The sequence below is a fragment of the Staurois parvus genome, unplaced genomic scaffold (assembly GCF_062004578.1).
Source record: "Staurois parvus isolate SC_StPar_1 unplaced genomic scaffold, SC_StPar_1.0 ptg000165l, whole genome shotgun sequence".
NCBI lineage: Eukaryota > Metazoa > Chordata > Amphibia > Anura > Ranidae > Staurois > Staurois parvus.
The window spans coordinates 14,266,687-14,338,775 of record NW_028317961.1 but is presented as its reverse complement, the minus strand read 5'-3'; the positions used below and the strand labels follow the sequence as shown (position 1 = coordinate 14,338,775).

At 41.9% G+C, this 72,089-nt stretch overlaps 1 protein-coding gene across 1 annotated transcript; it reads right to left on the bottom strand.

The window, feature by feature from the left end:
* Positions 1-41,786: 41,786 nt before the first annotated feature.
* Positions 41,787-70,507, bottom strand: PERP (p53 apoptosis effector related to PMP22). Its single transcript, XM_089676236.1, has 3 exons — positions 70,086-70,507; positions 46,864-47,001; positions 41,787-43,649 (listed from the first exon to the last, which is right to left on the bottom strand). The coding sequence occupies exons 1-3, from the start codon at positions 70,276-70,278 to the stop codon at positions 43,432-43,434; spliced, it is 549 nt and encodes a 182-aa protein (XP_089532362.1). The 5' UTR covers positions 70,279-70,507; the 3' UTR covers positions 41,787-43,431.
* Positions 70,508-72,089: the final 1,582 nt, after the last annotated feature.

The following is a 72,089-nucleotide window of genomic DNA, read 5'->3' as shown; positions in this document are numbered from 1 at the left end:
CTTGGGACTGGTCTACACTCACCAGAAAAAAAGTATTAATGTGCATGGGTTATACACATCGCACATCTGGGGGTGCAGCGGTATGCTGGCAGCTATGGGTTAGTCATCCAGCTCCTTCCATCCATCCATCAGGGTGGGTGCCCAAATGGTCCTGGGGAGGAATTAGCTCAGCCACAGGAGCCAGAAAGGTGCTCAATAGTGTAGTACACTGTCACAGGGGTGGATGACCTTTCACGAGTTCATGCACTACTGTTCGTGGTTATATTTATCTTGTGTAATACCATTTTACTAGTCTATATCATTTGACCAGCGCTCGCTTTATCATTTTTAAACAATGTAACTATTCTACATTATAGCTCAAACTGTGTTTCCCACAGTGGTTTAGTGGTTAGAGCTCAGAACTTACAGCACTTGGGTCATGGGTTCTAATCCCAGTCTTGGCAACATCCCAAAAAAATGGAGATCAATTTTCTGGGTTGTGGCAGGAATATTGATCAATCAATTATGATTTTGCCTAGTGACTAGAAAGTGGATGAATGTTACTTGCGTACTGTTCTTCTGCCAATTAGGTCATGTGCAAGGTTCATGCCGTGTATATTTCATTGCAACTTTTTTCTCTTTTAAATCTGTCTCCTTATACAACTTGACCCCCTCCCCCACCCCATCATCACCTGTCCCATATGCAAATCTATGGATCACCGCCCCACTCTTTAACTATCTATTTACTGATCAAGTGAATGTGTCTCATTTTCTATCAGCTACAGTTCAGATCTCACATTATTATACAATTGCTGATTGTATCTCACCACTAGTCTGATTGAATTCACAATTCCTGGTCAGTCCTGTTCCCTGACCTCTAATAACCTTTAGGGCCAGTTCACACTACATGTGTTTCAGTTGCTTTTTCAGCATCACAAACGCACAGAAAGAAGGTTATATGGTTGTCAATGTCATAGTTCACATCAGCGCTTTCATTTTCAATGCATTGCAGGTGCTGTAAACAAAGTTGACCACGCTGCATTGTTTCTGCACAGAACTGTACTGGAACACATTGAAACGTCCTTGAATGTACTAAAACGCACATGTCCCTAACTACATTGAATACAAAGAAAATAGAAAAAAATAAGTGGAAGAGATACAAAAATGCAATGTAAACATGTCCAAAACGCATCCAAAATGTACTGGAACACACTAAACATGCATGCCAAAAGGGCATGAAAAAAACCCATCAGGAACACATCTAGACTGTTTCTATAGTGTGAACCAGCCCTTAGGACTTGTTCACACCATTGGTGGTGCAGAAACGCATGCAAGAACACACATTTTCCAGCACAGCAAAGAAATGCAATGCCCTATGTAGATGTGCGCAGGTACCATGATGAAAACGTTGTTGCACCTACACACGTCTATTAAAAACAGCCCCATTCACAGCCACAAATACGCATGGCACCACACTACTGTGCGGTTAGGTGCGACACACTTGGAAAATAACATAAAAATAAGCCAACATGGCTAAAACATATCTTGAAAATATGGGGACTCTGATATCCGGCGACAGTCCGTTCACGAACGAGAAGCAATTCTGCACCCTAAAACCAACATAGAGGAAAGGGATGGTCAAATTGCTGTGCTGCTTCCAAACCACCTCTGGCATGCCAGGGTCATTATGCAGGTCCTCGATGCCAGTTCTTGCCTGCGGCCACAAAATATCCACTGGCCACAAGTGAAGGTGAGTGGAGGACGTGAAGGTGGATTTCTACCAGCTTCAACCGCAAGCAGTACCACTCCTGAAAAATGAGAGCAAATAATCATTGACACGTCATCATGACAGTCAATTCTCAGTGCAGGCTATCTAGAGTGTCTTTCCTTTTTAACCATTTCAAGAGTTTAAGGAAACATTCTTGGAGCATCTACTGTGTTTGAAAAGGCCAAAGGTCCCCCCCTCCCCCAGGCACACTAATGCTTATGCAGGCCATAGACGGGGAGAAAAACAGCCGATTTTTCTTTTAAAAAATGAAAAATCGGTTGTTCAAGCGGCCGACGTTACCAGCAATGGTAAAAAAAAAATCGGCCGATTTTCATCCCGTCTACTGCCGGCAAAAAGTGTCCCTGCAGAGAGCTCCGCTATTTCTTTGACAGTTCTTTGACATTTATAGCGGTTGCAACAATGTATTTGTATCCATTTCGGATACAGATGTTTTTATTCGGAAACAAATAGATACAATGTTGCAACCGCTGTAAATGTCAAGGAACTGTCAAAGAAATAGCGGAGCTCTCTGCAGGGACACTTTTTGCCATACTGGAATTCCTCTCATTTTTCATCCTTCTTCTTCCTCTTCTTCTTCCTCTTCTTCTTCATCATCATCCTCTTCTTCCTCTTCATCATCTTCTTCTTCTTCTTCATCATCATCCTCTTCTTCATCATCATCATCCTCTTCTTCTTTTTCTTCTTTTTGTCTTCCTCTTGCAGGTCACTGCTCATGTGCAGATTTTTTATCAGTAAAAAAATCGGCCGATTTGCCCATCATTGCCGCGAAAATCGGCCGATCGGCAAATTCGGCCGTTTTTTTCCAACTTTACCGAAAAAAAAAATCTGCCAAAATACCGAAAAACGGCCGAACAAATAGCCCACTAACGATCCGAAAATCGGCCGATTTTATTTTCGGCCGAAAAATCGGCCGATTTTCGACCCATCTATGGCCTGCATAAGATATGGTGTGGCCCTAGGGTCAATGTGTGTTTAGAATACTTCCAAAATGCACATACAAAAACACTCCATCCAAATGCATGTTGCATTTCTATAGCATGTTAAACAGAAGAAAAATGCACTTACATAATGTTAACATGCGCAAGTAAAAATAGACAAAATCCACATCCTTTTATTCTGGCTTCACATACATGCATTGTGGTCTAACACCGCACTCCTGGGCAAATCACATGCAATTTGTGTGCGTTGCAATTAGAGACAAACATTTTGCACACCTCAAATTGCACCGCATCCGGGCCAAAAATGTGCAGGACCCTTTTTCAGGGTATGCACATGGGTGTGAATAGGCATGCCATTCAATTTGGCAAATCGCAATACGCTTTGTGTACCAATATTGGTGTGTTGGTAACTTCACCTAGAAAGCCGCAGCAGGTGGCATGAAGGGGTTGCGGTTGTGATGCGGTGCAGCGCTTGCACAGAAAACACTGCAAATTTCACATCGCATCTGTGTGACACCAGAATGTGCCAATATGTGGCTTGACAAAGCACAGTGGTCAGTGCAGATTATTTTCAATCCATGTTTTTTTACACTTTTCATTCACTGGTTTAACTCAGGTGATCGTTAATCACAATTATCTCCGGAGATCACATGCAGCCCCTCAACCATCTACACATATCTCTGGAAATCTATACAGATCTCCTTGAAAAAATGTCTCCTCTCCTCTTCGGAAAACAATTGTCCTCCACCTCATAAACAGGGGGACAGAGAAGACTTCTCCTTGATAACTAAAATCAGATGAATTATCTGTGCTTAATAAACATACACCAATACTGCAAATGCATTGTACTGTCCAAGGCATTGCACACTAGAAATGTCAAATGCGTTAGTGTGTACAGTGCATGAGTGTAAAATGCTTTAGTGCACACTGCAGTGTACAACGCATTGCACACTGTAATACTCTGTACAAAGTAATACCGTGTACACCCACACATTGTAGACTGTAATGCACTGTACTCTGTCATGCAGGATGGAGCAACGCATTGCACACTGTGATACCGTGTACACCCACACATTGTAGACTGTAATGCACTGTACACTGTCATGCAGGCTGGAGCTACGCATTGCACACTGTGATACCGTGTACACCCACACATTGTAGACTGTAATGCACTGTACTCTGTCATGCAGGATGGAGCAACGCATTGCACACTGTGATACCGTGTACACCCACACATTGTAGACTGTAATGCACTGTACACTGTCATGCAGGCTGGAGCTACGGATTGCACACTGTGATACCGTGTACACCCACACATTGTAGACTGTAATGCACTGTACTCTGTCATGCAGGATGGAGCAACGCATTGCACACTGTGATACCGTGTACACCCACACATTGTAGACTGTAATGCACTGTACACTGTCATGCAGGCTGGAGCTACGCATTGCACACTGTGATACGCTGTCCACTGTCATGCAGAATCCAGCAACGCATTGCACACTGTAATACCATGTACACCAACACATTGTAGAATGTAATGCATTATACGCAGTATACATGTCCAGATATTCAAAGATTAGCCATGAAGGCCTAGCTGGTTACCTATTTGGCGACCGCAGATAGCCGAATAACGCTACACTGCATCCAGGCAGCTCTGGGAGGGTGTCATATGACATCCTGGCAGAACGCGCTCTCCGTGATTGCTGTGTCCTAAGGACACAGCTGATCACGTGATGTGGTAAAGACCAATCACAGCGGCTTTTTACCATGTGATCAGCCATGTCCAATGACACGCTGATCACCGGGAAATGCATTTGCCGGGTCTTGGCTGCACTTTCATCACGCTGTCAGAATGTGTGGAAAGTACTGCCGAGAACCAGCAGTTATCAAAGCAGGGGTCGGCCCCGATGATCAGTGCCCACCAGTGCCACCCAACAGTTCCGCCCACCTGTGGCCAGCAGTGCCGCCTCATCAACGCACATCAGTGTTGCTAAATTACCAGTTTACCAAATGTTATAATATAAACAGCCTTTTATTCATTATGAGCTATTTTGTGGTTTATCGAGCAAAAAGTAAAACTCACAGCAGCAAGTCAATACCACCCAAAGAAAGCTCTATTTGTCTGAAAAAACTGATACAAATTTAAGATGGGTACAATGTGGCATGACCGCACAATTGTCATTCAAAGGGTAACAGTGCAGAAAGATGAAAATTGGCCAGGACAGGAAGGGGGTAGGAGTACCCAGTAGGCAAGTGGTTAATATCATTGACCCATCAATACCCAGGAGCTAATGTACAGATAAGTAGCATGTGCACCAAGTGAGATTCTGCTAGGCCCCACCCACAAAATTACAATTACCTGTCCCTCACATGTTATAAACATATTTGCAATGGCCACAGTTACTTTACATATAAGGATCATCTCCTCAGTTGAGAACTGTGCTCTCGCCATGTCCAAATGCCAATAAAGTTATCAAAATTTTCAACCAACACAAAACCTCCAACCACTTCTCATCCACTTACACTCCCAACAACCACTTCCGGGTGCGCGCGCACCAGATGACGGACTTCCAGGAGGATAGCTGCTCGTGCGCCATGGGGGACACCTGTTTGGCGTTTATTTGTTCCACGATCGCTCATATCTATGCACAATCGCTCATTTCTATGCACAGCTATGATAGCTTTCGCGAATGTGTGTTTTAGTGATTTTTTTTCTTTTTAAACCTTGGCTAATATATCTTTGTTGCCAAAGGCCAAAAATCAACATACAGTGGGGACTATTTTATTACTGTAAATCAAATTGTAGAAAACCTGGAGCTGGCTGCACAGTGAATGTGACATATTCATTAGTACATAATATTGTGGTGCAAGCAGGTTTTTTATTGTTTTGTTTGGTTTGGAAAAAGCCAGTTTGCACCCACTTGCATATTCACGCTCTTACAAGCTACATTTGAGCAGATTATATAAGTATACAAAGTAACTATTAAGGTTGTTCATATATTGAACATAAAATAAACACAAAAACATCGGTGAAACATTTATTGATCAAATATATCTTCATTTATTTGGTCAGCAGGAACAAGTAGGTACAGTCAATATCTTGGTGAGTCACAAAAATAGGATTGATGTGGCAAAAATAAAACACTCCTGCTCATAAGAGCTTACAATCTAAAGATACTTCTAATGAACTGTGTGTGCTCAGGTTATAGCAGGAAACAAAGGGGAAGATGAATCAAGTAACATTTTCGTGCACATAAGGTTTACTTACACAATCATTTAGTATAAAGATCCATTCACAAAAAAAGTCTACACATCAAAATATAAAGAAAAGACATATGTGAAAAACCCTCCCACTTCTACAAATCCCCTCCCACCTCTACAAATCCCCTACACATACATTTGTCAGCAGGTTTGTAAGAAAAATGCATTTGAGTCTAAATAAGCAAGCAAAATTAAAACAAGAGCAGATTTTAAACAAAACGATTGACATGTGTGAGGCTTTCAATGCAAAGAGAAAAAACACAATCATTGTGCAATAACACACAAACACACTTTACAAGGCCAAAAATATGCAAACATTTCCAGCCCACTTCCAAACACAGCCTGAGTGGTGTCTGGGGCAATTCAGCACAAAATCTCTTCCTCCCCCAAACCACTACAAGCAAGGACTTAGTCACAAACCACCCGGCCTAGTAACAGGCCAAATCACTCCCTACTGCACATCTTTATATAAGCTAGGTTGTATTTGGAGCGTGCCAAACAAGGCCCCACACCCAATGAAGCCACACCCACCACTGACCTTAGTTTGGTCAGTGAAAGTGTTTTCACCTGATGAATCCGCTTCCTACCTGCATTAACCCTTGGTATACAGGCCCCACAAATCAGAAAGATATATACAGTGAAATGTACGTGTGCAGCATACAACAGAACATTGAGCAGGGATGTGAAAGGGAACCCCAATTGGAACCTTTATTGCTACTATGGTCACAATTCCCTCCAGATTCTCGCATGAGTTAAGACAGTCACATGACCACATCTTGTATGCAATACTGAAAATGACAAATCGATTTGACTAGTATGGTGAATTTCCCATCAATTGGTAAAACACTCCAGAAATCAAACATCACCAAACATTACACTCTGGGCAAAGCTGATTTACAAATCATGCAACTTACAGTAAAGTTGACCATTTCAATGCAATTTTCAAGACATCTGACACAGATCTCTATGCAAATTGCCACTAAAGTAGTACATGTACTACTATAGAAATCAGTGTTTGAAACGCACCCATGTGGTCACTCTAATAGCAGACAATAGGGTGCGACTTTGCAGACGATTTACAGCTTGCATGTTGTGCAAATCACATTCCAAGTCCCACTCAATGAGCACGCTATTGGAGCGTTCATATTGTTGTGGTTCAAACTTGGTAGGAGCCGCAAGTAATAATAGAGTAATGAATACACTACTTTTCATGCAATTTGCTGAGAGATCGATGTCGAATGTCTTGCAAATTGCACTTGAAATCACCATGTACCCCGACTTTGAAATCATGCAACTTCTATGCAAGTCACATGATGTGACTGTGGTGTCAATAACACCACTTAGAAATCTGCTTTAATGTGACCGGGTAGCCCCCAGTAACATTGTTTGCGATTGCCATGCAATTGGCATGACAGGCGACTTGCAAATCGTAGACCAAGTCGCATCCTATTGGCCACTGTAGGCTCTGTTCACATCCAATTGGATTGTGAACTCGTGCAACTTCACTGTAAGTTGGACAATTGCCGCATCGGATTAGATGTGACAGTGGTGTTGGCCCCCAGTAACATTGGGTGCAATTTGCCATGCAAAGAGCAAGCTGCTGGCCATGCCAATCACATGACAAGTCACATCCAGGGTGTGCATTTTCAGGTGCGATTTGTGCATTGACATCGTACCTGATATTGGATATAATGAATGTGAGTGTATTAACATACACCATTTGTTGCAGCGAGAGTTCAAAGGTATTTGAGAATTGTGGCCATTTATTAGCAATTTAACATCTAGACTCAAATAGAAATCGCAATGCTACACACAATTGAAAACACAACTAGTTAGTAATTCTCTAGAAAACACATTAAAATTGGCAACTTAAAGAGTAATTTTCAATTGCATATAGTGTGAGCGAAGCAGGAAAATCAACAAAGGAAATAAATCTTTGAAGGCGTGCGGTACCTGCCTGCTGGGATAAGGGTCTGCTATGCATTTGGGGGAAAAATGCACGCCAGGATTTGTGACAAGTTTGATGTGTGGATTCACCAACCAAGTCTTTTCTCTCTCTTTATCACTCTTCTGAATGTCTCTCTTTATCACTCTTCAGTATGTATCTCTTGCTCACTCTTCTTTGTCTCACTGGCTCGCTCTTCTCTCTCGCTCACTCTTCTGAATGTCTCTCTTTATCACTCTTCATATGTATCTCTCGCTCACTCTTCTTCGTCTCACTCTTCTCTCTCTCTGTCAGCTCTTTGCTTGCCAAATCCTTCACAAAAGTGGGTGGAGTGTAAACCATCATTATCAAATCTATTAGTGATTCAGGCCCGTATCTTATCCCATTGTATGACATTCACATAAGGTGCAGCTTTGAAGGTGTTTCAACAGACAAGGCCTCATTCTAATTCACATTTTAGGGATCATTTAGACAGAAAGCAAAGATGTTGCCAGAATATGTATGTGAAGACAGCCACACACGGAGATCATGCTACTACCTCGCCGGGGTTGGGATTCAAACCGACAACCCTAGAGTTATGAGGCAGTAGTGCTAACCACTAATCCACGGAGCTACATTGCTAACCCAGCCTGTATTTCTGTGCTGTGAATCAATCCTAGGTCCCTGGGCATGGTCAGTATAACTAGCCAGATATCTCCAATGTGACACAAATGTTGTGCTATGTTGCCAATTCAGATGTATGTTGGTTCTATGTATCCCAATACAAAGGATTGCAATACTAATACAGGCGTACCTCGGTTTACCAACGCCTCAGGGAACGTCATATTTGGGGTACAAATGTCAAACCATTTCAGTTAATTGGTCTGTTTACAAATGTTTGAATAATTTGGTATGGGCATGTGGCCTGGTATGGTTCAGGAGGGGGGGAGGCACTCGCTCGTCGTCGTCCCCCCCTTTCCTGACCTGCCGGGCTGCATGCTCGGATAAGTATGTGTTATGGATTTAGGGGGGTACCCCATGCTGTTTTTTATTTAATTTCAGCGTGGAGTTACCCCTTAACATCCATACGAGACCCGAAGGGCTTAGTATGGATGGGAGGGGGGACCCCACGCCAGTTATTTAAAGAACTGTTTATAAATCACTGCAATACTTTGACATTCAACTGTCAGTGGGGAAATCCGCCGACAGCTGAAACATGAGCGCTGCATTGGTTTTCATTACTAAAATGCTGCATGAGTTGATAACATAACTCATGCGGGATTGTAGGAGCGACAGCCATGAGTTAATGTTTCATCTGTCAGCGGGGTTCCCCACTGACAGCTGAATGTAAAATAATTCCCTTTATTGCATAAATAATAAAAAAAAAAGCGTGGGGTCCCCCCTCCCATCTGTGCCAAGCCCTTCGGATCTGGTATGGATATTAAGGGGGAACTCCACGCTGGAATTAAAAAAAAAAACCAGCGTGGGTCCCCCTCAATATCCATACCAGACCCTTATCCGAGCATGCAGCCCGGCAGGTCAGGAAAGGGGGGGGGCGAGCGAGCGCCCCCCCCCCTCCTGAACCATACCAGGCCACATGCCCTCAACATGGGGGGGGTGCTTTGGGGCAGGGGGGCTCCCCCCCCCCCAAAGCACCTTGTCCCCATGTTGATGAGGACAAGGGCCTCTTCCCCACAACCCTGGCCGGTGGTTGTGGGGGTCTGCGGGCGGGGGGCTTATCAGAATCTGGAAGCCCCCTTTAACAAGGGGGCCCCCAGATCCCGGTCCCCCCCCCTACGTGAATGATTCCGCGGTACACGGTCCGCAGACTCATTCACAAAAAAACTAAGTGTGGTGTAAAAAAAACACAGTACAGGGTCTTTGACAAGTCCTTTATTAAAACAATGTCCCCCGAAGTAGATCCAACGTCAATCGCGGCGGCGGCGACCCGAAAAAAGGAAAAAAAAAAAAAAGGTTCCGCTCCCGTCCAAGGCTTCCAGCCTAGTGAAGAAAAGCCTAGCTGACAGTTCTTATATAGGTATGGGCGGGGCCAGCCGGGGACATCATCCCAGTGACCCGCCCCATGTCACATGCTTGCTGTTCCCGGCTGGCCCCGCCCCATACCTATATAAGAACTGTCAGCTAGGCTTTTCTTCACTAGGCTGGAAGCCTCGGACGGGAGCGGAACCTTTTTTTTTTTTTTCCTTTTTTCGGGTCGCCGCCGGCGCCGCGATTGACGTTGGATCTACTTCGGGGGACATTGTTTTAATAAAGGACTTGTCAAAGACCCTGTACTGTGTTTTTTTTACACCACACTTTTTTTTTTTGTGAAGGAGTCTGCGGGAGCATCTACCGCAGACTCCTTCACGTATGGGGGGGGGCCGGGATCTGGGGGCCCCCTTGTTAAAGGGGGCTTCCAGATTCTGATAAGCCCCCCGCCCGCAGACCCCCACAACCACCGGCCAGGGTTGTGGGGAAGAGGCCCTTGTCCTCATCAACATGGGGACAAGGTGCTTTGGGGGGGGGGGCCCCTCTGCCCCAAAGCACCCCCCCATGTTGAGGGCATGTGGCCTGGTATGGTTCAGGAGGGGGGGGGGTGCTCGCTCGTCCCCCCCCCCCCTTCCCTGACCTGCCGGGCTGCATGCTCGGATAAGGGTCTGGTATGGATATTGAGGGGGACCCACGCTGTTTTTTTTTAAATTTTCGACGTGGAGTTCCCCCTTAATATCCATACCAGATCCGAAGGGCTTGGTACAGATGGGAGGGGGGACCCACGCTTTTTTTCTATTATTTATGCAATAAAGGGAATTATTTTACATTCAGCTGTCAGTGGGGAACCCCGCTGACAGATGAAACATTAACTCATGGCTGTCGCTCCTACAATCCCGCATGAGTTATGTTATCAACTCATGCGGCGTTTTAGTAGTGAAAACCAATGCAGCGCTCATGTTTCAGCTGTCGGCGGATTTCCCCACTGACAGTTGAATGTCAAAGTATTGCAGGGATTTAGAAACAGTTCTTTAAATAACTGGCGTGGGGTCCCCCCTCCCATCCATACTAAGCCCTTCGGGTCTCGTATGGATGTTAAGGGGTACCTCCACGCTGAAATTAAATAAAAAACAGCATGGGGTACCCCCCAAAATCCATAACACATACTTATCCGAGCATGCAGCCCGGCAGGTCAGGAAAGGGGGGGGGGACGAGCGAGCGCCTCCCCCCCTCCTGAACCATACCAGGCCACATGCCCATACCAAATTATTCAAACATTTGTAGACAGACCAATTAACTGAAATGGTTTGGCATTTGTACCCCAAATATGACGTTCCCTGAGGCGTTGGTAAACCGAGGTACGCCTGTATTAGTATTGCAATCCTTTGTATTGGGATACATAGAACCATCATACATGTGAATTGGCAACATAGCACAACATTTGTGTCACATTGGAGATATCTGGCTAGTTAAACTGACCATGCCCAGGGACCTAGGATTGATTCACAGCACAGAAATACAGGCTGGGTTAGCAATGTAGCTCCGTGGGTTAGTGGTTAGCACTGCTGCCTCACAACTCTAGGGTTGTCGGTTCGAATCCCAACCCCGGCGAGGTAGTAGCATGATCTCCGTGTGTGGCTGTCTTCACATACATGTTCTGGCAACATCTTTGCATTCTGTCTAAATGATCCCTAAAATGTGAATTAGGATGAGGCCTTGTCTGTTGAAACACCTTCAAAGCTGCACCTTATGTGAATGTCATACAATGGGATAAGATAAGGGCCTGAATCACTAATAGATTTGATAATGATGGTTTACACTCCACCCACTTTTGTGAAGGATTTGGCAAGCAAAGAGCTGACAGAGAGAGAGAAGAGTGAGACGAAGAAGAGTGAGCAAGAGATACATATGAAGAGTGATAAAGAGAGACATTCAGAAGAGTGAGCGAGAGAGAAGAGCGAGCCAGTGAGACAAAGAAGAGTGAGCGAGAGAGAAGAGCGAGCCAGTGAGACGAAGAAGAGTGAGCGAGAGATACATACTGAGGAGTGATAAAGAGAGACATTCAGAAGAGTGAGCGAGAGAGAAAAGACTCGGTTGGTGAATCCACACATCAAACTTGTCACAAATCCTGGCGTGCATTTTTCCCCCAAATGCATAGCAGACCCTTATCCCAGCAGGCAGGTACCGCACGCCTTCAAAGATTTATTTCCTTTGTTGATTTTCCTGCTTCGCTCACACTATATGCAATTGAAAATTACTCTTTAAGTTGCCAATTTTACTGTGTTTTCTAGAGAATTACTAACTAGTTGTGTTTTCAATTGTGTGTAGCATTGCGATTTCTATTTGAGTCTAGATGTTAAATTGCTAATAAATGGCCACAATTCTCAAATACCTTTGAACTCTCGCTGCAACAAATGGTGTATGTTAATACACTCACATTCATTATATCCAATATCAGGTACGATGTCAATGCACAAATCGCACCTGAAATTGCACACCCTGGATGTGACTTGTCATGTGATTGGCATGGCCAGCAGCTTGCTCTTTGCATGGCAAATTGCACCCAATGTTACTGGGGGCCAACACCACTGTCACATCTAATCCGATGCGGCAATTGTCCAACTTACAGTGAAGTTGCACGAGTTCACAATCCAATTGGATGTGAACAGAGCCTACAGTGGCCAATAGGGTGCGACTTGGTCTACGATTTGCAAGTCGCCTGTCATGCCAATTGCATGGCAATCGCAAACAATGTTACTGGGGGCTACCCGGTCACATTAAAGCAGATTTCTAAGTGGTGTTATTGACACCACAGTCACATCATGTGACTTGCATAGAAGTTGCATGATTTCAAAGTCGGGGTACATGGTGATTTCAAGTGCAATTTGCAAGACATTCGACATCGATCTCTCAGCAAATTGCATGAAAAGTAGTGTATTCATTACTTTATTATTACTTGCGGCTCCGACCAAGTTTGAACCACAACAATATGAACGCTCCAATAGCGTGCTCATTGAGTGGGACTTGGCATGTGATTTGCACAACATGCAAGCTGTAAATCATCTGCAAAGTCGCACCCTATTGTCTGCTATTAGAGTGACCACATGGGTGCGTTTCAAACACTGATTTCTATAGTAGTACATGTACTACTTTAGTGGCAATTTGCATAGAGATCTGTGTCAGATGTCTTGAAAATTGCATTGAAATGGTCAACTTTACTGTAAGTTGCATGATTTGTAAATCAGCTTTGCCCAGAGTGTAATGTTTGGTGATGTTTGATTTCTGGAGTGTTTTACCAATTGATGGGAAATTCACCATACTAGTCAAATCGATTTGTCATTTTCAGTATTGCATACAAGATGTGGTCATGTGACTGTCTTAACTCATGCGAGAATCTGGAGGGAATTGTGACCATAGTAGCAATAAAGGTTCCAATTGGGGTTCCCTTTCACATCCCTGCTCAATGTTCTGTTGTATGCTGCACACGTACATTTCACTGTATATATCTTTCTGATTTGTGGGGCCTGTATACCAAGGGTTAATGCAGGTAGGAAGCGGATTCATCAGGTGAAAACACTTTCACTGACCAAACTAAGGTCAGTGGTGGGTGTGGCTTCATTGGGTGTGGGGCCTTGTTTGGCACGCTCCAAATACAACCTAGCTTATATAAAGATGTGCAGTAGGGAGTGATTTGGCCTGTTACTAGGCCGGGTGGTTTGTGACTAAGTCCTTGCTTGTAGTGGTTTGGGGGAGGAAGAGATTTTGTGCTGAATTGCCCCAGACACCACTCAGGCTGTGTTTGGAAGTGGGCTGGAAATGTTTGCATATTTTTGGCCTTGTAAAGTGTGTTTGTGTGTTATTGCACAATGATTGTGTTTTTTTCTCTTTGCATTGAAAGCCTCACACATGTCAATCGTTTTGTTTAAAATCTGCTCTTGTTTTAATTTTGCTTGCTTATTTAGACTCAAATGCTTTTTTTCTTACAAACCTGCTGACAAATGTATGTGTAGGGTGTTTGTAGAGGTGGGAGGGGATTTTCACATATGTCTTGTTTTCTTGATATTTTGATGTGTAGACTTTTTTTGTGAATGGATCTTTATACTAAATGATTGTGTAAGTAAACCTTATGTGCACGAAAATGTTACTTGATTCATCTTCCCCTTTGTTTCCTGCTATAACCTGAGCACACACAGTTCATTAGAAGTATCTTTAGATTGTAAGCTCTTATGAGCAGGAGTGTTTTATTTTTGCCACATCAATCCTATTTTTGTGACTCACCAAGATATTGACTGTACCTACTTGTTCCTGCTGACCAAATAAATGAAGATATATTTGATCAATAAATGTTTCACCGATGTTTTTGTGTTTATTTTATGTTCAATATATGAACAACCTTAATAGTTACTTTGTATACTTATATAATCTGCTCAAATGTAGCTTGTAAGAGCGTGAATATGCAAGTGGGTGCAAACTGGCTTTTTCAAAACAAACAAAAATAAAAAACCTGCTTGCACCACAATATTGTTATGTACTAATGAATATGTCACATTCACTGTGCAGCCAGCTACAGGTTTTCTACAATTTGATTTACAGTAATAAAATAGTCCCCACTGTTGATTTTTGGCCTTTGGCAACAAATATATATTAGCCAAGGTTTAAAAAGAAAAAAATCACTAAAACACACATTCGCGAAAGCTATCATAGCCGTGCATAGATATGCGCGATCGTGCACAAATAAACGCCAAACAGGTGTCCCCCATGGCGCACGAGCAGCTATCCTCCTGGAAGTCCGTCATCTGGTGCGCGCGCACCCGGAAGTGGTTGTTGGGAGTGTAAGTGGATGAGAAGTGGTTGGAGGTTTTGTGTTGGTTGAAAATTTTGATAACTTTATTGGCATTTGGACATGGCGAGAGCACAGTTCTCAACTGAGGAGATGATCCTTATATGTAAAGTAACTGTGGCCATTGCAAATATGTTTATAACATGTGAGGGACAAGTAATTGTAATTTTGTGGGTGGGGCCTAGCAGAATCTCACTTGGTGCACATGCTACTTATCTGTACATTAGCTCCTGGGTATTGATGGGTCAATTATATTAACCACTTGCCTACTGGGTACTCATACCCCCTTCCTGTCCTGGCCAATTTTCATCTTTCTGCACTGTTACCCTTTGAATGACAATTGTGCGGTCATGCCACATTGTACCCATCTTAAATTTGTATCAGTTTTTTCAGACAAATAGAGCTTTCTTTGGGTGGTATTGACTTGCTGCTGTGAGTTTCACTTTTTGCTCGATAAACCACAAAATAGCTCATAATGAATAAAAGTCTGTTTATATTATAACATTTGGTAAACTGGTAATTTAGCAACACTGATGTGCGTTGATGAGGCGGCACTGCTGGCCACAGGTGGGCGGAACTGTTGGGTGGCACTGGTGGGCACTGATCATCGGGGCCGACCCCTGCTTTGATAACTGCTGGTTCTCGGCAGTACTTTCCACACATTCTGACAGCGTGATGAAAGTGCAGCCAAGACCCGGCAAATGCATTTCCCGGTGATCAGCGTGTCATTGGACATGGCTGATCACATGGTAAAAAGCCGCTGTGATTGGTCTTTACCACATCACGTGATCAGCTGTGTCCTTAGGACACAGCAATCATGGAGAGCGCGTTCTGCCAGGATGTCATATGACACCCTCCCAGAGCTGCCTGGATGCAGTGTAGCGTTATTCGGCTATCTGCGGTCGCCAAATAGGTAACCAGCTAGGCCTTCATGGCTAATCTTTGAATATCTGGACATGTATACTGCGTATAATGCATTACATTCTACAATGTGTTGGTGTACATGGTATTACAGTGTGCAATGCGTTGCTGGATTCTGCATGACAGTGGACAGCGTATCACAGTGTGCAATGCGTAGCTCCAGCCTGCATGACAGTGTACAGTGCATTACAGTCTACAATGTGTGGGTGTACACGGTATCACAGTGTGCAATGCGTTGCTCCATCCTGCATGACAGAGTACAGTGCATTACAGTCTACAATGTGTGGGTGTACACGGTATTACTTTGTACAGAGTATTACAGTCTGCAATGCGTTGTACACTGCAGTGTGCACTAAAGCATTTTACACTCATGCACTGTACACACTAACGCATTTGACATTTCTAGTGTGCAATGCGTTCGTGTGCAATGCCTTGGACAGTACAATGCATTTGCAGTATTGGTGTATGTTTATTAAGCACAGATAATTCATCTGATTTTAGTTATCAAGGAGAAGTCTTCTCTGTCCCCCTGTTTATGAGGTGGAGGACAATTGTTTTCCGAAGAGGAGAGGAGACTTTTTTTCAAGGAGATCTGTATAGATTTCCAGAGATATGTGTAGATGGTTGAGGGGCTGCATGTGATCTCCGGAGATAATTGTGATTAACGATCACCTGAGTTAAACCAGTGAATGAAAAGTGTAAAAAAACATGGATTGAAAATAATCTGCACTGACCACTGTGCTTTGTCAAGCCACATATTGGCACATTCTGGTGTCACACAGATGCGATGTGAAATTTGCAGTGTTTCCTGTGCAAGCGCTGCACCGCATCACAACCGCAACCCCTTCATGCCACCTGCTGCGGCTTTCTAGGTGAAGTTACCAACACACCAATATTGGTACACAAAGCGTATTGCGATTTGCCAAATTGGATGGCATGCCTATTCACACCCATGTGCATACCCTGAAAAAGGGTCCTGCACATTTTTGGCCCGGATGCGGTGCAATTTGAGGTGTGCAAAATGTTTGTCTCTAATTGCAACGCACGCAAATTGCATGTGATTTGCCCAGGAGTGCGGTGTTAGACCACAATGCATGTATGTGAAGCCAGAATAAAAGGATGTGGATTTTGTCTATTTTTACTTGCGCATGTTAACATTATGGAAGTGCGTTATTCTTCTGTTTAACATGCTATAGAAATGCAACATGCATTTGGATGTAGTGTTTTTGTATGTGCATTTTGGAAGTATTCTAAACACACATTGACCCTAGGGCCACACCATATCTTATGCAGGCCATAGATGGGTCGAAAATCGGCCGATTTTTCGGCCGAAAATAAAATCGGCCGATTTTCGGATCGTTAGTGGGCTATTTGTTCGGCCGTTTTTCGGTATTTTGGCAGATTTTTTTTTTTGGTAAAGTTGGAAAAAAACGGCCGAATTTGCCGATCGGCCGATTTTCGCGGCAATGATGGGCAAATCGGCCGATTTTTTTACTGATAAAAAATCTGCACATGAGCAGTGACCTGCAAGAGGAAGACAAAAAGAAGAAAAAGAAGAAGAGGATGATGATGATGAAGAAGAAGAAGAAGATGATGAAGAGGAAGAAGAGGATGATGATGAAGAAGAAGAGGAAGAAGAAGAGGAAGAAGAAGGATGAAAAATGAGAGGAATTCCAGTATGGCAAAAAGTGTCCCTGCAGAGAGCTCCGCTATTTCTTTGACAGTTCCTTGACATTTACAGCGGTTGCAACATTGTATCTATTTGTTTCCGAATAAAAACATCTGTATCCGAAATGGATACAAATACATTGTTGCAACCGCTATAAATGTCAAAGAACTGTCAAAGAAATAGCGGAGCTCTCTGCAGGGACACTTTTTGCCGGCTGTAGACGGGATGAAAATCGGCCGATTTTTTTTTTTACCATTGCTGGTAACGTCGGCCGCTTGAACAACCGATTTTTCATTTTTTAAAAGAAAAATCGGCTGTTTTTCTCCCCGTCTATGGCCTGCATAAGCATTAGTGTGCCTGGGGGAGGGGGGGGCCTTTGGCCTTTCCAAACACAGTAGATGCTCCAAGAATGTTTCCTTGAACTCTTGAAATGGTTAAAAAGGAAAGACACTCTAGATAGCCTGCACTGAGAATTGACTGTCATGATGACGTGTCAATGATTATTTGCTCTCATTTTTCAGGAGTGGTACTGCTTGCGGTTGAAGCTGGTAGAAATCCACCTTCACGTCCTCCACTCACCTTCACTTGTTGCCAGTGGATATTTTGTGGCCGCAGGCAAGAACTGGCATCGAGGACCTGCATAATGACCCTGGCATGCCAGAGGTGGTTTGGAAGCAGCACAGCAATTTGACCATCCCTTTCCTCTATGTTGGTTTTAGGGTGCAGAATTGCTTCTCGTTCGTGAACGGACTGTCGCCGGATATCAGAGTCCCCATATTTTCAAGATATGTTTTAGCCATGTTGGCTTATTTTTATGTTATTTTCCAAGTGTGTCGCACCTAACCGCACAATAGTGTGGTGCCATGCGTATTTGTGGCTGTGAATGGGGCTGTTTTTAATAGACGTGTGTAGGTGCAACAACGTTTTCATCATGGTACCTGCGCACATCTACATAGGGCATTGCATTTCTTTGCTGTGCTGGAAAATGTGTGTTCTTGCATGCGTTTCTGCACCACCAATGGTGTGAACAAGTCCTAAGGGCTGGTTCACACTATAGAAACAGTCTAGATGTGTTCCTGATGGGGTTTTTTCATGCCCTTTTGGCATGCATGTTTAGTGTGTTCCAGTACATTTTGGATGCGTTTTGGACATGTTTACATTGCATTTTTGTATCCCTTCCACTTATTTTTTTCTATTTTCTTTGTATTCAATGTAGTTAGGGACATGTGCGTTTTAGTACATTCAAGGACGTTTCAATGTGTTCCAGTACAGTTCTGTGCAGAAACAATGCAGCGCTGATGTGAACTATGACATTGACAACCATATAACCTTCTTTCTGTGCGTTTGTGATGCTGAAAAAGCAACTGAAACACATGTAGTGTGAACTGGCCCTAAAGGTTATTAGAGGTCAGGGAACAGGACTGACCAGGAATTGTGAATTCAATCAGACTAGTGGTGAGATACAATCAGCAATTGTATAATAATGTGAGATCTGAGCTGTAGCTGATAGAAAATGAGACACATTCACTTGATCAGTAAATAGATAGTTAAAGAGTGGGGCGGTGATCCATAGATTTGCATATGGGACAGGTGATGATGGGGTGGGGGAGGGGGTCAAGTTGTATAAGGAGACAGATTTAAAAGAGAAAAAAGTTACAATGAAATATACACGGCATGAAACTTGCACATGACCTAATTGGCAGAAGAACAGTACGCAAGTAACATTCATCCACTTTCTAGTCACTAGGCAAAATCATAATTGATTGATCAATATTCCTGCCACAACCCAGAAAATTGATCTCCATTTTTTTGGGATGTTGCTAAGACTGGGATTAGAACCCATGACCCAAGTGCTGTAAGTTCTGAGCTCTAACCACTAAACCACTGTGGGAAACACAGTTTGAGCTATAATGTAGAATAGTTACATTGTTTAAAAATGATAAAGCGAGCGCTGGTCAAATGATATAGACTAGTAAAATGGTATTACACAAGATAAATATAACCACGAACAGTAGTGCATGAACTCGTGAAAGGTCATCCACCCCTGTGACAGTGTACTACACTATTGAGCACCTTTCTGGCTCCTGTGGCTGAGCTAATTCCTCCCCAGGACCATTTGGGCACCCACCCTGATGGATGGATGGAGCTGGATGACTAACCCATAGCTGCCAGCATACCGCTGCACCCCCAGATGTGCGATGTGTATAACCCATGCACATTAATACTTTTTTTCTGGTGAGTGTAGACCAGTCCCAAGGGTGGTTTACCTTTCACGAGTTCATGCACTACTGTCCGTCACGGAGAGACCACACGTGCCATTCATAGGCACTCTCTGAGTTGGTACTCTCACACGAAGGACATTCCATTATTCAGGAATGATTCTATGAACTTATTTTAGCACGATTTACCAGTTTACATCATTATTGCAATTCTTTGCACTTTTTGGTTTTTACATGCGTTCATTATTGATCACATGCATTTATAGCGCTGCACTTGTCTTTAACATAGAATAGTTATGTGATTAAAGAGAATGAAGATATATAACTATATTGGGAAATTAGAAGTATATAAATTATTTGAGATATAAGTGTGAAAATGTTTAACATTTGAATATAGAATGTATGACATTCATTAGTAAATGCAATACTTTCCTGATCATTTTGGAGAAACAGCAAAAAAAAAAAAATAGCAAAAGAGAATTTTCAGAATGTAATAGTACAGCTGTATTAGAATTTTCTATCAGGAAAACGCCAATGTTAATAAAGCCCGCGCTTATGCGCCATCTAGCGAATATATCCGGTATTGCACCTAAAGATGTGCCAGACGGGATACCTCATTCACTAATGGCAAAGTAGTCAGTAGACGCTCGTTAATGAGCTTGCTAGACGCTGGTCAGACGACTGATTGATTGACCGGAGTCTGCCTGAATGGTCAGACTCTGCTGATAGACTCACATCTTAGTGAATCAGGGCCTTATTGTCAAATGCAAAATATTTTGTCAGTATGTCAAATCTTGATGTAAGCCTATAAATAAAAAAAAGCCTATTTACACCAACTCTTAAAGCTTACTCTTTGGTTAAACAGCTGAAGACACCATTTAAGGCCTCGCACACAGAGCAGAGTGTTACTGCAGCCACTTTTAGAGGCGCCAGGTGTTTTTTTTACTGCTAGTAAACAGCCATCCATGTTATCCTATGTGTCCATGCACACAGACTTTTAGGAGTTTTTTCTTTTTTTCCAAATAGTTTTTATTTAGTTTAAACATTTCAAACATCAACATACTCTAATCATATATCTAATTTAGTAGAATACAAGTTCAGCAGTGAAGTATGTTGAACGAGAACAAGGAAAGATACCAAAATATCACAAATAGAGTATAACAAAGTACCACAACTAGGACTTGTAAGATCAGATTATACATGAATGTATACTATATAAAGGACCCGCTAACAAAATCACAAATATATAATAATCATGTTATCAAAATATCATGGGATAATACCTGGTTCATTTTATAATGATGAGTATGACCAAGAAAATGTATTTCTCATTAAGATTGGTGAGTAAAGTTTTTCCATGGGGACCAGAGGTTATCATACCCAGACAGTGTATCCTCTTTGTATGCAAGTATTTTTTCATATTCAGCTATGGTGTTTACTTGTCTAAGTGTCTCTCTAATTGTAGGTGGTTCGTTAGTTTTCCATTTATGGATGATCATCGTACGGCCAGAAAGGATTATATGCTGAACATTGGAGCACATCGAGGATGGAAAGAGGGACATATTATTGCTGAGTATAGCTTGCTCTATGTATGATTTGGTTATGATTCCAGTAATAGCAGAAATCACTTTAAATATTTCAGACCAAAAACTGCGAAGGTGAAGGCAGGACCATGCCATATGTTTAAGGGTTGCCACTTGACCACAATGTCTCCAGCATAGGTTAGAATTGGATGTGTAGAATTTGGCTACTAAATATGGTGTGAGATACCACCTTTGGTGATGTTTTTGGGGTAATTCCCAATGTGAGTACCGGTAATTGTGTTTGATTGCTTGAAGCCATTGCTGATCTGAATAGGATTTACCTATTTCTCTTTCCCATTTGTATGAAGGGACAGGTTTAGAAAAGATTTTTTTTCGCCTGCAGTAGGTTATAAAATATCATAATCCCCTTAGCTATATCATTTTCAGAATTCCAAGCTACTCCCAGGATCCTACAGAAAAGACTAGGGAAAAGCAGAAGGACTTAATTCTGGTGTATGTATATAGTTCCTTCACAGGGAGTTGAAACATTTGAGACAATTTTGCAAAAGATAACATTTTATCATCAGAGAATAAATCCTTTAATTCTCTTACACCTTTTTGTGTCCATGTTAGAAAATAGATATTTGAGATCATCCAAGACAGTGTTCCTAAAGTTCTAGGTATATTTAATATATTTGAAGTTTCCTTGTAATGTAATAAACAATAAGACCATGTTTGTATAGTAGCTAGTATAGTAGGGTGTGTGATGGTTCTATCTGTTGAAATCAGATCTGAGGCCATTAAGAGTGAAAAAGGGGATCCAGGATATATCCAATTAAATTCTAATTAAGTCCAGTGTTTCAGTGTGGACGTTGTGAACCAGTGATTAAGCTGGTCCAAAATTGCTGCCATATAGTAGCCCTTCAATATGGGTACTCCCATTCCTCCTACTGATCTACAGTATGTTTAATTAATATGTGAGAGGCACATCTTACCTTGCCATCTGCCCAAATAAATGCAGAGATTTGCTTTTTGCATAATTGTGAAAAAGGAGGAAGGGATAAGAATTGGGAGCGCTCTAAAAAAAAATATAAGATTTTCGGTAGTATTAACATCTTATAGGCCACCAAGCGGCCCGTCCATGAGAGATAACATTTTTTAAGTCTTGATAACTCCTGTTGTATATTACTTATAAGTAGAAAGTAATTTGTTTTATTTAAGTCATCACAGGATGAGGTTAGTTGAATTCCTAGATATTGTAAGGGGTCTGATGACCAGGGATAAGGTAATGTAGATTGTAAAGGCTTTTGTATGTGGCTGTCTATTTGGATGCATTAACTTTGTAGTATGATATTCGACTAAATGATAACAAAACTTCATGAGCTGCTGGTAAAGAAACAGATGGGTTTGCAAGTGTCAGAATAACATTGTCTGCGAACAATGTAATAGTGTGTTGTGAGCCATGTGATTGGATTCCTTGTATATTAGGATGCGATCTAATTTTTTCAGCGGATTTTTTTAGAGCGCTGCCAATTCCTATCCTAAGGCCCTGGACACAAGGGGACTTGGTGTGTCCGGACTTTCAGGCCTATTTTATAGCCGTCCTTCTTACAGATGCTCACAATTATATGGTTTCAGATGACTCTAACTCATCAGTAGTTGTGCAGGCGGCTTATCTGGGGTCATATGAAGCACTAAGGAACCTGCTGTATAGAGGCACCAAAGCCCTCTTTTTACTTACCCTGTCTATGAGGATTGTACTCAGATCATGGCAGTTGGTAATATGAAAACAATTCCATACCTTTGGCAGCTGGTCCCGATACTCCTCTATTGCTCAATCCACAACTCCCCAAATTTATGTCAATACCTAACCCTAGGGTGTGGGCCTCCAAAGGAATTAAGACATTGGAGCACATATGTGAGGGGGGTACCCTTAGGTCCTTTGATGCTCTGAAGCCGAAGTTTGGTCTACCTAAAACCCACTTTTTTCGCTACATCCAGATTCGACATGCCTTCTCCTCCCAGTTTGGGTCAACATGCCTGACCATTGAAAGTTCTGACATGGAATCCCTACTGTGAGAAGAGCCCTTGATTAGACCCCTTTCTCAAATATACAAAGCCTCACTGCATTCCATTTATGTGGGTCTGGAAGGTCTTCATGCAAAGTGGCAGGTTCACTTTCCACAAATGAATATGGAGGACTGGGAGGATATCTGGGAATACCCATTTCTGCAACTGGTAGCAGTTAAGGATAGACTTATACAGTTCAAGATATTGCACAACACATAACATACGCCCCAACGCTTATATAGAATTTATCCAGGGGCCTACCCTCACTGCTGGAAGTGTACTCAAACAGATGCTGACTTCCTACATATGTTTTGGACCTGCCCTGGGATTCATACATTTTGAGATGAAGTTACGAAATTTACCCCTGTGCTAACTGCTGTTTCCATACCATTGACTATGGAGGTCTGCTTGCTTGGAATAATAGGTCAATTAGCTTTTGGCTGAGCAACTAAGACCCTCATTGGTCTCCTCCTATTTTATGCATGAAAGTCCATTGTGCTGAAATGGACGATGCCAGAGACACCCTCCCTAGACTTCTGGAAGTCCCTAGTTAATGCCTCCATCCCCCTATACAAAGCCACATATGAGTCCCGAGGCTGCCTGGTTAAATTCTACAAAGTATGGCATGTATGGACTGAGTCCTCTACCACTAATGCATCACCATAAGTTTATTATTTATGTAATTGTTTTACTCCTATACTTATAACTATGTGGGGGCCATGGCCTACAGAGTAGCTTTGTCAGTCTCTTGTAGTAGTGTGGGAGCAGTTTCCTTGGTCTCCTTCAATCTCCTTTGTCTGGGCCCAGTGGTGGAGACCACTGTACAACAGCGTCAGTATTTTCCTTCGTAGTAGAACCGAACAGAGGTTTTATACCACCGATTGTTTTGTAGCTGTTCTTGTTACTAACCTTTGTTAGATGTGAATGTCGAACCAGGAAATGCCCAGAGGCTCTGTTTTGTAAGTTTTTTTCTCTTTTTTTTTAAATTTGAATAAACAGATTTTCAAAAAAAAAAAATCTCCACAAAGAATGGTATGTCCTTAACGCAAAGAAGATGCCCATTTCAACAGTTTTTTAAAAAAGGATATTTGTTTGGTGTTAGGTGAGTATAGATTAAATAACCTGTAGGGTGATTCCTCCTTCATCTATGTGGAATGCAATTTGTTTAAATTTAACAGATTGTTTGATCACTATTGCTACTCCCCTCTTTTTGGATGGTGCGTTAGATAAATATATATGTGGGAAGTTATGATGATGAAAGGTAGGAGCTTTAGGAGCAGCACAGTAGCTAAATGGTTAGCACACCCGCCTGGCAGTACTAGGGTCGTTGGTTTGAATCCCAACCACGGCATCACCTGCCTGGAGTTTGCATGTTCTCCCTGTGCCTGCATGGGTTTACTCCGGTTTCCTCCCATACTCCAAAGACATGCTGGTAGGTTTATTGGCTCCTGTCTAAATTGTCCCTAGTATGTGTATGTATGAATGTGATTTAGGGACCTTAGATTGTATGCCCCTTGAGGGTTAGGGGCTGATGTGAATGTACAATATATATATGTGTAAAGTGCTGCGTAAATGGACGGTGCTATATAAGTACCATAAATAAATAATGAAAAGTGTATTTACTGAAAACATATGATGTCGCAATGCAGTCGACACGCTTCTTTCCATGCCATCTGTCTCTTGTATGGGCTGTTCAAACCCTTTACATTTAAAGAAGATATTGTAAATGCCATGTTGATTGAACGTGTAGTTAGAGTTATACTTGTTAATTGGTGTCTCAAGTATTAGGACTGGATATAAACTGGATTACCTTAAAATAATTTTCTCAGAAGTCTTAGTTGAAGAGGGGTTCCAAACAAGTCCTAGATGGTTGTGTGAATGGTAATGAAATTAACCCGAGATTCGTCCAAAGTCCTCAACTGTATGAAAGAGATTAGAAAAAATCACAAATAAAGCTTCCCTCTGCCACCGAGGCAACTGCATAGGTGTTGCCATCTTTTGTAATCAGCAGCTTAGCAGGGTATGCCCCTCGATAAGTGATATGATGATTGTGCAGCGATTTTGTAATGGTTGCAAGTTGCTCTTTTCTGTGGTAAAAGTGAACTCTCGCTATGGTATCTGTAGGGAGATGAGATGGAATGTGTTTGGTTTTGATAATCTGTGAATGTGATCTTTTAATAATTCTTCCAAAGGTGCCTCTTTCAAGATATTGGTAGATTATGATTTTAGCCCAGGAGGTTTGATAGATTTAGAGATGCAACAAATTTTGATATTACTATGTCTCGATCTATCTTATAAGTTGGCCAATTTAGCCCAAATTTGCTGCATCTCATCTTCCTTATCCGACAGCAACAGCGGATGACTTGGCAGGACAGAAGTTCTCCTGCCGAGGTCGTCTTCCAGGATAATCAAGTCGAGAACCAGCGGTAATCTTAGCCAAAGCCGGGGGGAGAAGCCAGGAAGAATGGTCGCCAGAGCCGGTGTCAGAAGCCAGGAAGAATGGTCGCCAGAGCCGGGGTCATAAGCCAGGAAGAATGGTCGCCAGAGCCGGGGTCAGAAGCCTGGGAGGAGCCACAGAGGGCTGAAAGCATAAAGGATCCCCCAATGCTTTGCAGACCTAAGATGGATGCCAGCACATGGAGCAGCACAAGCCCTGAGGAAAGGTAGGACCTTGATAGTCAACCAGATTATTAATGGTAGGTGCAAAGTTCCCCATTTTTGATTCAATGTGAGATACCCTGTCGCTCACTGCTTTAACTTCTGATTTAAACTGCTCAGCTAGAGCCATCAGAATGCGGAGTGACACCAGCATATCTTTTAAAGTAGTATCGAGGACTGGCTGGTTTGCTGTAGGGAATTCTAAGATAGAATCCTGTAATTCCCTAGTGTCATCAAGAGAATTATCAAAGCTGCTCACATCTTGTGTATATGCTGAAGGAGAATTCATCTTCTGTTTTGCCTTGGCAGGGCTGGAAAATGGAGAAGAACAATGTGAGGAGACTCCTGCTCTACATACCGCTTTAGTATTGTACTGTGGCTGGTGTTCTGATGTCAAGCCATGTGCTGAGGAGTTTCTATGCATGAATCTGGCAGGCGCCATCTGGGAAATTGTTGTGGCGCATCCGGGAGAAGAAGTCTGTTAGTTTCCCCAATTTGCTCCGGTCTTTTCTCATGTGACTACATGCTCCATGCTCATGTGACTGCAGCACAGGGGTGGCTGTGAAAAGCTCTGGCTGGCCATGCCCCCAAAGAGCTTTAGGAGCTTTTAGTAGCAGGAGCGTTTACAGACAGAAAAAAAAACAGGGCCAGTGCGTCCAGGAGCAGCAGCGTTTTGGAAGAAAAAACGCTTGATGCATTTAAACGTGTGTTAATGCTTGGTGTGCTGAGTGCTTCAGCATTAATTCAATTCAAGGGCCAGAATAAATTATTATTCTGGCCAATTAAATTAATGCCCAAGCGCTTGATGCTTGTAAACAAGCCTAAACTCTGGAAAAAGGCTGCTGCCAGGAGAAAGGCTTCTAGGCAGGGGCAGACTGACCATTTGGAAACTTGGGCACTACCCGAGGGCCCGGGGTCAGTAGGGGGCCCCATGAGATACCCCTGGTACCTTTTTCATAGGCTTTTTTGAGTTTGGGCAAGGACACAGGGGCCCCAAGATCCCCTATTGCCCAGGGGCCACATGAGTTGTCAGTCCGCCCCTGCTTCTAGGAGAGCTTTTTTAATGTCCTGTGTGCATGAGGCTTAAATATGTGTCGAAACATCCACATGTAGTCTCCCCCATGGGAGCATGTGACAGGGTGATGTCCCAGGAAAACAGTTGGGAGACAGTTATCCTTCCATTACAGAAAGGGCCTAAACGACCTTCATGAAAGTGAATTCTTCTAATGAAATCTGAAGATTTAAAAAGATAGAAAAAAACAATAACATGTTATAGCTTAAGATTTTATGGCCAGAGTGTAAAGGAGCAGTATTTGCCAGGGGAGTAGAGGGTCAGGTAGGTAAAGTTTCTTCCCCTCTCCACTAGAAAAAATGTGCAGTTAAGCCTTGTAATGCAGACTGAGCCCCATTGCTATGGAGAATTTTTAAAGTTACCCAAAGTGAGGCTTTGAAACAAGCCCTCCTTCACCTCTGTATCTTAAAGAATTATGGAGAAATTCATTTTTAAAATTCATAATTATTGAAATGTTAACAGATCTTGGCAACCTGCCAGTATTCTAGTGTAAACAACCAGCAGATACAGTATTTCTAAACTGTTAGAAAATGACTGAAACCCAACGTTATAGTCATTATGATCTTTGAGGATCTTTAGGAGTGAACAACGCCACATTAAAACCAAGTAGAAAGGTCAGGGATGGCTTGTTTTCAAGCTCTTCTACTGCTCATAAATATATTAAGTAATAGTCTAAAGTCAATAGTCTGGGCACAGGTGCAATTTAAAGAAAGACTGGGTATTGGAAAGTAAACAGTGTGATATTGATGAGTTCATCCCTGTGCTCTCCATTTTATGAATGCAATAGAGCATTTTTGACGGACACTGCTAGTCTTCCAGTTTGATTGCTGCCCTGTGGAAGACTACAAAAAAAAATGATACAAAGAAACATTCAGGTACTGTATGTGCATTATCTGCATTTAAAAGTAGGTTTTTAAGAAACCATAAACTTCATTATAAGTTTAGAAATACAAGGGATATTCATTCTTAAAATGCGACCAAATATATCAAAGTATTAATTAATTTGACCTATAATAAACCCTTTTTAAAAAATATTTACCAGTGTAATATCATATTCCACTGGAGTACAGTACAAGTCATTCATGACAGTTTTAAATCCATTGTCATCCATTTAAACCAAGTATTGTGTATTTCACGGCAACCTCCTTTTCTATTTGTAAAATGTATTTTTATTACATTATAATGAACACAAAGCTATTATTTCCTGTTTAAAAAAAAAAATTCCAAGCAATACATGAAATGTAAAAATTTTAAAAATGCTGTATTAGTAAATGGACTGCAGACAAATGGCTGTCTTTTCGGACTGACTCTTGTAGCTGTATTTCTGTAGTTCAACTATAAAAAAAAAAAGAAGTTATAACGCTATACCCACAGTTAATCCAGAGGAAGGCAAAAAAACCCAGCAAAGCATGATCCAATTTGCTCCTGCAGGGAAAAAAGTTCCTTCCTGATCCCCAGAGAGGCAATCGGATATTCCCTGAATCAACTTTACCTATAAATGAGCATCTGCGACAGGTTTTCTGGTGGTCAGTTTATGTAATGCACAGACCAATGTTTTTGAACTATTCGCTACCATAAAAATTAGGATTCTCCCTAAAAACAATTTACAGTCAAAACAAGAATAAGGAAAGTATGAGTAATTATTTTCCAATATTTTAGTGAAACTATTACATGCTGTAAGCGATAATGGATATCACTGACAACCAGCAATGAGTTTCCTAGCAAAGAAGTAATGACTGACAGAAAGCACTAATGCGCTGTACAGACATGTTGAAATCTGTGTTTGAAGACTATTTTCAAACATGGAAAGCCTTATGTCATCTACTATGCAAATATAATGCAATTCTATGAAAACAAATTCTGGTAAAATTCTGATGTTTTCTTAGACATTTCCATGTTATATACAACCGATTCTGTGGCCAGAAGGCAACTATATAACTATTTCCGTTACATATTAAAATACTAACACATTTTTTGTGATGTATTTAAATTACTTTTTTTCCGAAAAATTATGACAAACAGCGTGCCCCACCCCCCAATCCGTACTAGACCCTTTAGGTCTGGAAGGAAGGTTAGGAAGGATCCCACAGTAAAAAATGTTTTTAAAGTGCGTGGGGTTCCTGCTAAAAGCCATACCAGACCCTTTAAGCCTAGTAGGACCCTTAATCCGAGCACAGGCCTGGCAGAACAAGAAAGAGGGGAGATGAACGAGCGCTCGCCCCTCCTAAACCGTACCAAGCCACATGCCCTCAACATGAAGAGGTGCTTTGGTGTAGGGGGGGCTACCCCCCCAAAGCACCTTGTTCCCATGTTGATGGGAACAAGGGCCTCTTCCCCACAACCCTGGGCTGTGGTTGTGGGGGGCTGCAGGGGGGTGTCTTATCAAAATCTGGAAGCTCCCTTTAACAAGGGGGCCCCCAGATCCTGGCCCACCCCCTTGTGAATGAGTACATACCCCTACCCATTCACCAAAAAAGTGAAAAACGTGAATAAAAACACAACAGTCCTTTATTTAAAAAAAAAAAAAAGGTTCCATCGTTGTAATGCATCGTCAATCACGGCGTCCACTGTTGTCATGATGACTGGCCACAATAGACTCGCCGAAAAAAACCCGCTGACCTGACCGTACCTGCCGAGCACTCACCGATAACATTTGCCGGTCAGATTTAAACAATTGGGCAGAGCTTGTGGTGATGTCACCGCTAGCTTTGCCCAATTGTGCAGTGATTGGGCGAAGCATTGCACCTGACTTCTGGTCAGGTGCATTGCTTTGGCCAATCACAATGCAATGACAGAGCGCAGTGCATTGTGGGGAGTGGTGGACGAATAGCCCGCTGAACGCCCTTACCGTTTGTTAGTTCACCGAACACACGAACAGCTGATGTTTGACTCAAACATCAAGCCCAACATTAGTAGTAATATGTGGGTTTATTACATTGTTGTGAGGAGTTTAGAAAGTTTCATTTAAAAACAATCACTGTGACGACCGCGGTTCCCAACCCCTGCCCTTCTTATCAACTTGTGACAAAGGACCAGCCAATCTCACACCGTGCTGTCACCTGAGTAACAATGCCACTCTCAGCAGCACCCTGCACAAAGATTTTCCAGCTCGCAATCTATGTGCCAGCAGCCTGAGAGTGATTGTCACTGGGTTAGGTTAATTACGCAACTAACCCTTCAAACTCCAAACTGCCACCAGATAGTCCCAGTTTTGGAACGATCAACCCTTCACAATGTTCGCAAGAACAAATGTGAATAATAAACATCCGTAACACACACTGTCACCACAGACAGGTATATTCAGAGGATTATTATATACAGTAGCACTCTTCAAGAGACAGGGATTCTTTAGTTTGCATTAAAAGCCTTAGAGATAATTTTAAAACTTTTCAAAATAGGGTTTATTAATGAAAAGGTCAAATGGTGCAATTAAAATATTTACAGAAAGGGATGTTACAAAGAAATAAAGAGAACAATAATGCAACAGAGAAATAAAAGAAAGGAGTTAAATCAGAGTTCCACCCAAAAGGGGAAGTTCCGCTTTAAAGATTGGCACCTTTGGAGAGCGGGGGGGGGGGGGGGGAGAACGGGTATCCGAATTTGACAGGTACCCGCTCCCACTTTACAATTTTTGTAGCTGCTGACTTTTTTTTTCACAGAGTGAGTGGAACTCTGCTTTAAGAAGATAGAATACTTGCAAAGTCCTGCTTTTAGCAGAGTCCAATTGTCCAAGCAAAAACTTTGCCTTGGCTCTCAAGTTCAATAAGATGTTCCTTGTTGATGTTAAATAAAAGCTCATTTCCTAGATCCAGTCAGTCCCTTTTCTATGATATCAAAGTGGTGTCGCCCGAGACCAACTGACCAATAATTTGGTTTAAGGGATAGGTGCTAGAAGGTCACCAAATTTATAACCAAGTCCCAACTACAGTTTTACACTATTAATAACCTTCAATACGTGCAGGTGGTATTCTAGCAACTGGCAGATTAATATTCAGAATTATATTTCGAACGCAGGGATACCAAACATAGCGTACCTTTGTCACCCAGGAGGGAGGAGACTGCTTTCTCCCCTTTCCTATGTGCTAACATAGTTACGTATGACCTTGATTTGTTTGGTATGATATTCCCTATTCAAATATATACCTAATATTAATGTGCCCTGTTCCCATTGAATTCTATGGATTGTATGTGGAATTGTTATGTTGTGGAATAGACATTTTATGGCACGCTCTGCATTCCTAGAGCTTTAATGACCTTACAGGTCATGTGTGACGGGTTGACTAAGTTAAAACATATACAAATTGGTGTAGCGCTTATACATAAAATTATGAATAAATAATGAAATAATCGTAACAAAATACACAGTGATAAATAAATGTAGTGACCTGATCCCCAGTGACAAAAAACAGTGAGTGGAAAACTAAAAAAATCATGGTCCCAAATTGGACCCAATGTGGTAAATCTACACACAAAGTGCTCACAAATACCCAGTTCCTAATTAGGATCAGTTGCTGAACACAGCCTAGCAATCAACTAAAATAAGTGACACATACAGGTGATCCCAGCACTGGGGGATGTATCTTCTAAATACAGTGAATAGTGCTCAGTGAAAAAAACACTCAAAAAATTCCCACATAACATAGAACATCACAATCACCTCCCCATTGAATATACCTCAAAATCAAATCCCAAAATATTTTCTAAAAAGTGTATAATGAAATATACAAATAACCACATCAAATGTAAATTGAAAAAAGTCCAACACAAAATGTGCATATAAACCCAGTGTTCAACAGATATTTAAAACATGCAGGTGGTGCTGTGGATGTGCATTACAGCCGCTGGTGATGAATCCAAAAAAATGGCTGAATTGCCTCCTCACCTCCTTACCGTGACCCAATGAGCCAAACTGCTTTTGGGGTCACCTCTGGATCCTCCAAGTATGATTTCCCTTTAATGGTATCCTTCCAAGTAGTAGTATAACTCACTTCAAAAACCATGTGTTTAACTTCTCAGATTAGATCACCTTCGGCTCCCCTTTAGGTATGCGCAATATAGCCAACTCTCACAGAAATCATAGTAAGAACATGAAAGAGAGAGCCTTCATAGTATAATACCGTTTAATGTGCATATATAGCCATAAAAGTGCCAATTTCACACTGACTTTGTATCAGAAGAAAACAAGCATTTCAACCTCATGCTATGGGTGTAGTTTTGCATGGGTTCGTATGGAGTACCAAGATGGCGTCCACGTCGGATATTGCATCACCACGTCACCTACGCGTTGTGTCATGGCTCACGTGACTTCATCAGGGTCTAACTAAGTTATTATTGTTTTACGATAGGACAGAGGAAGGTGTTTTCTATTGTTAGCAGAAACAGACATCCTGCCAAGACTAATTAGCTGGTTACAGCCTGGCCAGCTCTGTGTTTTAATTAAGATAAGAGGTTGTTTTGAAGTTTGTTAAAAGTTACAGCTACAAATTCCAGTTTTCAGGAGAAGAGAGGGGAGAAAGGTCATTGCTTATGAAAAACAAAAATGGCTGTCACGTACAGGTCCCATGTCTCTATTGAGCACAATAGTTACAACTCCAACCTACTATATTCATGAACACCTCCTCAGAAAACACTGACATTGTGATTTAGAAGCTTCTGACAGAGAGGTATGCAGTAATGACTGTTTACTAATGATTATGAGTCTCTTTTAAGGGTGGTGTCAATTTAGCATGTCATAGTTATTAAGATGATGTGCACTTGATGCACATAAAGAAAAAAAAAAGCTACAAATGGAATTCTTTAAATTGCCTGTTGACTTTAAGTGGCTTTAAAATCTAAGCATTTTTTTTTTACCTTAAAGTTATATTAACCACTTCAAGGCTGGACACTTTCACCTCCTTCCAGTCTGGGCCAATTTATGTCTCTTAGCACTATCACACTTTGAAAATTACTCAGACATGCAACACTGTATCCAAATGAAATTTTTATCATATTTTTTAGACAGAGCTTTCTTTTGGTGTATGTAATCACCACTGGTTTTTTTTTAATTTTTTGCTGTATAAATAAAAAAATACTGAAAAAACCCACGTTTTTCTTAGTTTTTGCTATTACATTTTGTAAATAAATATACTTTCTTCATAATTTTAGGCCAAATGTATTCTGCTACTTTTTTTGTTAAAAAAACCCCCAAAACAAAAAAGTATATATTATTTAGTCTGCGTGAAAGTTAATTAGTATATAAACCATGGTATAGATATTTGAAAATTATTCAATCCTGATGCACTGACTGCCTATATTATTTCTTGGGGCTCTAAAATGCTAGGACAGTAAAAATATCCCCCAAATGACCCCTTTTTGGCAAGTAGACAGTCTGAGGTATTTATTAAGAGACATGGTGAGTTTTTTTAAGTTGTCATTTTTTTGCCAACATTTTTTGGAATATGATGAAAGTAAATAAAATGTTTTTTACAAAGTTTTCATTTTAACAAGTTATTTCTCTCATGCAGCATAGGCATACTTTTAATTCCACCCCAAAACACAATCTCTATCTACTCCTGATTATGGCAATACCGCATGTGTGAAACTCTTTCACAGCCTAGCCACAAAAAGGGGCCCCACATCCAATAAGCACCGTTATGCACTCTAGGGGCAAAAATTACACATCAAATTTCTTGACTACTTTTTGGGACCCTGGAGCACCAGGACAGTGGAAACACCCACAAAATAACCACAGATGACGGTGATGATCAGAACCCACTGGTATGGGTGATCAGATTGATGGGGCTGTTGTATAGGGGTCTGACGTTATTGCAGTGACAGTTTGCTGACTACGGTTGGTTCACACTAGACACTGTGGGGCAAAGATCAGAGATACCGTGAGCTGACTGGCAATCTTTGTGAGTGTGTGTAAACTGTGTGCAGAAGCTAAAAATTAGTCAGTTGGCTGTAATGGCTCTCTCCTCACAGACAATGGTGGTGATCAGGACCCATTGGTACGGTGATCAGGACACACTGGTATAGCGATAATCAGGACGTAATGTGGTGGCAATCAGAACCCGCTGGTGTGGCGGTGATAAGTGTCCATAGAGCGGCCCCACATTCAATAAGCACCGTTAGGTGTTCTAGGGGCAAAAGTTACATATCTAAGTTTTTGACTATCACATTTTTGGGGGCTCTGAAGCGCCAGGATAATGGAAACACCCACAAAATGACCACAGAGGATGGTGATTAGGATACACTGGTATGGGGGTGATCAGAATGATGGGTCTGGTGTATAGGGGTCTGACATCATTGCAGTGATGGACAGATGGCTGACTGCGGTTGGTTCACACTAGACACTGCTGGGCAAAGATCAGGGATATCGTGAGCTGACAATGTTTTGTGTGTGTAAACTGTGTGCAGAGGCAGAAAATTACTCACAGTTAGCTGTAATGGCTCTCTCTTATTACAGACGATGGTGGTGATGATCAGGACCCACTGGTGTGGCGGTAATCAGAAAGTAATGTGGTGGCATTCAGGACCTGCTGGTGTGGAAGTGATTGGGGCACATTGTATGGTGATCAGTGAGAGGTGGCAGTGATCAGGGCACATTGTATGGTGATCAGTGACAGGTGGCAGTGATCAGGGACACTGAGGTGGATAGCAGTTGACTTTAGAAACTCCTTACTAGCTGTGATGATCCTAACGGCAACTTCTCCTCTCACAGACAGAACTTCGTGCTTGGAGAAAATGCTGGAAGCTGCACCATGCGACTTCTGTTTACATTTAGTCCTGATTGGACACAGAAATCACATGGTATGGGAATGATTTCATTGGTCCTGTGCCAGCTCACAATGATCACCAGGCTCACCTTTTAGGAGCCGTGCACAAGGCTCTAATGCAGGTGGCCGTTTAGAAATGTCCACCTGCATCGGCACACTTCCTGTCCAGCCATTGTGTACATGGGCTGGATGGAAAGTGGTTAAAGGTTCCTATTTTTTTCCTAAAATAAAAAGATTATACTTATCAGCTCTGTGCAAGGATATTGCACAGAATGGCTCATTACCTCTTCTTCTGGGGTCCCCCACTGGCGATCTTCACTCCTCTCCTGCGCGTGCCCCCAAAGCAAGGTATGTGCTGTGGGGGCACAGATTTTTTACCTTAATGACTTTAGGCCCAGCCATAGAAGGTTCGAATCTCAGCCGGTTCAACAGCATATTCAAACCATGTATGGGCAGGCTGAATGTACCAAGCCTGCCAGATTGGGTACAATCAGCCTGCCAGATTTCACAGGCGATTATCACTAGCGGCTGCTATAGCCACAAGCAATAATCACTGGCTTCCCCTCCCCAAGGGGAGAATACAATGGCTCAGCAGGAGGTATTCCCGTCAACACTGTGGTTCCAGGAAAGAAATTTGTTCCCTGTATGGCAGACCTAACACATTCTATGCATTGAGGTAAAAACACCCCACTACTTGTTCACCACCACACACTTACCCAACTCCTCCATTGATCCTGCACTGTCCCATCTAACTTCAGCTTGCTGAATAATGCTGGCCATACATTCTACAAATTTCTGTACAACTTCAGTACAATTTCTTTTAGATTTACCTTCAACTATGTAGTGCAAGGGCCTACCTAATTCGATACAACTGAAAGTGTTGTTTAGGTTCGATCTCATATATGTTTTTTGGTAAATCTAAAGGAAAATTGTACAAGAAAATTGTATCATGTATGGCCAGCCTAAGGCTTTGACAATAAAACCTGGAAGCTGATTGGCTTCTAAGCAGAGTTGCACCATATTTTGCACTCTTCAATACTAGTAAATAGCCCCCGGTGTCCTAGAACAGAGCAGTGAACATTAGGGATTTACTGACATTAAAGTACTACTGACATTTGTCCTTTTTGATGTAGCAAAACGCATTATTTTCAATGTCATACTTTCCTTTGTGGCTGTTCAAATCTGTGAACTGCAGTTTTGTGTGAAAGGCAAGGGAAAACTACTGTATATGGGCCCATCAACACCAATGCATGTGCATTACCATGCACATGTAGAAGTGTCAATTTATCCTTAGATTGTGCAAGGCAAACACAAGAAGCAGATCTGGTATTCCTATTGACCAAAATGCAAGCGCCTATGCTTCTTTCATATGAACATTATGGTGCAGAATTTTAAACAACATCTAGAGCTATTTTTATGGACTGCACTTTCTGCTGTGGTATAAAGCTGACCATGCATTTGTAAAATTGTTAACCTAAACCCTAAAATTGTTTAAATTTTAAGAAGGTTGCTTCTACTTTTTAATAGTTAGTGGGGCCAAATCAACCTTTGTTTTCAATCAGTGTTACATTTATTCTCACAGGAACAAGAGTTTAGCATTTTGCCTGTAAAAGCAACCAATGTTATCCTATGTGTCCATGTATATTAGGTTGTTAGGACCTATATTTAAACACATTTTAACCCTTTCCCACTGCCTTTAAGACGTTATAGATGCCGGGAGGTGGAGGCGGGCATTTCTGTCACGTGACCGCTGTGACTTGCTGTCACAGCCTTTACATGATCGGAAAGCTCCTGATCACGAGGAGAGATTGGGAGCTCTACGTTACCCACCGGTAACTGTGTTGGGAGAGTACAGGGCGCATATATGTGGCTTCTCGGCATTAGGGTCCCTCCGCCGAGAGGCCGCATATATACATTCAGCAGGTAGGAAGAGGTTAAGCTCAGCATTAAGAGGCAGAAAAAAAAAAAAAGCAGTTTTCAGGCAGACAAACCCCCCCAAAAAAACTAAGGGCCAGTTCACACTGCAAAAAATACACTCCTGATACGTTTTTGCTTGCAGTTCACACCACTCTCCATTCCGGTGCAGTTTGCCATGTTCCAATATGGTTCTATGCAGAAAAAAATGCAGCACGTTCTACTTTTTTTTTCTGCACCAGAAACTGGTTCACTACAGTGCAGTCAGTTTCCGATGCAGAAAAAAAAAAAAAGTAGTACATGCTGCATATTTTCTGCACAGAACTGTACTGGAATATAGCAAACTGCATCAAAACGTATCCAAAATGCATTTTTTTGGTGTGAACTGGCCCTTAATTCTCCTAAATGCTAGTACAAAAAAAAACCCTCACTTTTATCTTCTGCCTGGCGTTTTTTTGATTCAAATAACTTTTTATTCAAACATATACCAAGGTATAAAACATACAGAAAGGTCCATATATATATTTATACACAGGCACAATTTTCATACTTCTGGCTCTGTATGCCACCAGAACAAATTCATTTGGATTGTTCGTTTTAATTCAAAGTGCAGACATTCAGCTTTAATTTATGGGACTGAACATAAAAATCAAGTACAAATTTTAGGAACTGCAACCATTTTTATACACAGTCCCTCCATTTTCAGGGGCTCAAATGTAATTGGACAAATGAATATAATCATAAATAAAATGTTCATTTTTAATATTTTGTTGAGAATCCTTTACTGGCAATGACTGCCTGAAGTCTGTAGCCCATGAACATTTCCAAAGACTGGGATTCCTCCTTTCTGATGCTTTGCCAGGCTCTTAGTACAGCTGTCTTAAGTTGTTCTTTGTTTGTGGATCTTTCTGCCTTTAGTTTTACCTTCAGCAAATGAAATGCATACTCAATTTGGTTGAGATCAGGTGACTGATTGGGCCATTTGCAGAATATTCCACTTCTTTTCCTTCAAAAGCTCCTGGGTTGCTTTTGCAGTGTGTTTTGGTTCATTGTCCATCTGTACTGTGAAGTGCCGTCCAATCAATTTTGCTGCATTTGGCTGAATATGGGCTGACACTACAACACTACAGAATTCATCCGGCTGCTTCTGTCTTCTGTCACATCATCAATAAACACCAATGACCCAGTGCCACTGGAAGCTATGCATGCCCATGCCATCACTGCCTCCTCCATGTTTTACAGAGGATGTTGTCTGCTTTAGATTATGAGCTGTTCCAATCCTTCTCCATACTTTTATCTTCCCGTCATTCTGGTTTTGGCATAGTCTAATCTGGTTTTTCTATTCTTCAGGCTTATGAATGGTTTGCACCTTGTGGTGAACCCTCTGTATTTGCTCTAGTGAAGTCTTCTCTTGAGTGTAGACTTTGACAATGATACGTCCACCTGCTGGAGAATGTCCTTCACGTGTATGGATGTTGTGAATGGGTTTTTTCTTTACCATAGAGAGGATCCTGAGATAGATCATACCCCACTGTTGTCATCCATGTACATACATTCCTTTTTATGTTGCTGAGCTCGCCAGTGCGTTCTTTCCTCAGAATGTACCAAACTGTTGATTTGGCCACTCCTAATGTTGCTGCTATCTTTCTGATGGATTTGTTTTGTTTTTGAAGCCTTACAACGGCCTGTTTCACTTGCATGGACAGCTCCTTGAATGCATGATGTAAGTTCACAGCAATAGATTCCAAATGATTCCACATTTAGAATCAACTCCAGACCTTTTACCTTCTTAACTGATAAAGAAATAACGAAGGAGTAGCCCACACCTGGCCATGAAACAGCTTTTGATTCAATTGTCCAATTACATTTGGTCACTTTTGAGAAAAAGAAAAAAGGAGGGGGGGGGGGATGGCTACTATTAAGAGCTGTAATTCCTAAACCATTCCTCTAATTTGGATGTACATACCCTCAAATTAAACCTGAGAGTGTGCACTTTCAGCCCATATTCAGTATATAACTATAGCTTGAATATGTTTTGGTAAATACCTGAAAAAACTAAATATTGTGCCTGTGTCCACATCTATATGGACCTAACTGTATATGAGGACCTGGCGGTTTTTAAGCCACTGTGCATGGACCCTAAATGTGGTTTTCAACTGGGAAAGTTAATTCATTCCAAAGTCAAATGTTTAAAGCAAATATACATTTTGAAGGGCTTTTAGACATTTTTTTAAAGTCAGCAAACTAGCTGAAAATTTCCACACAAACGCTGGTTTGAAAATCTACTAGTGTATGGTCAGCTTTAGCTCTACAAACAGCATACAATATAGTGATTAACTGCACCAAAGGGATGTTTTGCTTACACCAAAAGGGATCTAGCAGTTTTTTATACTAACTGCAAGACATTTTAGTAGTATGACTGAGTTTCTATAAAGTGCCTTTTCAGCTATAGCTTAAAAAGGAGCAAAAAGGATGGACTTAGCAGGAAGAGGCAATGCACACCAGAGACCCTGAATCTTAAACATTTAGAGCCCTTTTACACTTTACAACCAAAGTTTCAGTAATGTGTGCTATAAGTCAACACACAGTACATAGGTTAGTATATTGCAACGTCACTCTTAAATGGCACTCCAAGAAAGGCAATGCAGAATATGCGTAGCAGCACATCACAACACACAGTAAGGCACTACTGTGTATGAGCATGAATGCCCCCCCCCCCCCCCCCAAGCGCAAACCAATGTTCTGATTTTACCAAAAAAGTACCAGCAGACTAGGCATAGGAAGACAGTGCATTAAGTGAGAGCCAGTGTGACCTGTACTTGTACTATAAGTGCCCGTTCACATACAGTTGTGTTCAAAATAATAGCAGTGTGTTGAAAAAAGTGAATAAAGCTCAAAATCCTTCTAATAGCTTTTATTTCCATACACACAAATGCATTAGGAACACTACACATTCTATTTCAAATCAAAACAGGAAGAAAAATATATATCAAATTTGTTTTGTTCCTCTAAAAAAAAAAAAAAAAAAAAAAAAAAAAAAAAAAAGTGAAGAAAAGTGATTAGACTGTTCAAAAAAATAGCAGTGTTTGTATTCTTCTCTACAAACGCAAACATTTACTATATAAACTGAAAAATTTTGAAGATTTTGCTTTCCTTTGAATCAATTAATATAGTTGTATAAGCACTGTTTCTGAGAACTGCTGTACATCTGTATTGCATGGAGTCAACCAACATCTAGCACCCGTGAACAGGTATTCCAGCCCAGGATGATTGGACTACAGTCCACAGTTCTTCTCTATTTATTGGTTTTGCCTCAAACTGCATTTCTGATGTCACCCCACAAGTTTTCTATTGGATTAAGATCCGGGGATTGGGCTGGCCACTCCATAACGTCAATCTTGTTGGTCTGGAACCAAGATGTTGCACGTTTACTGGTGTGTTTGGGGTCGTTGTCTTGTTGAAACACCCATTTCAAGGGCATTTCCTCTTCAGCATAAGGCAGCATGACCTCTTCAAGTATTCTGATGTATTCAAATTGATCCATGATCCCTGGTATGCGATAAATAGGCCCAACACCGTAGTATGAGAAACATCCCCATATCATGATGCTTGCGCAACCATGCTTCACTGTCTTCACAGTGTACTGTGGCTTGAATTCAGTGTTTGGGGGTCGTCTGACAAACTGTCTCCGACCACTAGACCCAAAAAGAACAATCTTACTTTCATCAGTCCACAAAATGTTGCGCCATTTCTCTTTAGGCCAGTCAATGTGCTCTTTGGCAAATTATAACCTCTTCAGCGGGTCTTTTTTTCAACAGTGGGACTTTGCGGGGGCTTCTTGCAGATAGCTTGGCTTCACATAGGCGTCTTCTAATTGTAACAGTACTCACAGGTAACTTTAGACCTTCTTTGATCTTCCTGGAGCTGATTGTTGGCTGAGTCCTTGCCATTTTGGCTATTCTTCTATCCATTTGAATGGTAGTTTTTCGCTTTCTTCCACGTCTTTCAGGTTTTGGTTGCCATTTTAAAGCATTTGCGATCATTTTAGCTGAGCAGCCTATCATTTTCTGCACTTCTTTATATGTTTTCCCCTCTCCAATCAACTTTTTAATCAAGGTACGATGTTTTTCTGAACAATGTCTGGAACGACCCATTTTCCTCAGAATTTCAGAGAGAAATGCACTGTAACCAGCATGTACAACATTTGCTGCCTTCCTTCCTTAAATAAGGGCAATAATTGCCACCTGTTTTTCAAAGAATGAATGACCTCACTAATAGAACTCCACACTGCTATTATTTTGAACATGCCCCTTTCAATTAGTGATTCAATTACACAGAATCAGCAGCATGCATGTCATGACTGTTGGGTCTGTGGGATTTCTATTACTCTACTACACTTGCTAGTAAATTATTTGCCATGTAGGAATATCATTTCTACCAAAAACAGTGATTGATCAGGTTAGTGATGTCTGACTGCTATTATTTTGAACACAACTGTATATGCGGATTGAACTGCATCCAATCTACATGACATGTGAGATAACCTTGCTTCCTATGGTGTCTGTTCATATATATCCAGTGCATGACTAGTGCGATTAAAAAAAAAAAAAAAGCAGTGGCTTCAGGTGCCGGTTACAGGCTATTGACTTATATGGGAACTGTTCCTAAACCGCATGTGTGAACAAGATAAGATCCTGAGCCAATGCTGATGTAAACCTGACATGAACCGCTCACCAACTACTGTGTCACTTAGCTGTGGAACCTGAGTTTAAAACTTCACTGCATGTGTTTGAATCAGCTCTTACCCACACCATTCCTATCCAATGTAATTCTGAATGAAAGGGAGGTTTTATTCTTACTGACAGAGAAACAAAAATGAAGGTTCTACCTTAATATAGTCATATACCTTCAAATTACTTGGCATGTTGATACATGGTTTCAAGTCTCATGTCTTTGAAGGTTGTATTAGAAATAGAAGTCTCATGATCCAACACTATCATAAATCTGACCCAAAGAGATCCCCTGAATGCATACTTCCCTAAGCACCATCTTCAGAATCTCAGTTTAACAGTCTGCTAGCAGCGAAACTGGAAGGTGCACCTCTGCCTTCACCGAAATGCCATAGTCTTATACATGCCAGCTAAGTACCCAGTGTTCATGAGGTCTTATATGTGTACATGTGACAGTAATGGCTTTAGATTTCTACTCATTTTCTCATCATATGCACATCAATTAAAACATCACCATCAGCAGTACGATGCAATTTCTTAAATTTACGTTTAATAAAAAGGTTAAGTTTAAAAAACATGTTGGAAGAACATAAAATGTTAAAGTACAAACAATTTGGAATATTGGATAATTATTATGTACTTGAGCCTTATTCAATAAAAAGCCATAATTTCCACCAATTACAACTCATTCTACTGACCGCAGGTCAATACATGATGAATTCTGTTCAGATACATTGGATTGCTTTACTTAAGAATTAGCACGCTTTATTGAATAAGATTGATGGATTGCAAAACAGCCAAATATGTTTACATACATGTTACCATAGTAATTTTTACAGTAGTAATACAGATGACCAATTGAAAAATCCTTAGCAAGTGCAACATGTTCGTTCTAACTTACTCCACCATATTTTATTAACCGTTAAATAAAATATTAAAAGGTTGTGACGGTCTCCAATCTTTCTGCCCATTCATTGCTACTGCCATATTAAGTTAGGAAAAGTGTGATCTGTACGTTACAATGTAACCAATATCATTCATATGCAAAATAATTGTTTTAAAAAGAGTAGGTAGGCTATAGGCTACTGCTTTACTGAGAGAAGAGAAAAAAAACAAAAAACACCACAGTGGGTCTACTATAACAAGTCATAGACCTTCAAATTACTTTATTAATTCAGTGCTTTTCAGAAACAGTTCTATAATAGTAAAAATGTTTATCTTTGCTTTGTACAGTGTACAGAGCTGCTCAACTGCATACCAGATACAAATGTATCAATGTAACAGCCATGTTCTGTGTCACTAACAAAAATCTGGTTTAAAAAAAAAAAAAAAAATGATATGCAACTTTAATGCTTGCAAGATAAAGAGTTATTTATTAAAAGCTTCAGACAGACACACATATGACCCAATAAATAAAAGGGATCTAATGCTAAGCAGTAGGCATGATTGACTGTGACCCATATTTGGATGCTTATCAATCGGTTGGTGGGGATGAGGCATGTCACAGTCCATACCAATCCCATTGGTTACCTTTAACCATCAGAATAAAAGGATAAAAATTGAGGAGCTTCAAAAGAAACTGCCTGGGTCGGTGTGTTGGTTTACATTTTCAGATATGGGAAGAGAAGGAATTGCTATACACTAATGTATTACAGTTTTAAAGCAAAGCACCACAGTAAAATATTTATGCTAACCTTATTTCCACCCTAAATCCAAACTAACAAAGTAAAACAAGCACTATGCAAACAAAAATTGTTACAGCTACTGATAATATTCTGCACAAAATTGCAAAGCACTATTTTGTGTTTTATTTTCTACATTTGTTTAATAAAAAAAAAAAAAAAGTAGAAATATTTGTATGTGAAAATATTAAAAACAATTTAATTAATGAAGTTTACAACAAAAGGTCAAATACTTTCATTAGTTCGGTGTGTACAACCAATACATGTAGTTGCTACATGAAAAATCTACCATTCAGGACAATACTATATTTCAGTAAAATTTATACAAACATTAGTTGTAGAAAAATATATCTAATAGCAACAATGGCATTTTGTTTCTTCTTGAAGTACCACCTAATCAGATAACATATGCCCGATAAGCTGGGGAAACCCATAACATAACAGTCTATTTTTATGGTGGAAAGAAAAACAAAAACAGTCTCAGTCCTTGAATTTAGGAAGATGTGTAGAAGTATTTGGTTTTGACGTTGCCCAACAGTTCATCCTCAAAGTTGGGAAGGCAGCAGAAGAAAATTCCACAGCCGAACATAATGATTGTACTGCCCCAACCAAAGCCATAGGTCCAGCTGTACAGGTAGTTTTCAATGTTCGCTGCGAAGTCTGATGTGTACTTTACAGGGTAGATAACCAAAGCAATGATCTGCAAAACAACTAAAACAAGAGAAAAAAAAGTTACACTTCACCGATAACTATCATTCACTACTTTGCATTAAAGTATTTCCAAAACTTTTAGTGTTGCATAGAGCAGGATAGAGTTACAACCAATCATACGTTTACTATGGTCTTGCAAGTAGTCCAGGTGACCATTGTCAAAAAAGCCAAAAATGATGGAAGCTACAAAATGTTATCACTGGAGAAGGAGTAGTCAAATCTTCCAATGGAGACACCTGGTTGAATTTCATCTGCCAATTTCATCTAACAATAGAGATTCTTAAAATTTCCTGTCTTTCCTGGAACAGTAGGCCAAGGTAAATATTTTTAAATTGACACAGACAGCAAAATAAAAGTATTAGAATATTGGACTATTACCTACTTTATTTAAATGAACGAAACAAAATCCAATGAGTAAAACATGTGCTGGGTGGATCACATCAATACACATTTTTAGGAGGTCTATGAAGCTGCATGTTCTAAAATAACTTTGTTCCGTCTTTGGGAACAGAACAGAATAGTTGCATATTTGTGGTTGCTTAGTTAACAGAAATGTTTTTTCCATTTGATAGTCAGAGCCATACTTCCATTACATGTCCCCTAGGCCACTTTCCAAGAACCAGAATTCATAATGAATGCACAATCCCAACAGCTTATTTGTAAGCAGCACAGATGTACTGTATGCATAACTGAAAGTATCTATTCTTCAACATAATTGAAAACTAAACATAATGAGTAGGAGCCTAGCACCCAGCTGTACCATTGCTGCTGGAGTCTGATGCTTATGTCACATTTCTTGTTAATGGCTGACTTGCAAGGTAAAGCATAAGAGTGTTTAACCAGTTCCCACTCGGCCTATAGTAAAATGACGGCTGAGCAGGACTTTCGACGATCTGGGTGGAAGCCATATGATGTCCTCCCAGATCGCCACAGCAAAATCTGTCACTGGCTGTGTCCACCAAATGTGACCATGGCACTACTAGGCACTGATGGGCACAGGTGGGTGGCACTACTAGGCACTGATCATCAGTGCCCTGATGACCAGTGCCGATCCGTCCTCTGACAATTGCCGGTTATCGGCAGTAGTTTCCTCATGCTGTGAGAGCGTGAGGAAAGTGCAGCCAATAATCACCAACTGTATTTACCCAGCGATCTGCTGTGTCATTGGACACAGCTGATCATGTGATAAAAGGCCACTGTGATTGGCCTTTTACCACATCACATGATCAGCTGTGTCTGTAGGACACAGCGATCATGGAGATCGCCGGGGTACGCACAGGAGGGCACGTTCTGGGAGGACGTAATATGGCGCCCTCCCAGAACTGGACAACCTTGCTGTAGAAGTCATTCGGCTATAGCGCAGTTGGCAAGTGGTTACTTTATTTAAAAAAAAAACCCTGTGGTGACTAAATGCCACCAAAAGAAAGCTCTAGTTGTGGGAACAGAATGATAAAATTCTAGTTTGGGTACAATGTTGCATGACCGCGCAACTGTCGAAGTGTGAGTGCTGAAAGCTGAAAATTGGCCTGGGCAGGAAGGGGGAAAAAGTGTCCGTTATTGAAGTGGTAACTTTGGGTTGGTTCGTACATTAACATTTACATAGATTCTATACTACATTTTTGAGGATTGAAACCCAGAAACCCTCACAACAGTTAAATTTTTTTGGTCAGCATTTAAAACAGCTGCAGCTGCTATATGACCTAGTACTAAATGCAACATCAACAATCCTTTCATTGCATTTTAATAACTCAAGTGTTTTTACACTCCTTTATACCTTTCGCTGCCAGAACCATTTCAGAACCCAAGCCATACAACCCAACCCGCAGCTGCAAGTTTAACCACTTCCTGCCCATAGGATGTACCAGTACATCCTTAGGTTGAAGTGGTTATACCAGGGCCTTGGCTGCAGTCTTTTTTTTTTTTTTTTTCAGCCGGTGATTCTGAATAATGCAAAAGTGGTCCGAACAGATGTCGTCCCCACCCCCCCGCCTGCGTTAACGGGTTCTCCCACCGGGGAGCCCAGGACTGAAGCCGGCAGTTCTGCTAGGTTTCCATAGAGATGAGCAGTGTTTCTCAACCTTTTTTAAGTCAAGGCACCCTTTAAATTTATGGACAATTTCAAGGCACCCTTTTAAAATTATGGACAGTTTTGAGTAACTCCGTTCTAAAACGGGGTGTAAAAAAACCAATTCTAATAGTTTTATATAACAGCCACATCCACACATGTAGGACACCCAACCTTAGAGGCGATTTATTCTTTCAAAGCAAATACACTTTTGCACACTGGTACTGACTGATATTCCAAAAGTTTCACTTCTCCCCAGTTTCTGTTCATCACTGAGCTAATGGGACGCCAGCACTGACAGAGAGGGGCAGGACAGGTTCAAATAAGGATGCTGTGCTGTGCAACCAACATCCTCATCATTGGATGTCATTGGTTGTCAGGACGCCGGCGGCTTGAAAGTCGTAATGCTGCACAATGAAAACCTGTGACTCTGTGTAACTAAAAGGCAGGTTTGTTCCACCCGCTGGCTTGTATACAAGTTTTGGGCGATTTTTAGACATTTTGCAAAGGCATCCCTGAAGAAAAGACACCCTGGTTGAAAATGGCTAAAGATGAGGGAGGAACAGAAATTCCCTGATTATCTCTATGGTATATGAAACCAAAAGCAAAAAGGATTTGTCCACTTTCAGTCTGGTTTGTTGTTTACCAGCCATTATTGGCTTGTAACAGCAACTGATCAAACTGATCTCAATTGACAATCATAGTAAGTATAGAGTGTCAGCTCCTACAATCACTTCTATGGGCAGACACGTGCTTATGGACACACAAAGATTAAATCTAAATCCTGGTGCATTAAGGCCCATTTTACCAGTTCACTGATCAGCAGTTAATCAACATTAGGTTAAAAATACTAAGACCCCATTTTGCATAACGGAATGCACTTTCCTGCTCGCATGTTCTTGGCGAGTATCTGCGAATTTTACATAGGGCAGCCAAACGCACAATCATGGTACGACACGCATTTGGGTGTAATTAATTGTAAATGGCATCCAAATGCGCATTGTGCCACGATTTTAGATAAACAGAGTGAACGGCCTAAAAGCAGCTGCTTGCCCCTGGAAATGTTTTCAAAGTATTGGAACTGCAGACATTTCTCTTCACATCCCACAAATTTCACCCACAGTACCACAATACATAGCTAGTCCTTACCAGCCAGGAACAGAAGAAATCCAATAATCCTCAACAGAGAGATAACCGGTGAACACAGAGCAACAAAGGAGATAATGAAGCATACGATGAGGATGATGAATCCAATGATTAGAAGTGCAGCTGTTGCTTTACCCCAGGCTGTAAAAGGAAAGACATACAAATTATTAATGTCTTATTAGTGGCATAAAACACATCATGTCAGCAATATGTGAAGAAACACACTGTACTAACAGAACACAATTACAAAGGTGCCAAATGATCTATTCTGAAAAATACTGCAACGTCAGGGCACAAACGAGGTTTCCCCGCAGGGACAAATGTACATTTGACAACGGCCCATGACATCTGTTGAGTGGGGCAGGCCACACACCTGCTGGATCAGTTGAATTTCAATCGGTGTACTCACTACTAACCCCTGGCAAGCCTATTTCTCAGATAACATTCAGGTTATTAAAAAAGGAAAATTCAAGGGTAGTAACTTACAGCAAGCAAAGCAAAGCATCTTTTACTGATCTCATTAAATTAGCCCAAAATCTGACTGTTGTAGGTTTCTGCTAACATTCTGGTATTATTGAATAAGCCCCACTGATAGATCAAATACCTAACAACAAAATACAGCATTTAATACCACAGAGTACATCTTTTCCCCACTGAACACATTGAAGGCTCATGCACTCGGATGTTTATCAGAGTACCTGAGCCTGGTGAGCTACTCGTGCTGCGCACAACCTCCAATAAAAGTGAATGGCTGTATCGGGCCACACGTGTAAAATGCCAAATGCTTCTGCATGTACACATTGTGTATTTCCCCAAATGTGAAGGTGTACATGCATGAGTATGTACACACTAATGTAGAATTCCTGTTTACATAATGGTTTAAAGCAGGGGTTAAAATTTCGAGTCCAGACCTACTAGAGGGTCACAAAACTTACTCTCTACCTGTTGCCCCACCCAACCTTGCCCAGGTCCGCCCCCACGCCCTTAAAGCTTATGAAATTACATTTTTCTTTAGAATAAGTCCAAAATATAAAACTGTACACAGTAATGTATATCCCAGCTCCCCTGTACTCCATTATAGTGATATGACGTGTATACAGTATGTATATCCCAGCTCCCCTGTACTCCATTATAGTGATATGACATGTACACAGTAATGTATATCCCAGCTCCCCTGTACTCCATTATAGTGATATGACATGTATACAGTAATGTATATCCCAGCTCCCCTGTACTCCATTATAGTGATATGACATGTATACAGTAATCATCTGTGCTCACCGCTTGCCACAGAGGAATTTCTCATCGCATTTGGCGAGCGGCTTTTTCAAGCCCTGGTTTAAAGGACTTGTAACCTGCCGTCTGTGCGCATAAGGCCTAAATAGTGGGGATAGCCTACAGCAAATCTCTTTCTGCCATTTGGAATGTTAAAACCCCATCTAAAAAGAGAAAAAAAAAAAGGGAAGGATAATAAGGACATCCTCCCAGTCCAAAGAGTTCTGGCCAGATCAAGTGATCATTTGATAGCTACAGGCTAACTTATACCTAGGGGAATAGCAATTGATCCACTTAACCTCGGATGGGCGAATGGGAGCACTGCCAATGCGGGTGGACATTTCTTAACGTTCCACCGCATCCATTGCCCAGGAGCGCACAGCACCACGATTGGTGCCCGCTGTGTCCGGAGGACACAGATCGCTGTACGGGACCTCTGTGTGAGGTCCCGATTCATGTGATCACAGATTGGCCAATCTATGATCACATGAATAGTAGTAAACAAGATGTCACTTCCTGACATTGCTTACTACTTGTGAAATCTGTGAATGATTATAGAGGTCACATGGTACAAAGCTATTCACAACAGCCTTGTATCATGTGACAAGCTGTGACCAATCACACTCGCACAGTATTTCTCTATGGCAGCAGGAATACAGCCAGAGAGAAGAAATTATTGCTTTTTACAGCCTTTATGGGTGTAAAAGCAATCAGTGTAAAAAAAGAAAAAAAAAATCATCACGCTGCACAAATAGTACAGTGTCACTACGGTGACACTGTACTGCTAGGGTGACAACAAATAAAAAAACAAATATAAAAAAATAAAATAAAAATGTAAAATGGACAAGATTTATGAAGAAAGATTTATTTGCAAAATTTTATAAGAAACTTTTATTTTCTTCAAAACTTGTGGTCTTTCATCTATAAGTGGTGAATAAATACCACCAAAATAAAGTTATATCTGTCTCAAATAAATACTAAAAATTTCATATGGGTACAGTGGTGCATGAGCGTGCAATTGTCATTCAAAGTGTGATAGCACTGAGAGCTGAAAATTGGCCTGGACAGGAAGGGGGTGTAAATGTCCGGACATTAAGTGGATAAAAAAAACCAAACAAAAAAAACCAAAAAAAAAAAAACACACACCTCTTACCCAATTGTTAGTCTCTTCTTTCTGTGTCTAAAGTATACCTAGGACTCTCTGTACAACACTTTGGGCCTATACACATTTTTGTAGTGTGTTAATGCACGTTGTGTCATAAGTATTAGAGCAGCCAGTTAAAAAGAATGGGCTGCAAATGCATCAAAACATCCTGGAAATCAGACGCGTCAATACTAGCAAAGCAGCAAAATATGGTGCACTTACACACACTGCAACCCATGTGCCTTGCTTTAGTGCAGTGGGTGTCATTGAAAAAGAATGGCACTGCAATGTGTGTTGTCCCGCACTATCACAATGCAAACATGTTAATCGGCCCCAACAGTCATCAGATTCTGTGGCCATTAATGTGCATCTAAACCACAGAACAAAATATATTACACCTAAAGCTTTTTATTTCTTATTGTCACTTGGTGACCCCCCCCCCCCACAAAAAAAAAAATGTCTTTCCTAGGGTGACAGCTCTCACTCACTGTACTGTATCTGGAGAGGAGCAGTGCTGTTACCCACAGACAAGAAGTGTGTTAAGACTAGAGAACACCTCCCCCCTACCGTTCTGAACATAGGGGAGGTGTTCTGTAGTCTGTACACTTCCTTTTGACACTGTTTGAGATAACACTGCAGGGTGCACAGGACAACACTTGGTTTTCTTCAGGATCAACAGGCTTTCTTGCACTTATTGTAGCAATATAACAAAATGCTTCCAATCATATATTTAATAAATCAAAAAGGAGAAAATAAGTGAATTGGTTTTACACATACTTTAAAGGCACTTTTACAAGAAAGGGTACAGACAGGTAGGCATAGCTAAATCCAGAAAAGTCAACAGTAAAATGGTGACGTGCTCTCTACTCCATTGTCTTCTAAATATTAACAAACTCAAGGAGCCAACTTTACTATTGATTTATACATTTTGATAACATTGAAGCCTCCCTCTGCCTTCAAGCATGTAAGCCTGCATTCCAATGGTGTTAGCAAAGAAGCAACAAACCCTGATGTTTATTACAGAAATATAATAGGCACTTTGTAGTAACAGCTGGACCATGGATGAGGTGCCAGAAAGCAGATTCATCTGTGCACCCAAGAAATACTCCCTGGAAATTATACCCTGCTATCCAGACTTTGGTGTACAGGTATGTTCTCTCTAAAGCAGGCCATACACGGTAAGAATCTGAGCCAGTTCCTGACGAACCAGACGAAATTCACTCAATGAGTGGCCTTGGAGGGAAAAAAAAAAAAAAAAAAAAGGGAAGGATAATGGTTGGTTGAACAGTTCCTGCATCTAGTCAGATTCAGCCGTAGTTGGCGTATTGACAGCTGGCAAGACTGACTTTCAGATTACAATAGCTGCAGCAGGAGACTCATCTATCTGCACTGTGTAGCTGAACTGAAAAAAAAAAATAAAAGTCTACTTGTCCACTGCCATCCTAACAAGTGAATCAAATAATAAACTGAAGAATGTCATGATGATCCAGAAAATTAAACAGAAAAATAGAGATGCCAAACAGAAATCAAACTTTTCTGATCTAAAAACATCCTCTGTGTGATGCTTCAGAAGGACGAGAGATTTCTGACTCAAAAAGCTAGCTTATGACCATCAACACATGCTTTTCAAATTCTTTTATTGCTCATATATAAACACACAAAGTGCACTCTGTAAGCAAGGAGGCGTTCATTTTACCATGATTTACTGAACAGGTTTCTTCATGTCATGAGTATAAAACAGTGACAAGTATACCACGCCTTGTCCTTCAGCTAAACCAGTCAAACCTCCACCCAAAATGCATGGGTGTATAAACAGGATAATATGCTTGTATGTGAATCATCCGCATTGATGTGCTGACATAGGCTTTTCTTGCAATACCATTTTGTTCACACAAACCATTATTGTTTTCCCTTCTACATGGGTGCTCAGCCCCTAAAGAGACCAGGGCTGTGCGTTTACTTTTCTGTTCACAGAAAGTGAATGGGTCTGCTTCGGCTGTGCGGACTCAACCACGCAGGAACAGAGCCTACACATCCAGGTGCATCTTTCCCTGCGTACCTGGCAAACTCGGCTATGTGGCAGCTAATGCGTACCCACTCACTTTTCACTGCCTACCTGCACACAACTCAGCAGTGGGAAAGAAAAAGAAAAAAAAAAAAAAAGCATACAAAAGTTTTTGGCAGCTTCACTTAAAACAAAAATGCAATATATTGCAACTCACCAGATGTGGTGTTGAAATAGATTTCTTTTTAAAGCTTTTTTCCTAAATTTTCACCTGGTAATCCTCTCAGTAACACACTTCCAGTCCTAGGGTGACAACGCTCACTCACTGAACTGTATCTATGGAGAAGAAATGTCATCCTAGGTCTGGACTACAAATACTTCCCCCTCTTCTCCATACCAGAGTCCTTACTGATACCTAAGAAAATGCAACTAATAAAGCCAATAATGATCAAAAATACCCACTGGTACGCAGTGTGTGGGGCTTCGTGTAAAGTCCCAGGGAAATCATGGTTTTATAGATAATGTAACTAACATGAGTGCAGAAATCAGCTGACAAGATTTATGGCACTTGAAAATAGAACAAAAACGCTTTCAGCAGCACATTTAACAGCCAAAAGTGGAAGGAGGAAAGAAAAAAAAAAAAAAAAAAAAAAAAAAAAGACAAAAATGCTTTTTAAGGCTAATATACCCACTAACAAAAGACACTGGGAGAAACCTCTGCTCTAAAGAAATCAGCTATATTTAAAGAAGGTGCTAGACCCCCTAGTCATACAATGGTAACCAAGCCACTGAGCTCTGTACACATTTTTAAGACTACGATTCTACCCTGGCAGGGGTCAGAAACCATGCATCAAAAAAGGCACCAAGAAAGGCCACAGTGTGAAAAGTCCTAGAACCCAGTACAAAAGCAATATCAAGGAAGCAGCAGGTAGACCCAAGAAACCAAACCCCCCATCACTAAGCTAAGCATTCAACACAATCTTTAAATGGATTTTTGAATTGTAGTTTCATCTTTATGTTCGCTTTATTCAAATCCTCTGTATAGCACAAATCTGATTGGGAGAGGAGGAGGGAGCACAGCAAGCCAATTCAATTTACTGCATTATACTGACAATCTAATGGATGATGATAATGTGGACAGGACTTTCCTGCACAGGGCCCCAGTAAATGACTGCTCCATCATCAAATCAGACTGGTCAGTAACAAGTTTACAAGTGTCAAGCTCTTGGGCAATTCTGGCCACTAAAATGAAATAACACTCCTCAAGCGCTAAACGCGCCTAGCGTTTTCTCTGCCAATGTGCTGCTGCTTCTGGACGCTCTGGCCCTGGGTTTTTTTTCCTGCTGGTAAACACTACTGCTACTAAAAGTGTAACACAAACGCCTTATGCCCCTAAAAGTGGCTTCAAAAATGCCCTGTGTGAATAAGGTCCAAATGTGGAGAGCAGCTTTAATGACTGTGGTGGGACAAATGATCAATATGCTGCAAGAGAGGTTAACAAAAAAAAAAAAAAAAGGACTGCACCAGAGAATGAAGGAAACAGCAGAGGGATACATGCACTTAAGGTTCTCAGGTACAGCTTCCTCTTCAGCAGGCTGTCAGAGGAACAGTGCACAACACAAAATAAACATCACCAAAATTCAGGATAAATCTACAAAATTTCCTGAGACTAGTAGTCAAATACAACTTCCATCTCCAGCCTCTCTCACCTTTTCACCCCCATATGAACCCTTGAAATAGTTTTTAGGCCTTAGAGAACCCCTGCTAAAACCAATTCATCAGGGGGAGAACATCCCTTACATTATCATGCTGCTGGCTCTGCCAAGTGACATTAGCCCTGGAACTATGCATGAACCATCCATAGGTGGTGAATCAACCAAAGCTCAAAAAAAACCCTTGGGCAAGCTCTGTAGCAACCCTGGTTAAGAATGGCTGCCTTAACTGACCTTACACCACAGATATACAACGATTAGACTACAGAACAGGGAACTGCAAGAGGTTTCTCATAAGAGAAAAAAAACACTCTGCACTCAGGTCCAAAATTTTCTAATTTAAAAACAGAAGGTATCTGCATGTCTCACTAATCCCAAATCCCAAAAAAATATATAAAACAAAATAAGTAGAGAAACTACAGAGGCTAAATAAAAAGCACTGGGTATTTTCAGCTTTTCACATAAGAAAACCATGTTCTAAACACACAGCAACATTCAGGAAAGGCATAGCCTATAAATATGGACACAATCCAGAATAAATAACTTCCCCTGTAGAAACAATAACAGAAGAAAGCACGTGACAGCACAATATATCTACCTATTGTTGATACAGCAGAGCTGCTATTATTTGCGATACCCATCAAAACAAAAACCCTGACCAGAACACAATCAGTCTATTCACTTACTAGCCATTTAAAATGTTTCTAATAAAGACCTCACAACCTTTAGGAATGTTAAAAATGTAACAAGCCTGGGTCCTGGCTGCTGTGAGTGCAGAAGGGAGGGAGGGAAGGAGGATTGCTTTCATGCTGTCCACATCTTGACCCTTGAAGCCAAACACCAGGCATTTCAACTGCAATCTTCTCAGCACAGGACAACTGATAGATTAATTTTTGTGCTGTGTTTTCAGGCTTCCAAACTGGGGCGGACTGACAACTCATGGGGCCCCTGGGCAATAGGGGATCATGGGGCCCGGGTCCTTGCCCAAACTCAAAAAAGCCTATGAAAAAGGTACCAGGGGCATCTCATGGGGCCCCCTACTGACCCCGGGCCCTTGGGCAGTGCCCGAGTTTCCAAATAGTCAGTCCGCCCCTGCTTTCAAACGATTCACTACATACAGGCCGGTTAGCAAATAAAAAAGGTAGAAAAAGGAAGTTACTACCTCTCTGTGAAACAGCAATAAAAGTAACAAGCTATTAGTTCTGTATTCCTTAAAGGGAACCTCCTCCACATATAAACATGGCAATAAAGTACAGTTGTGACCAAAATTATTCAACCCCCACTGAAATTGAGTGTTTTGGCCAGTTTGACATTGCTTTTGATCATTCAGTCATCTTGCTTACATTTACATTAAAGAGGCACTTGTAGGTCAGACAAATATAACATAACAGTTATAATGAAATAACCACAAATGTCTTTTCTGTGCTCACAGCATTATCAGTTTTATTCAACCCCCAAGTGACATTCAATCTTAGTACTTAGTACAGCATCCTTTTACAGTTATAACAGCTTTTAAACGTGAAGCATAGCTTGACACAAGTGTCTTGCAGCGATCTACGGGTATCTTCGCCCATTCTTCATGGGCAAAGGCCTCCAGTTCAGTCACATTCTTAGGCTTGCGCACTGCAACTGCTTTCTTTAAGTCCCACCAGAGGTTCTCAATCGGATTTAAGTCTGGTGACTGCGATGGCCACTCCAAAATGTTCCACCCTTTCCTCTGCAACCATGCTCTAGTGGACTTGGAGGTATGCTTGGGATCATTGTCCTGTTGAAAGGTCCAACGTCTCCCAAGCCTCAGGTGTGTGACGGACTGCATCACGTTTCCATCCAATATCTCCTGGTACTGAAGAGAATTCATGGTACCTTGCACACGCTGAAGCTTCCCTGTACCTGCAGAAGCAAAACAGCCCCAAAGCATGATTGACCCTCCACCATGCTTCACAGTAGGCAAGGTGTTCTTTTCATCATAGGCCTTGTTCTTCCTCCTCCAAACATAGCGTTGATCCATGGGCCCAAACAGTTCTAATTTTGTTTCATCAGTCCACAGAACACTATCCCACAACTTTTGTGGTTTGTCCACATGGCTTTTGGCATACTGCAGTCGACTCTTCTTATTCTTTGGAGACAGCAAGGGGGTACGCCTGGGAGTTCTGGCACGGAGGCCTTCATTACGCAGTGTGCGTCTTATTGTCTGGGCTGAAACTTCTGTACCCACATCTGACAAATCTTTTCTCAGTTCCTCAGCAGTCACACGGGGACTTCTCTCCACTCTACGCTTCAGGTAGCGCACAGCAGTCGAAGTCAGCATCTTCTTTCTGCCACGACCAGGTAGCGTTTCAACAGTGCCCTTTGCCTTGAATTTGCGAATGATGCTTCCTAAGGTGTCTCTTGGTATGTTTAACATCTTTGCAATCTTCTTATAGCCATTGCCCTTCCTGTGAAGAGAAATCACCTCTTCTCTTGTCTTCCTGGACCATTCTCTTGCCTTCACCATGTTTGTAACCACACCAGTAAATGTCTAGAAGGAGCTGAGTATCACAGTCATTTTAAAGCTGCCTAATTGGTGCTTATTATGCTTGATTGCTGCTCGGTGACATCCACAGGTGTTTTCAATACCTGATGGAAAGCACCTGTATGAACCTCTGTTCTTCAGAGTGGTAGTCTTTAAGGGGTTGAATAATTGTGGCAATGAAGAAACCACATAAGAACCATTTACTACTGTATTACATAAACAATTGATGTCATTTTAGTTGCATTTGGGTAGTTACAACGTCCTTGTAGGATTTGATTCTGAATACAATTCCAAATGTACACTATAGTCCCTAAACCCCTTTACAGCATTGGGGGTTGAATAATTTTGGTCACAACTGTATAAAAAGGTGTACTTAAAAATGAAACAAGCATGGATGTACAGTATGTACGGTACTTGTTTTTATCTACTTTCGTGCTGCCTGTGCTCCCACGTCACCATTTTGAAAATGAACGCCTTGAATCTGCACATGGCATCATGCTACTTGTCTCTCACATACAACATTACATTCCTTCCATAGCCTTTCCCTGGTTTTTTTTTTTTTCTTCCACCATGAGATGAGTGTAATATAATGTACTTCATCTCAACATACATAGGTCCTTTATCTGCTTAACTGTTAGGATGGCCATACACCGCTAATTCTCACTCATTCAGTCCTGTGGCCTTGAGGTCACTTAATTCTTGTCCATGCAAAACAGCATGGAGAAATCACCAGTTCTGGATAATATATTCACACAAGTGCAAAACCCACCACTGTTAGGATGCGGTTACTGTTGAGACAATATATATTTTTTACCAGCAGTCAGTCAATCGAGTTATTGAGCTACTGCTCGAATTTTGGCTAATTAAGTGTATTCAGTGATGGGTAGATCTCTAACCAAGGACAGTGGCAGGTCTTCCTGTTATCAGCATATAGACTTTAACCACTTGCCTACCGGGCACTTTTATCTCCTTCCTGCCCAGGCCAAATTTAAGCTTTCAGCACGGTTGCATTTTGAATGACAATTGCACAGTCATGCGACACTGTACCTATATATTTTATATAAAAATAAGTATCTGTTTTATTATGACATCTTGCAAACAGGTACATTTTCTCCTTCACTGATGTGCATTGATGAGGCAGCACTGGTGGGAATTGATGAGGAGTCACTGATGATGCTGCACTGATAGGCGTTTATTATGGGTAGTGATAGGCGGCACTGATGGGTGCCACTGCTGGGCAATTTTGGGGCTGCACTGATAACCAGGGCACTGCTAATTAGTGCCCTGATTATCAGTGCAGATGTCCTTTGTGACACTTACCGGTTATCGGCAGTACTATCCTCACACTGCGACAGCGTGAGGAAAGTGCTGCCGATAACCAGCAACTGTTTACTTTGCGATCAGCCTTTTACCTTGTCATGTGATCAGCTATGTCCTTAGGACACAGCGATCACAGACCGCACTGGGGGTGCGTTCTTGGAGAACGTCATATGACGCCCTCCCAGATTTGGACAACCGAGCTGTGGCCATCATTCGGCTATAGCCCGGTTTCAAGTGGTTAATCCTCCGCTCCTTGTTTAGAAATACACTATATTGCCAAAAGTATTGGGACGCCTGCCTTTACATGCACATGAACTTTAATGGCATCCCAGTCTTAATCCATAGGGTTCAATATTGGGTTGGCCCACCCTTTGCAGCTATAACAGCTTCAACTCTTCTGGGAAGGCTGTCCACAAGGTTTAGGAGTGTGTCTATGGGAATGTTTGACCATTCTTCCAGAAGCACATTTGTGAGGTCAGGCACTGATGTCGGACAAGGCCAAGCTTGCAGTCTCCGCTCTAATTATTATTGTACAGTATTTATAAAGCGCCAATAGTTCACTCAGCACTGTACATTACAAAGGGGGACATAACATGTGACAGAACAATACCAATACAATGCAAAACATGAGGGGATTGAGGGCCCTGCTCTTTCGAGCTTACAATCCAGGAGACTCAAACTCAAACCTGTTCTATCGAGTTGAGGTCAGGACTTTGTGCAGGCCAGTCAAGTTCCTCCACCCCAAACTTGCTCATCCATGTCTTTATGGACTTTGCTTTGTGCACTGGTGCGCAGTCATGTTGGAACAGGAAGGGGCCATCCCCAAACTGTTCCCACAATGTTGGGAGCATGAAATTGTCCAAAATGTCTTGGTATGCTGACACCTTAAAGAGTTCCCTTCACTGAAACTAAGGGGCCAAGCCCAACCCCTGAAAACAACCTCACACTATAATCCCACCTTCACCAAACTTTACACTCCGCACAATGCAGTCGGGTAAGTACCATTCTCCTGCCAACCGACACGTCCATCGGATTGCCAGACAGAGAAGGTCGATTCCTCACTCCAGAGAACATGTCTCCGCTGCTCTAGAGTCCAACAGCGGCATGCATTACACCACTGCATCCAACGCTTTGCATTACACTTGGTGATGTAAGGCTTGGATGCAGTTGCTCGGCTATGGAAACCCATTCCATGAAGCTCTCTACACACTGTTGTGCTAATCTGAAGGCCACATGAAGCTTGGAGGTCTTTAGCTATTGCTGTGTGCTTCAGCATGCGCTGACCCAGTTATGTCATTTTACATGGCCTACCACTTCGTGGCTGAGTTGCTGTTTCCAGTTGCTTCCACTTTGTTATAATACCACTAACAGTTGACTGTGGAATATTTAGTAACAAGGAAATTACATGGATGGAGTTATTGCAAAGGCGGCAACCTATCACGGTACCACACTTGAATTCACTGAGCTCCTGAGAGTGACCCATTCCTTCACAAATGATTGTAGAAGCAGTCTGCATACCTAGGGGCTTGATTTTATACATGTGTGGCCATGAAGGTGATTGGAACACTTGATTCCAAATGATTTGGAGGGGTGTCCCAATACTTTTGGCAATATAGTATAAGCGGTGAAAGCACTATTGTGCAAAATAAGGGACAAACACTGATCTTTCACAGATGTTTTATAATGCTCTGCAATTCTAAGTATATGTATTTCCAACACTAGCTAATGCTCATCTTTTGGGGGGGGCAAGAGGTGCTCTGAGTGGTGTCACTGCTAACAAATATCCTATAAATAGTGACTAAAATATGATAAAATTGTGGAGGACTGAGAAAAGAAGCAACATTTTTATTGTTACCAATTGAACAATTACAATCCAAAATGTAACATATAGGACTAGCCACTAAAAGGGAACCTACCTTGGCCAAACTCTGCTTTTGTAAAATGTTATTTGCCTGGCTGTCACGCTGAAGTTATGGCTCCAACACTGACTTTCTTCTGTTATTGTTTCTACAAGGGAAGCACTGACCTGCAACAACTACCTAGGTAAGAACTTCTAAGAGTTCTTGAACTTTTAGAATCTACTCAATTGATCCAGGTTGAGGACTCCAACCGTGCTAAAACTAGAAGTTCAGCAAAACAGACAGGACTAACATTTTCAAAAGTATGTCAGCTATATTAGCCTTTGTTTTTTTTTTCTCTAAAATGTTTTAAACAGTTGCTGTGAGTTAAATAACCCCTATGCTCTGCATTAATGATGGTCAAATGTGTTACAATCTAATTGCACATCCTCTGTATATAAAATCGCTTTTAAAGCGGTTGTAAAAGGATTTTTTATTTAAATAACATGTTATACTTATCTGCTCTGTGCAATGGTATTACACAGAGCTGCTCCAAACCTCCTCTTCTGAGTCCCTCACAAACACTCTCAGCTCTTCCTCTTCTCTGTGTGCCCCCATAGTAAGCTGCTTGCTTTACGGGCACACATTACAGGCTTGTTCTTGAGCTAGGTCATCTTCATCCATAGACTATTGGCCCCACCCCCATTCTTTCCTCAAAGGATTGGATTGACAGCAGCAGGAGCCAACGGATTTAGCTGCTGCCTGTATCTTGTGAATAGATAACACTGAGCAGCTGGGTCGAGATAGCACTCCGGTAAGTATATAGAGAGGTGAGGGAGTGATAAAACTATAGGGACATGTGTACCTTAATGCTGGGAATGCAAAAAAAAAAAAATCTCCTGGCTTTAGAACCACATTAAGTTTGCCAATCTGCTGGTCTACCTTAACAGTCCATTAGCTGTTCATTCAGGTTTGTGGCTGGACTGCAGCGTTCATATGCTGCTAATCTTTGTTTCTGGACACTACAACACACTGTATCTGGACAAACACAAACTGGATGATTAGCTGTGTCCAACTTGTATGCACCCAGAGCAGGCCTACATAGAGAATGTCTGCCAGTCGGAGCCCCTTATTGCATGTAACTACGATTACAAGTGAACAGCAGTGGCATAGGCAATCTGTAAAGGGTACAAATCTGGCCAAACCACTTCTGGCCTTGGCCATTCACACACCAGCATGTGCAAGGAGTCAGATTCTTGCCAGCAGCCTCCTGTGTGTGGTTGGGCCCGCAAAGTATATCCAATCAAGTGGGCATTTGCACTACATAGTACTCAACAAGGAGTGGCCCAAGTTTTGCATCACCACTGTTTTGCTGCTCCCCGACTGTTGCATATAATTGATAAAGTTAAATATCTGTTTCCCTTGGCACACAGTGTTTTCTCAACTGCTTCATACATCCTTTCGTGACGGAGTGCTAATGCAAGTATTCTATACCCAGAAACCCACGCAGCAGTTGTAGGGCAAGTATAGAGTGGATTCTTTTAGCAGAATATACAGTGAGGAACAGAAGTATTTGATCACCCTGTGATTTTGCAAGTTCTCCCACTTAGAAATCATGGAGGGGTCTGAAATTCACATTGTAGGTGCATTCCCACTCTGGAATCGCACAAAATCGCAGGGTGTTCAAATACTTCTGTTCCTCACTGTATATATCACATACACAAGTGACCACAAGTCTTGTTTCACACCAAATGCAACATTGAAATTGTGCTATTTCACTTGCTGTGTGATTTAAAAGCCAAGACCTGGTGCGATTTCATATGCGGCTTGCCTAACATCTATGCGACTTCACTGAAAAAAAGTACAGGTACTATTTTCAAAATCGGTGCGACTCCGATGGTGTCGCACCAATTTGAATAGTTCCACTGCCAACAATAGGGTCTGACTTGTCATGTGATTTGGAACTATCAAATCACGTGACAAGTCACATTGGTGTGAACCGGGGCTAAGTTGACGGGGCCACTTGAAAAAGGAAACCTGTTCTTAGAAAGATTGCTCATACCAAATGCCCACTGTCAGATCACTTTATTACTGTACATGTGGCTGCCTGCAATGTCCAAACTAACTGATTGTATTTCAAACATTCCATCTGTTTTATTTTTAGTTAATGCCCTTGACACAGGAACAGAGCTATTACATGGACACATTTGAATCTGCAACATAGTGGAGTAGCTCTGTGCACTTTTCAAAGAAAAGACAAAACACTTGTTTTTACTGTTACAGAATGGTTTCTGAAATGCAATGAATCAGCCAATCAAGTACCTTGAATGTGTATGACCAATTGAAGATGGACCCCTTGTCTTCTACTGGTTACTGCACAAATGAAGGTCTCATTCACTGCTTTGAAGAATATGCCACTGATGACCTCTCCAAGAAAAATTCTAGTTATCTGGCTATCATTCTGATCCCTTGAATTTAGCATTTTTCTCAGTCACTGAATCAGAAGATGGGGGATCAGGATTTATGAATTCTCAGGCTGTGTGCTTATGTACTGGTGGCACAAACTATGGAAGCCAAAAATATCCAGGCAAGCAACATTTTCCTAGGTTCCCAATGACAGCCTATGGATTTATCTCAGTACAGGTTCTGTACCCGGTCTGAGTTCTGTGTCACTTTTAAGGCAGGGTTGAATCTAATTAGTGATTGTGAGAAATCTTAGTAATGACACTATATTACATCATACTTTCTAACTGAGACAGTAAGGACTTTGTATTGGGTGTGTTTGGGAACAGATCTCCTGAGTGAGTAGCAGGTGTCCACAGATTTCTAGATGACCAACAGAGAGGGGGTGGACTGGAACGCTACAACAATGCCCAAATAGTAAACTGAAATAATGGTCAGGTAGGTTGTGCTCCCTTGCAAGCACTTTAGGTTCATTTGTAATTTAATCTGAGTGGATCGATAGGAGTAGAAAAGTCAGCACAAATGCCTTACAGCAGCAGTTCCCAACCTGGGGTATGCCCCAAGGGATACTTGAAAATAATGATAATAATGCCAGTCACAGTGGCGTACCTATGCCAGTAATTGTTGCTTGGGTGGTAAGTTATACAGCTGCTGTGTCCAGATGCTGCTTTCACCCACATGTGAAAGCGGAAGCCTATCTGCCCTCATTCACTGATCTTGAACGATGCCTTCATCAGCCTTATTGTCTCATTAGATAAATCTGACAACCAGGCATCTAGAATCATGAAAAAAAAAAAAAAAAGTCATATGACAGCCTCAATATGTCCCTGAGCGTAGGCCTCCTTTAAAGCAGAACTAAACCCAAAAGCAAAAACTTGAATTATTGCAGCTTACCAATTCTTAAATGTGACGGCTGCATTCGTTTTCTAACCGTTTGTCTGGTTACATCTGTTTTTTTGTCCGTTCCTTTTTAACAGAAAATAGGGCTTTGACCCGTTTAAAAAAAAAAACAAACAAAAAAAAACGGATGTTGAGAGATGCGGATGTAAACGGATGGTCATCCATTCACATACATTCTTCCATAAAGATGCATAGATGTCCGGTTTGACTGTCAACGGATGGATAAAAAACAGACAAGCGGTTTGCATGTATGAAAGGGGCCTTAGATGGACTAGACCAGTGTTTCTCAACTCCAGTCCTCATGGACCCCCAACAGGTCATGTTTTCAGGATTTCCCTCAGATGAAACAGCTGTGGTAATTACTAAGGCAGTGAAACTGATCAAATCACCTGTGCAAAATAATGGAAATCCTGAAAACATGACCTGTTGGGGGTCCATAAGGACTGGAGTTGAGAAACACTGGACTAGACTAACAAATTAAATTACACTCCAGCTAACACTTTTTTGTGAGAACCCCTGTAAGTGTTAAATGGTTTGCCTCGCCCCCCTGGCATTTTTGTTGGTCTGCTAAAAGGAATCTGAAAAATAACAGGGCTCAGTTACTCTACAATCCCTGCATTCAGCGTGCAATTCTGCATGTGTGCTTACAAGCATTTGTAATGTGTTTCTAGTATGTTTTTGGCATGATTTATTTGTTTTACTAAGCTGCAGTTACATGCACTTGCAGTGCGATTTTATGAAAGAATCCAGCATGCTGTACTTTTTCTAAATGCACATGAAAGCCCCACAAAAAGTGTAAACTAGGCTCATTGAACTACATTCACTTTCTTTCATATGCCTTTGTACTGCTTTTAAAAACATGTTTGACTGCATTGAAAGTAAATAATTATTGCATGTTTACACTAGAGGAGGTCAAATGCATTTATAATACAGTACGAACGCAGAGCTTGCTAAAGGTTCCCTTGATCTCCCACATACACTGGCCATCAATGTAAGGGAGCAAGTTTCCCCTGATATCCAATGTAGAGGGTTACTTCTACACTGATCAGCAATGAAAAATGGCACTAACATAAAGCTGGACATAAACGATAAACTTTCTCTACTTCAGCCCCACAGGTATGTGACTGGTTGCACTCACCATCTGGCCGAAAATTTTCCACCTAGCTCCTTTGTCAAAAAATCCAAAATTGACTTTTGTTGAGCTAGGCGGTATTGACCGGGCCATCTACAGAATGAATTTTAGCTGATTCAGCATGAATGTGTATGGTCAGCTTAGGAGGGCACGTCTCTGCTGGCCTCTAATGTAAGGAGAGGCTACAACTGTCAGGTTTCTTTTCTGCCCATTATTGTTCACTTCTATTTAGGATGATTGACAAATATATGTTACTATGCATGGCAAAGGAGGAAGGAGTGGTGTTGTAAAATGATCTGCTGTGGGTGTCAAATTCCTTACGTGCAACACATTCTTTATTACTCTCTAGTCCTGGATCTATAATTTACTGGCCACACTTAAAGTGGAGCTCCGCCCAAAAGGGAAGTTACACTTTAAGGACTGCTGCACATTAAGGATTGGCACCTTTGAGGGGGGGGGGGGGGTTTGTAACGGGTACCTGAATTTGACAGGTACCTGCTCCCACTTCTGGTCCGAAGGGGTCCTCCCTGTAATCTTTTGGGACACGTGACAGGTCCCAGAAAACTACAGGGCCATTCATGAAGCGCAGCGCTACTCGCGCATGCGCAGTGGGTACCCGGCTGTGAAGCCGCAAGCTACACAGCTGGGTACCCACACTGAAGATGCCGGCCTCCTGGAATACAGGATGGCCGATGAAATGGGCTGCGGGGGGGGGGGACACCACGGGACAGGTAAGTGGCTGTTTTTTTAAAAGTCAGCAGCCACAGTTTTTGTAGCTGCTGACTTATTTTTTGACAGGATGAGTGGAACTTCTCTGTAAAGTGGTTGTAAACTCTGTTTTTTCATTTTACCTACAGGTAAGCTTATAATAAAGTTTCAATGTAGGTAAGATGAACATCTCCTAGACGTGCACAGTTTATGAGATATTCTCTCTTCATTTAATCTGGCGCATGCGCCTTGAATGAACAGCATACCTATGCTGTTCTTTCAGAGCTGTGTGCCGTGGCCTTGGACTCCCACGCGCATGCAAGATAGGAGCCTCTACAGTGGTGACAGAGTAGAGGGCTTCATTTTAAGGCAAGTTATACATAATGTGCTAGTATGCAATGCATTCTAGCACATTATGACATTACCTGGCAGGAGACTTTTTTTCTTTTTGTCTGCGGTTTACTCCAGCTTTAAGCTTTGCAAACACAGATATGTTTTTCACTCACTATGTAGGTTAAACAAAAATAGAACACAACTGAACAAATCTCCTCATCCACACTACATAGCATGGATGGATGAATCTCCTGCTGCGAGCTATTGTATTTGACAGGCAGACCTGCAGGCTGTCAGAATACCTGAGTGCCGATCTGGTTGGACGACGTGCAGTTCAAGCAACAATTCTCACTCTGCTCCTTGTTTGGTAGGAGGAAGCTGACAGGGCCAGGGCCACCTACCCAGAGAACTTCACACCATGTATGGCCAAGTCCATATACTATGAGGTGTAGATCTAAGTTTTCACAGGGGTTCTCCTAGTAGCGGATGATCTGAAGGCAATTTGAGATGATGATTTGAAGTCTTCCTCCAGGGTAAATACCTTGGGAAAGCTTGCTCCACCTTGTTCTCATTGACCTGCTTTGTTTACTGGGTGATAAGGTTGCCGTGTCTGCAGATCATGGATCTTTGCTCTCTCCAGTGTAAAGTCCCTCCCACAGTTTTCCATTCCCAGCTTGTCACCTTCTCCAGGGCCTTCTAGCAGCCCCAACCCCACATTATAGAGTCTGACTGTACACACTCCTTTACACTTACAACTATGGGATACAAGGACAAACCTAAACAACTCTTACATTAGTGTCCGGTCAGGCAGGCACACAACACATATTTGATGGCAGATCTAGAGGTAGCCACACACACTTAAGTCTTTTAACCCGATGTGCAAATTCGATCGAAACAATCAAATAGGAAGTTATGACTATTTGATTGTTTCCATGAATATTGATTTAGATTTAAAACCGATTCTACCAAACCAAGTCAACTGATCAGGGCAGAAAATTGACAGCACATCAATATGATTTTATTTCGTCTGATCAGATTATGAGACTATATGAAGGAAACAGATGTAATTGATAAGTTATAACGAATTGTACCACAGTCACAAATTATCAATTGCATCTGCTTCCACCATACAGTCTCCTAATCTGATCAATCGAAATACAATCATATTCATGTGGTGCCAATCATCTTTCTTCCCTGACCAGTAGACTCAGTTTGGTAGAACCTGTATCCTAGGCTGCAGTCACATCTTCATGTAGCAGGAACGTTGTTCCTGTTCACTTGAATGGGCTGCCAAGAAGCTCCAGAACCTGTTTTGGTCATCCATTGCGGCGCATTTTTTTTAGTACAAGTTTTGGCACATTTATAGTGCGATAAAACGTACAGCAAAACTGCATCTGCTGAATATGCTTGGAGCGCCATGAACAATAATGGGCACCCCAAGTGTGATGCATATTTGCAGCACGTTTCTGAAATGCACAGCAAAACACACGTTTTCTGTTCACTTTGTAGTACATTCTAAAAATGCCAGGTGAGAATGGAACCTTAAATAAACCTTGTGTATTTTAATTAAAAAAAAAAAAAAACACAATAAAAAACTGTCATACCTGCTCTGTGCAATGGTATTGCACAGAGAAGCCATGATCATCCCCTTCTAGTGCTCCTGGCTCCTCCTGTTCGGTGAGTGCCCCCATAGCAAGCCGCTTGCAATGGGTGCACTCATATTTGCTTGAGCCGCTTGCTCCTGAGCCACCCTGTCTGTATCTATTGACAAAGACTGGGAAGCTCAGCGTCACTCCCTTGTCACAGCATTTGATTGACTCAATGGTATCAATCTGCCCTGTGAGGAGGGAGACAGTGGCAGTTCATCCAGAGGAAGGCACAAAAAAGGAAAAAAAACAGCAAAGCATAATCTAATTTCCTCCTGCAGGGGAAAAATTCTGTCCTGATCCCCTGAGAGGCAATTGGATATTCCCTGGATCAACTTTACCTAAAAATGTTATATTCTGTGTATCTAAGAAATAATCCAGGCCTTTTTCAAAGCAACCCACTGAGCTGGCCACAACCAACTCTTGAGGGAGTCTATTCCACATTTTCACAGCTCTCACTGTGAAGAAACCTTTCCGTTTTTGGAGATTACATTTCTTTTCCTCCAGACGTAAAGAGTGCCCCCTTGTCCTCTGTGATGACCTCAGGGTGAATAGCTCTACACCGAGTTCACTATATGAACCACTGATGTATTTATACATGTTGATCATATCCCCCCTTAATCTCCTCTTCTCAAGAGAGAACAAATTCAGTTCCTCTAATCTTTCCTCATAGCTGAGCTCCTCCATGCCTCGTATCAGTTTAGTTGCCCTTCTCTGTACTTTCTCCAGTTCCCCAATGTTCTTGTTGTGAATTGGTGCCCAAAACTGAACTGCATATTCCAGATGAGGTCTTACTAATTATTTGTACAGGGGTAATATGATATCTCTCTCTCTGTAGTCTATACCTCTTTTAATACAAGAGAGGATTTTGCTCACTTTAGAAACCACAGCTTGGCATTGCATGCCATTATTTAGCTTGTGATCTACCAGAACTCCCAGATCCTTCTCCACCATTGATTCCCCCAGTTGTACCCCCCCTAGTATGTATGATGCATGCATATTCTTAGCCCCCAAGTGCATAACCTTACATTTATCAACATTAAACCTCATTTGCCACATAGTTGCCCAATTACACAGTGCATTGAGGTCAGCTTGTAAATTGGAGACATCCTGTAAGGACATTATTCCACTGCACAGCTTGGTGTCATCTGCAAAGACTGAAATTATATTTTTAATCCCAGACCCTATATCGTTTATAAACTTATTAAAAAGTAAGGGTCCCAACACTGAACCTTGGGGTACACCACTGACAACCCTAGACCATTCAGAGTGCGAATCATTAACCACTACTCTCTGAATACGATTTTTTAGCCAGTTTTCTATCCATTTACATACAGATTTTTCCAAGCCTGTAGACTTTACCTTACACATTAGTGGTGTGTGGGGACACACATTAGTATAGAAGGTTTTTTACCTTAACAACATGCCGCCCAGCCACTGTAGAAATACGTTGGCAGGGCGGCACGACTGGGTAAAAACTGGTTAAAACGTGTGTTTTGTAAACGGGTAGGGAGCACGTGCGAGGCGCGCCGCCGCCCTACCTGTCCCGCCGATCACAGCCACGGATATCAGTCGCCGGGTCACAGCCGGTCGTTACCGGCTATGTCCCGGCGATCGGCGGCAATCGCTGACAGAGAGCACAGCTCTAGTAGCTGTGCTTTCTGTCAGTTCCCTGACAGCTCCAGGACAAGCTGATCGGGACAGAAGAGTTTCACTCTCCCGATCAGCCATGTCCCCTGCAGTACATACCTCTGCCCCCTAGTAAAACAGTCCCCCTCACACAGTTAACCTTTTCCCTGAAAAATAAACAACCCCTTCCTCCCCAGTGCCATTAGTACAGTATCAGTGTTTTTTTTGCACTGATCACTGTATTGGTGTCACTGCGGATGTCAGTGACCCCAAGTCAGTACCCCCCAATGTCAGAATGTCCGCCGCAGTCCCGCCATAAGTCGCTGATCGCCGCCATTTTTAGTATAAAAAAAAAAAAACTAAAAATCCCAGTATCTTTCCCACCATTTGTAAACGCTATAACTTTCACGTAAACCAATTAATTTACACGTATTGGGTTTTTTCTTTAGCAAAGACATGTCGCAGAATGCATTTTGGCAGAAATTTATGACTAAATTTGATTTTTACATTTTTTTTTACTGGACATGTTTTATAGCAAAAAGTTCAAAATATTGTTTTTTTTCCTCAAAATTGTCAGCCCTTTTTTTTTTTGTAGAGCAAAAAATAAAAACCGCACAGGTGATCAAATACCACCGAAAGAAAGCTCAATTTGTGGGAAAAAAAAAGGATGTAAATTTCATTTATGTACCGTATTGCATGACCGCGCAATTGTCCGTTAAACTAGCGCAGCGCTGTATAGCAAAAAAATGGCGTAAATTGCAGTATCTATACCATAGTTTGTAGACGCTATAACTTTCACACAAAGCAATCAATATACACTTATTGGGATTTTGTTTTTTACCAAAAACATGTAGCAGAATACATTTTGGCCTAAATTTATAACCAACTTTGAGATATACTATATATTTTTTATAGCTGAAAGTAAAAAATATTGTTTTTCTTCAAAATATTTGGCATTTTTTTGTTTATAGCGTGAAAAATAAAAAGCGCACAGATGATCAAATACCACCGAAAGCTCTATTTGTGTGAAAAAAAGGACGTAAATTTCGTTTGGGTGCAGCATTGCATGACCGCGCAATTATCAGTTGAATTAGTGCAGTGCCGAGTAGCAAAAAGAGGCCTGGTCATTAAGGGGGGTAAATCCTCTGGAGGTCAAGTGGTTAAAGTGTTACTAAACCCACAACAGTAAAATCAGTCTGTATATGCAGTAAAGCATGCTTGTTATACTCACTGTGGAACCTAAGGGGTTAATCCTCTGCATTGTGTAAAAAAGCTGTTTGATCCCGTCTTCTTTGCCCCTCCTCTTGTTGAAGTGACTACATGATACAGACTGAACCCATAGCCCTTCTGCACATGCTCGGCTTGGTGTGTATCGCTAGAGGTTTTTTTCTTTGGAAAGTGCATGTGATTAGCACAGGGCCATACTGCACTGTCCAGACAGAGGTCAGGGGATTTCCATTCTCCTAGATCAGAAAGAAAACTCCTCCTATAAGCTTTAGCTAGTGGTGGACTGGACACTAATAGAAGTCACAAGACTGCTCTAACTGCTGATGAGAAAAGGTATTTAGCAGTTTATATATACTAAAATAATTGAATTTCCATTTTCTGTGTACTGTTAGAATGCAGGGTCATGGGTTTAGTAACACTTTAATGCATAGAATGCAATCAGCATTCCCTTCCCTCCAATCAGCTCTCAGAGATCTCTTCACTGAGCTCTGTAGTGTGTAACTTCATCTTTCCACCCACTTTTTTCTGAACTCTCAGACAAGCTATATAAATTCAGCACTTTGAAGAGACGTAAAGAGAAGATAAACAGGTACAACTTTTTTTAGGATGATTTGTTTCATGTCTGTGTATCACCTGGGGCCAGTCACTTCACTGGGTATATGTAAGGGTTTGTAACCACTTTAAGGCTCACCTCATTCCAAAGTTCTGGTGGGTAATCCCATTCTCCCTGGATACTTCTGGGAGATGCGTTTTCAGCCTCCTGATTGGCCAGTTGGGTAACGATGACCACATGTACATGGGAGTCTGTCATTCCAGCACAGTATGTCAGGAACACATGCTAGGATGGGCATGCGCAGCTCAGTGTGCACTCAGTAAGGAGTGTGAGCAAGCAGGTGTTTGTTATTACAGAAGAGACCTTGCCTATCTCCTCTGTAATACAGCCTTCTTCACATGGGGTGTAGTGAGGCCTGTGGGGGGGCACGCTTCACCCATATGGGTTGCACAGGTGGTCAGTACATTCCCATGCAGGATTCATGTCAATTGGGACACAGCTGCTCCCAATTCGACATCCGTGTGGGTGCACGACCCCGAATTCACACGGCTCCGCTTTACGTATTGATCGATACTTCCTTCCCTGGGTGTCATACTGACCAAATGGCTCACTGACTATACACTGATCTCCCCCAATAGGAAAAACCAATCAGAAAGAAAATCGATCACTTATCAAAGTGTATTAGAACTCAGCACACACTGCAACTCTACACCTACCAAGACCACGTCATATAAACACCTGGTCGAGGGAACAGAGATCGTACAGTGTGTGGGGAGGTCGTCAGAGAACTTGCTGGAAGTTGTCTATTCCCAGCCCCTGTATACTGACCGTAGCCCATGATGGAGATGCAGGTGTTGTCGGTGGTCTTGCAGCTCTCCCACAGGGAGGCGTACTCCCTCCCGGACTCGGTCTCCACCCATCCCCGGCCGGCCAGGGCGATGATATCGAAGATGATGGCGCAGAGAAGGAGTAGTGGCAGGATCCACTTACACCTGGGGTAGGCGATACCACACTTGAACATGGTGGAGGTGCGTACTGCGCTGTGTAGACGGACGACTCGGCTCTTCTTCTGCCTTCTCCGGCTGACTGAGTGAAGTCCCTGCACAGCCCCGCACTAGACCCGGACACGGCCGCACCTCGCCTGACTCACCAGGGATCGCCCGGACCTGTTCTGTGAGGGGTGGGGCCTGCGGGCGGAGCGAGCCTGGGCTTAGTACAAGTCTCCCTTCTTCATGGACAACAAAGCCGGGCTCAGGTTACACAGCACCGCCAGGCCCACCCTTCTCCCTTCCACAGCACCGCCAGACCCACCCTTCTCCCTTCCACACCTCTGTCTGTGAGGAGAATGTCTGACAACTTCAACAAACACAACACAGTGCTGGGACACAGCTCTCTATGAGTCACGTCACACTCACCACACACATTACAATCAACTTTACAGTCAGGCCTCCCTCACACAGGACACAAATGCTGCAAACATGCCAGAAGTTGGCAGAAGAGCCCCATGCATGGGGTTGGGTTGTCCATCTCTTCCAAACACCAGGAGAAAAGCAGCGTCAAAACCGTGTCCGAAGCCGCAAACGTATTTAGATACGTTTACACATCGAGTAGTGCTTGGACCTGGAAGAAGGGGACATACATGGAAAGAATGTCTTAAAAATTGTATGTCGGTGTAAATAAAAAAAAGTATCACAGACAGTACTCAGTTGTGTGTGTTTAAGTGTACTAATACAGCTACAATCACCTCAAGCACATACACTATTGCCAAAAGTATTGGTCGGCCTGCCTGTACACACACACGAACTTTAATGGCATCCCAGTCTTAGTCCGTAGGGTTCAATATTGGGTTGGCCCCACCCTTTGCAGCTATAACAGATCAACTCTTCTGGGAAGGCTGTCCACAAGGTTTAGGAGTGTGTCTATGGGAATGTTTGATCATTCTTCCAGAAGAGCATTTGTGAGGACAGGCACTGATGTCGGACAAGAAGGCCTGGCTCACAGTCTCCGCTCTAATTCATCCCAAAGGTGTTCTATCGGGTTGAGGTCAGGACTATGTGCAGGCCAGTCAAGTTCCTCCATCCCAAACTCACTCATCCATGTCTGTATGGACCTTGCTTTGTGCACTGGTGCAGTCATGTTGGAACAGGAAGGGTCATCCCCAAACTGTTCCCACAAAGTTGGGAGCATGAAATTGTCCAAAATGTCTTGGTATGCTGACAGCAGGGGTGGACTGACCATTTGTAAACTCGGGTACTGCCCGAGGGCCTGGGGTCAGTAGGGGGCCCCATGAGATGCCCCTGGTACCTTTTTCATAGGCTTTTTTGAGTTTGGGCAAGGACAAAGGGGCCCCATGATCCCCTATTGCCCAGGGGCCCCATGAGTTGTCAGTCTGCCGCTGGCTGACACCTTAAGAGTTCCCTTCACTGGGACTAAGGGGCCAAGCCCAACCCCTGAAAAACAACCCCACACCATAATCCCCCCTCCACCAAACTTTACACTTGGCACAATGCAGTCAGGCAAGTACCGTTCTCCTGGCAACTTCTATTGGATTGCAAGACAGAGAAGTGTGATTCATCACTCCAGAGAACACATCTCCACTGCTCTAGAGTCCAGTGGTGGTGTGCTTTGCATTGCAGTTGGTGATGTAAGGCTTGGATGCAGCTCCTCGGCCATGGAAACCCATTCCATGAAGCTCTCTACACTGTTGTGCTCATCTGAAGGCCACATGAAGTTTGGAGGTCTTTAGCTATTGACTCTGCAGACAGTTGGTGACTTCTGCGCACTGTGTGCTTCAGCATATGCTGACCCCGCTCTGTCATTTTACGTGGCCTA

What these genes read in the sequence shown, in the direction of transcription:
- PERP (XM_089676236.1), bottom strand. Translation starts at nt 70,278, where the DNA reads ATGTTCAAGTGTGGTATCGCCTACCCCAGGTGTAAGTGGATCCTGCCA. An exon ending in CATCTCCATCATGGGCTACG is followed by an intron (nt 47,002 to 70,085) that starts GTCAGTATACAG and finishes TTCCTTTTACAG; the next exon opens with CCTGGGGTAAAGCAACAGCT. An exon ending in ATTTCTTCTGTTCCTGGCTG is followed by an intron (nt 43,650 to 46,863) that starts GTAAGGACTAGC and finishes CTCTTGTTTTAG; the next exon opens with TTGTTTTGCAGATCATTGCT.